The sequence below is a fragment of the Suncus etruscus genome, chromosome 20, assembly GCF_024139225.1.
Source record: "Suncus etruscus isolate mSunEtr1 chromosome 20, mSunEtr1.pri.cur, whole genome shotgun sequence".
Taxonomy (NCBI): Eukaryota; Metazoa; Chordata; class Mammalia; order Eulipotyphla; family Soricidae; genus Suncus; species Suncus etruscus.
In genome coordinates this window covers 29,806,842-29,877,558 of record NC_064867.1, presented here as the reverse complement: position 1 = coordinate 29,877,558, position 70,717 = coordinate 29,806,842, and the positions used below count along the sequence as shown (strand labels likewise).

General features: G+C 48.6%; 1 protein-coding gene and 1 non-coding gene across 2 annotated transcripts; one reads left to right on the top strand and one right to left on the bottom strand.

Annotated features, from left to right (window-relative positions):
* Positions 1 to 24,817: 24,817 nt before the first annotated feature.
* On the bottom strand, positions 24,818 to 24,981 carry LOC125998407 (U1 spliceosomal RNA). Its single transcript, XR_007491980.1, has one exon. It is a non-coding gene; the product is annotated as a U1 spliceosomal RNA (small nuclear RNA).
* Positions 24,982 to 41,537: 16,556 nt separating this feature from the next.
* On the top strand, positions 41,538 to 69,920 carry COPG1 (COPI coat complex subunit gamma 1). The gene is made up of 24 exons (XM_049766502.1): positions 41,538 to 41,692; positions 42,578 to 42,630; positions 43,530 to 43,610; positions 43,822 to 43,893; positions 43,983 to 44,062; positions 45,191 to 45,266; positions 45,427 to 45,519; positions 45,900 to 45,986; positions 47,617 to 47,774; positions 48,369 to 48,502; positions 51,446 to 51,513; positions 51,832 to 52,020; positions 54,594 to 54,689; positions 57,028 to 57,271; positions 59,562 to 59,637; positions 60,186 to 60,289; positions 60,496 to 60,621; positions 60,878 to 60,946; positions 61,566 to 61,708; positions 62,166 to 62,337; positions 63,380 to 63,477; positions 65,734 to 65,872; positions 66,973 to 67,071; positions 69,727 to 69,920. Exons 1-24 carry the CDS (start codon positions 41,656 to 41,658, stop codon positions 69,855 to 69,857), a joined length of 2,625 nt encoding a protein of 874 aa, XP_049622459.1. The 5' UTR covers positions 41,538 to 41,655; the 3' UTR covers positions 69,858 to 69,920.
* The last annotated feature ends 797 nt before the right edge of the window (positions 69,921 to 70,717 follow it).

The window sequence follows — 70,717 nt, the reverse complement described above, 5'->3', positions numbered from 1 at the left end:
CATCTCTGCCATCCTTCTGGGAAGGACCTCCAAGTGGTCCTCTGTGGGAGACCGAGCACCCCATCATATCAAAAGAACTCTGGATGAATTTTCCACCGCCTGCCTGATTCAAGCCATAAAGTTTGCAGAGCCCTGAGCCAACTGGAAACTCTGCAAATAAATTTAGCCCAGCACACAGAATCTGGCTTAACCAGATTCCTTAACCCTTCCATGGAACCTGTTTTTGTAACTGCTCTCAAGCACGTAGTTATAGATAGGTTTTTGTAAAGTTTAAATCATGATCCTTATTGCTTGCACAAAAGAAAGATTTAAATGGAAAATAGGCTAAACAAAAAATTGTATTTGCGTAAATATCAATTAGCTATTTGTTTAAGGATTTGCTTCCCCTCCCCCCATCCTGCCAGGTTCCTCTTTATCCTTCCCGCCATCAAAATGTGTTTATGCTCCCATTGGTTAAAATTGTTGTACTTGTACAAATCTGATTGGTTTATGTTTCAATCCTATGTTACTACTCCTCCCACTGGAGCAGGGCATAAAAACCCTGCTTCTCCCTTCAATAAACCTCTTGACTGGCGTACACCTTGAGCGTTCTACTAACTTCTGCAGCTTAATTTTTTAGGTGTTCACAAAAGAGCTTAACACTCGCGAATTATTTGTAGCTGCTTTCTGCCTTCTGTCCCGGTTGAGAGAAAGCTGCTGGCCGGAATTCTCTCCCAGTAAAGGGCAGGAGCAGAGGCAGTTATAGTCCTCAGACAATTTGTGTTCACCGGAGAAAGTGATTTAATGTGAGAATGTGTTGCTTCTTTGGGCCTATTGTGCTGGAGCTACTTGGGGTATAGGGGGTACACCAGGGTGACATCAGGTGATGCACAGGGAACCATGTACTGTCAGGAGTCAAACCCAGGCCAGGTGCATGCTAGGCGTATGCCCGAACCACAGCATTATCCCAGGCCCTCCTTGCATCTCTTTGGTAGCATTTATATCTTATCTTTGCTCAAATGTCCTTCCTGGTATTTTGCTTAATCTTTTTTTTGTTTGTTTGTTTGTGGTTTTTTGTTGGGTTTTTTGTTTGTTTTTGTTTTTGGGTCACACCCGTTAGTGCTCAGGGGTTCCTCCTGTCTCTATGCTCAGAAATCATTCCTGGCAGGCTTGGTGTACCATATGGGATGCCAGGATTTAAATCACGGCCCTTCTGCATGCAAGGCAAAAGCCCTACCTCCATGCTATCTCTGTGGCCCCATTGTTCAATCTTTTGTTTTTGTTTTTGTTTTGTTTTTGGGTCACACCCGGCAGTGCTCAGGGGTTACTCCTGGCTGTCTGCTCAGAAATAGCTCCTGCCAGGCACGGGGGACCATATGGGACACCGGGATTGGAACCAACCACCTTTGGTCCTGGATCGGCTGCTTGCAAGGCAAACACCGCTGTGCTATCTCTCCGGGCCCAATCTTTTGTTTATTTTGATTTTAGGGGTCAGGCAACATCCAGCTGTGCTCAGGGCTTAGTTCCTTTGGGGGGGGCACACCTGGTGATGCTTAGGGGTTACTCCTGGCTATGCGCTCAAAATCCCTCCTGGCTTGGGGGACCCTATGGGATGCCGGAGGTTGGAACCAAGGTCCCTCCTAGGTTAGCCTCGTGCAAGGCAAATGCCTTACCACTTGTGCCACTGCTCTGGTCCCAGGTTTACTTCTAACTCTGCATAGAGGGATCACTTCTGGTAGGGCTCAGGGAACCACTTGAAGTGTCAGAGACCAAAGTCGGGTCAGCTGCATACAAAGCTGTGTGTGTGCTTTGCACCTTACTTGCTGCACTATCTCTCCAGTCCTTGCTCAATCTTTGTATTATTCTATTATTTTTTTTTGTTGAGCTACAAGAGTTCCTTGTATCTTCAAAGTACTTTTAAAATTCTCTTGAGGCATCTTCTTTGACCTGTGGGTTATTTAGAAGTGTGTTGCTTAATTTCTAAGAAATCTGGGAGCTTTGCCGCTCTCATCCCATTATTGATTTCTTGTCTAATTCCATGTGACTGACTGAGGTCAGGTGGCATCACAGTTCCCTTCTGATATGCAGCAGAGTTCTGACAGGAATATCATGTACTTGGGTTATTTGTTTGTTTGTTGGGTCACACACCAGCGCTCAGGGGTTACTTCTGGCTCTACACTCAGAAATGCTCCTGGCAGGCTCAGGTGACCATATGGGATACCGGGATTCGAACCACCATCCTTCTGCATGCAAGGCAAATACTCTACCTCCATGCTATCTCTCCAGCCCCGCAGCAGAGTTCTGACAGGAATATCATGTAACTGAGTAAAGTCTGATCTTATCATTCCTTTGAATAGATTAGGCTTTTTTTTTTTCTTTTGGTTTTTGGGCCATATCCGGTGACCCTCAGGGGTTTCTTCTGGCTCTGTGCTCAGAAATCACTCCTGGCTTGGGGGACCACATGGGACGCCAGGGGATCAAACCAATGTTCATCCTGGGTCAGCCGCATGCAAAGCAAATGCCCTACCGCTTCGCTATTGCTCTGGCCCTGGATTAGGCATATTTTTAAAGTTTCTAAATATCTGCCTCTTTATATTTAACTGGTTTACTTATTTAAAAAAAAAAAGGAAAAAGATTTTTTTTGAAAAGAATGGGGCCGGAGAGATAGCATGGAGGTAAGGCATTTGCCTTACATGCAGAAGGATGGTGGTTCGAATCCCAGCATCCCATATGGTCCCCCGTGCTTGCCAGAGGCAATTTCTGAGCATAAAGCCAGGAGTAGGGGCCGGGAAGGTGGCACTAGAGGTAAGGTGTTTGCATTGCAAGCGCTAGCTTAGGACGGACCGCGGTTCGATTCCCCGGTGTCCCATATGGTCCCCCCAAGCCAGGAGCAACTTCTGAGCGCTTAGCCAGGAGTAACCCTAGATCATCAAACGGATGGAGTAACCCCTGAGTGCCACCAGGTATGACTCAAAAACCAAAATAAATAAATAAAAATAAATTTAAATTTAAAAAAAAAAAGGAAAAAATGAGAGGGGCCACAGTGATAGTATCGCTGATAGGGCACTTACCTTGTATGTGGCCAACCTGGGTTTGATTCTTAGCATCCCATGTGGTCCCCAGAGCCCCACCAGGAATAATTCCCTAAGTGAGGAGTCAGGAATAAGCCCTGAGCACCACTAGATGTGACTCAAAGGGAAAGAGACACAGAGAGGTCTGTGGACTGAGCACATGCTTTGCATGTGGGAGGCTCAAGTTTGTTCCCTGACACTGCATATTCAAGCACCGATCTAGAAATAGTCCCCACTACTCAAAATGGAATGAAAACTCATAATCTCACATACTCTAACCACTTTCAGACATAGTCAGAATTTGTTATCTTTCTCAAAGGAAACTCTGTCCCCTGAAATTACAGCTCTTCCCTAGCTCAGTTCCATTCTACTTTCTTCTTGGGCAGGGATTGGACCACTTCCAGATGAGCTTGATATGGGGTCGGAGTGATAGCGCAGTGGTATGGTGTTTGCCTTGCATGTGGACGAACCTTGGTTCGATCCCCAGTGTCCCATATGGTCCCCCAAGTCAGGAGTGGTTTCTGAGCACATAGCCAGGAGTAACCCCTGAGCGTCACCGGGTGTGGCCCAAAAACAAAACAAAACAAAACAGATGTGCTTGGCAGCACTTTTGTACATTCAAGGGTGCATTCGAGGTAAGTGACTTAAGGGGTACTCTCTTCAGATGCCCCTTGCATTCTCTGGAGCTATTTGTTTTACTGTTCTCAGACCCTCACATAAATAGAGTTGCAGAGTTCTGCCTTATGTCACTGGATTATTTCCATAGTTCAATATCTTTAACGGGTTGGAGAGTAGGTAAGATGTTGGCTTTGCACGTTGCTCTTCCAGGTTCAATCCCAGGCATCCCTTATGGTCCCTGGAGCACAGCCAGAAATATTTTTTTTGGTTTGTTTTGATTTGGGGGGGGGGGCACACTCTGTGATGTTCAGGGACTACTCCTGGCTCTGCATTCAAAAATTGCTCCTGGCTTCAGGGACCATACAGGACACCAGGGATCGAACCGAGATCCATCCTGGGTCAGCCGAGTGCAAGGCAAATGTCCTACCACTGTACTATCACTCCAGCCCCTGCCAGGAATAATTCTTAAATGTTAAGTGGAAAGTAACACCTGAGCACCATCCAAAGTAGCAAAACAAAAAACAAACAAACAAACAAGCAAAAACACAATATAGGTCAGTCCTGATATTGCACAGGGACTTAGGCCATATGAAAAATGATTCAGACCCAGTGAGGATGCAGAGGGCCACACTGGTTCCCCATTCACTCTGGCGGCCACCTTTGCGAAGACAATCATTTGGACAAAGAGCTTGAAGTTCTTTTTATTGATCGTTAAGTGAGAAGTAGCCAAGCCTTACTGAATTTGCCAAAGAAGACTCTCCATTGTGCTGAATCAGTGCAGTGATGAACATGGTTTGCTTTGGGCTCTTTCACTTCACCCCACCAGCTCAGAAAGGATCAACCTGTATTTTGGAAACTTCTTTCTGAGAAATAGCAGAAATGGCAGCGTCCACAGTGAAATAGCACAGAGCAATCAAGTCTGAAACCCTAGGTAATTTTTCACAGCTAAGATTCATTCATACTGCAGCAGCTAATGTCCCCAATCACAGCAAGAAGGGAGGGAAAATTTGTTGGTTTGGTACACATGGGGTTACTCTTGACTCAGCACTCAGTAATCACTTCTGGCAGGCCGCAGGGAGGAACCATACTAGATGACCAGAATGTAACCCAGGTCCACTGTATTCAAGACTAGTGCCCTAAGGACTGGAGAGATAGCGTGGATGTAGGGCATTTGCCTTTCATGCAGAAGGTCGGTGATTCGAATCCCGGCATCCCATATGGTGTCCCTCAAGCCAGGAGCGATTTCTGAGTGTAGAGCCAGGAATAACCCCTGAGTGCTGCAAGTTGTGACCCCCCCCAAAAAATTAAAAAAAAAATTTCTGACTCTCAGGGCCAGAGCAATAGCACAGCAGTAGGGCATTTGCCTTGCACACGGCTGACCCAGGAAGGACCTCGATTCGATCCCCCGGAGTCCCATATGGTCCCCCAAGCCAGGAGTGATTTCTGCGTGCATAGCCAGGAGTAATCGCTGATCATCACTGGGTGTGGCCCCCAAAACAAGAAAAAAATAAATAAAAAGAGTTCTGACTTTGTTCAAAGTGACCTCAGGCAGTGATCAAGGGACCAATGCCAAGTTGAGGATCAAACTGGGGTTGGCCACATGTAAGTCTTAACCAAGTGTAATCAAGCCTTCTTTTCCCCACCAAGGAGGGCAGCGTTTGTCTTGCATGCTGAAGGACGGTGGTTCAAATCCCAGCATCCCATATGGTCCCCCGAGCCTGCCAGGAGTGATTTCTGAACGTAGAACCAGGAGGAACTCCTGAGCGCTGCAGGGTATGACCCAAAAACTAAACAAATAAGAGAAAAATATGAATATATTTAATGCTTTTTCTTGTTTTTGAGCCACACCTGGCTCAGAGGTTGCTTCTGTCTCTGTGCTCAGAAATTACTCCTGGAAAGCTTGGGGGACCATATTGGATGCAGGGGATCAAACCCGGGTCTGTCCTGGTTTGGCCATGTGCAAGGCAAATGCCCTACCTCTGTGCTATCACTTCGATCAACCCCTTAAGCATTTTTTGGATGGTGGACCAGACCACACTTTATGATATTCAGTAGTTACTCTTAGTATTTTCATTCAAGATAAATGCCCTACCCTTTGCATTATCATTCCTGTCAAGAATAAAATTCTTTTTGTGTTTTGTTTAGGGCCAAACCAAGCAGTGCTCAGGGGTTATTCCTGGCTCAGTGCTCAGGGAAGCATTGTAGTACCTGGGATTCAATCAGGGTGGGCCTCTGTATGCAAGCCTACAATAATTTGTTGAGCCATCTCTCTGGCCCAGTGATAGATAGCTTACCACTAAAAGCAAAAGCAGGGGGTGGGGCAGAGAGATAAGTACAGCATGTAGGGTATTTTTTTTTTGCACTCAGATTTGACCCCCAGAAATCTCAGATGCCCTCCCCCAGTCTGCCAGGAGTAATTCCTGGATGCAGAGCTAGGAATTACCCCCTGAGCACTGCTGGCTGTGGCCCCCAAACCAAATAAATAATATAAAAAGGCAAAAGTAGGGGGTTGGAGAGATAGCACAGCAGTAGGGTGTTTGCCTTGCACGCAGTCAATCCAGGACAGATGGTGGTTCTAATCCCAGCATGTCATATGGTTCCCCAAGTCTGCCAAGAGCGATTTCTGAGTGCAGAGCCTGAAGTGTGACCCAAAAATCAAAAACCAAAAAAAAAAGCAGAAGCAAAAACAAACCCCTTTCATTGTCCCACAGCTTTGCAGCACTGAAGCTCCTAACTTCCTCTCCAGATTCCCTGCATAGGCCTGTGAGATGACAGGTGGCTCCAGGCCAGCTGACATCCAGTCCTGACCCAGCTCCACCCAGCCTTCTCCAGTTCCCTCCGGAGTAACCAGCCTCTCCTGAGTCCCCTACCACCCCACCCTGACCCCTCCTAGGCCTCAACTCTGAGTCATCTCCTCTTGTCTCCTCTCCCTGAGACGCCTGCTCAGTCATCCCGTGGGCTGATGAGGAAGGAGGGCAGAAGGGCAGCTGGTCCGGGTCAGTCACAATCAGCCATGCTCCAGCCCTACTTTCACTTCTGTCAAATGAAAGGCTGCAGTAGGCCTCCAAGAGCACTTTCAGTTCTGGGGTTACTCCTGGCTCTGCACTCAGGAATCGCTCCTGCAGTGGCGCAAGTGGTAGGGCGTCTGCCTTGTATGCACTAACTTGGGACGAACTACGGTTTGAATCCCTGGCATCTCATATGGTGTCCCCCGAGCCAGGAGCGATTTCCAACTGCATAGCCAGGAGGAACCCCTGAGCATTACCGGTGTGCCCCCCCCAAAAAAAAGGAAAGAAGGAGAAAAGGGAGGAAGGAAGGAAGGAAGGAAGGAAGGAAGGAAGGAAGGAAGGAAGGAAGGAAGGAAGGAAGGAAGGAAGGAAGGAAGGAAGGAAGGAAGGAAGGGCTCCTGGTAAGCTGGTACGCTCGGGGGACCATAGGGGATGCTGGGATTCGAACCACTGTCCATCCTGGATGGTCTGCATGCAAGGCAAATGCCCTACTGCTGTGCTATCGCTCCAGCCCCTGAAGGAGAGTTTTCTTAAATTTTCAACTAATTATTTTATTATTCTCAAGGGGGGGCCTCTTTGGATTTAAGGGATTCTTGAGAGATAAATGAAAAAAGTAATACACCCAAAGGAAGAATTTTGATGTTGTCTTATCCAATAATTTGTTAGTCTGGGGCTGTTTAGTTATTTGGTTTATGAGTCATGCCGAGAAATATTCTGAACCTGTTGTTCAAAGGTCTCTCCTGCTGGTGCCAGGGACTGAAGTTGGGTTGATTATATATATGCAAAGCAAACACCTTAGCCTTGTACCTTCTCTCTGGTCCCCTAATTCAGGAATTACAGTGTTAATCATGATATTGGCATTTTCACAAAATCAGGTAGGCAAAAGAAATAATAATTATTCTCTTCCCCACAAATGTAAGTCTAAAATGTTGAGTGGCTTTTGGAAAACTTAAGCCCTAGAAGCAGGTAGGAGGTAACACAGGAAAGGAATTAGCTCAAACCATGATTTTGATAAATCTCACTGTGGTGCTCAGGGGAACATGTAGCTCATGGCACTGAACTTGGATCTCTCACGTCAAGGCCTACATTTAGCTCACTGAGCGATGTCTCAGGCCCTACACGTCACAATTGCACATTTACACAATTACACAATTCCTTTGATGAAACTCCAGAAGAGATAGTACAGCAGTAGGGTGTTTACCTTGCAAGCAGCCAAATCAGGACAGATGGTGATTCGAATCCCGGCATCCCATATGGTCCCGAGCATGCCAGGAGTGATTTCTGAGCAGAGCCAGGAGTAACATCTGAGTACCACCGGGTATGATCCCCGCTCCTCCCGAAAAGAAAATAAAAGAAACTCCAGAGCTTTTTCTGGTTCCTGAATCTGGCATTCTAGCTTCAGGTGCTGAAGATAAAACAGGAAAGGGTCTGGGCACAGCCCAGGGATGGACCACCTTTTTTGCATGCAGGAAAGACGTAAATCTGTCATCCCCCAAATACTAAGTATTTTCTGGTGGCCCTGCCTTTTTGACACCAGAGCCATGCAAAAGTGTTTGGCACACCACAGCCAAGTGTGTGTAGGTCACGAAAACAACAACGAAAGAAAGGGGGGGGGTGTGAAGTGAAATAATAAAATAAAGGGTGAGAGTGATAGTACTGTGGGTAAGGTACTTGCCTTGCACATGGCCACCAAGTTTGATCCCCAGCATCCCATATGGTCCCCATAGCATTCCCCTATGCTTCCCCAAGCACCATAAGGGGGATTCCTGAGGCAGAGCCAGGAGCACTACAGCTTTGGCCCAGACACAAAATAAAATAACCAATATATTATCTCCCAGATCCTAGGCTGTATTTTATTTTATTCCAATTTATCCTCATGAAATAATCAATGGAGGGGGCTAAAGCTATAGCACAGTGGTAGGGTGTTTGCCTGTCACATATCCAACCCTGGAAAGCACAGGTTTGACTCCTGGCATCCCATATGGTCCCGTAAGTAATGGCAGGAGTACTTGAGTACAGAGTCAGGAATAATTCCTGACTATCACTGGGTGTGCCCCCCTCAAAAAAAAAAAGCAGGAGTAGGAGTGATAAAACAGAATAGGGCTGTTTGCCTTACATGTACAATCCAGGTTTGGTCCCTGGAATCTCATATGGTACCTAAAGCTTACCAGGAGTGATTCCTGAGTGCAGAGCCGGAGTAACCTCTGAGCACTGCTGGATGTAACACCCCTAAAACAAAAAGGCAAGCAAAAGAAAAAGTCTAAAGGGTCCAAGAGATAGTACAAGAGTTATTATACTTGCTATGCAGCAAATCTGGGCTCAATCCCTAGCTCCGCATATATTTCCCCAAGCATAGAGCACTGCCTGGTATAGTCCCAAACTAAAAAAACATAGGGCTATGTTGTGTTAAATAATTAACGATGGGGCTGGATGGTGAATGATGCCATCCAGCCCACATGGCTCTGCAACCTCCATGCAGCCGGCGAGTTCCAGGCCCAGGTGAAATCACTCACACGCAGGCTTCAGGAAGAATCATCTTTATTTATGCCCTAGCCACCACAGGTGTGTGGCCTATGTCAACCTTTTAAGCATTCAGCTATATTTTGCTAGCCCTGCATCTTATCTTCTGTTAGCCATCTTCCCTTTGGGCTCCATGCGGCCCAAAGATCCAAAAGCCAGGAAGCCAAGCCGGGCCAAGAGAGAAACGGCAAAAAAGGGGCCGAATCCCCTGGCTCAGAGGTTTATCTATCCTTTTCCAGACCCCTCCCAGAAATGGGAGGTCTTGCAGGTAGTTACACCTATTATCCGGTTCCCAAGACCCCTCCCAGATATGGGTGGGTCTTAGGGTCTTTGCACCCAACTTCAGGGTTTTAGCTAGGTACACCAACAGGGCTAGAGTGACAGTACAGTGGGCAGGGCACTTGCTTTGCACATGGTTGCCCGGGTTCAATACTAGGCACCAGTCAGGAGTAAGCCCTGTTCACTGCCAGATGTGGCCCCCCCAAAAAATAAACAAAAGAAGTGGGTCAGTGAACTGGTATAGAGCCAGGAGGAAGCCTTCAGCACTGCTGATGTAGCCATAAAATACCTGGGTTGTTTTTGTTGTTGTTGTTGTTGTTGTTGTTATTTTTGGGTGACACCGGCAGAGCTCATGAGTTACTCCTGGCTCTATGCTCAGAAATCGATCCTGGCAGGCTCGGGGGACCATATGGGATGCCAGGATTCAAACAACGTCCTTCTGCATGCAAGGCAAACACCCTACCTTCATGCTTCACTTCGGCCCCCTAAATACCTGTTTTCTTATCTTTGCCCCTAGCAATGCCCAGAGGTCCATGTGATACTGTGGATCAAGCTGGGGTCAGCCATATATAGGTACTTACCTTAATCCTTGGACTATTTCCCCAGGCCCCAGTTAGTTTATAAAGTTCTTAGAAAGGAGAGGCCAAAGCGATAACACAGCAGTAGGGCGTTTGCCTTGCATGCGGCTGACCCAGGACGAACCTGGGTTTGATCCCTGGCGTCCCATATGGTCCCCCAAGCCAGGAGTGATTTCTGATCAGAGCCAGGAGTAACCCTTGAGCGTCACTGGGTGTGGCCCCCCCCCCCAAAAAAAAAGTTCTTAGGAAGGAATCAGGCCAAGTGACACTAAACGACACCGAGATCTAGGTTTTGAAATCCAGTTGTCTAGAACCCACACCCTTCCTTTTCTCTCATCTCAGCTGCCTCTGCTATCTTAACTAGAATCATAAAGAACAAGAGTGTGCCGGACAGATAGCATGGAGGTGGGCATTTGCCTTGCATGCAGAAGGACGCAAATCCCAGCATCCCATAAGGTCCCCCAAGCCTGCCAGGAGCGATTTTTGAGTGTAGAGCCAGGAGTGACCCAAAACCCAAAAATAAAAATAAAAATAAAAATAAGAGCGGGCCCAGAGAGATAGCACAGCGGCATTTGCCTTGCAAGCAGCCGATCCAGGACCAAAGGTGGTTGGTTCGAATCCCAGTGTCCCATATGGTCCCCCGTGCCTGCCAGGAGCTATTTTTGAGCAGACAGCCAGGAGTAACCCCTGAGCACCGCCGGGTGTGGCCCAAAAACAAAAACAAAAAACAAAAAGAATAAGAGCACAAAACACCCTAGCCTGACCCCTACCTGGGCGCTTGTGTGACAGATAAGGTTCTGGGTGACCCAGTCCGAGATCCCCTCAGGACTCCCTCAACTGCTCTGAGTCCCTCACCAATGCTTATCTGCAGAAGCACTGTCTGCACTTGCAGGGGAAAGCTGGGTTTTGTTGAGGACCCTTGCAAATGACTGTAGTAAGCTGCGAGTTACTGCAGTTAGCTGCAGGGTCTGTCAGGCTGCAATTAAGCTGCAGAGCTGCACAACTGCAGAGGCCCAAGGCTGTACAGCTCACAAGGGCCCATGGGGCCCAGGTGCTGAGAGGTCAGGGGCCCTACTAAGGACACAAATATGTAGCCACCCAGGACCACCACCCAAGCGGTGGGGGGAAGTTAAAGAGACAAGAGAGAGAGGGGGCCAGAGTGGTAGCATAGTGGTAGGGTGCTTGCCTTAAACGTGGCTGACCCAGGATGGACGTGGGTTCGATTCCCCTGAGCCTGCCAGGAGTGATTTCTGAGCGCAGAGCCAGGAGTAACCCCTAAGCACCGATGGGTGTGGCCCACCAAACCGAGAGAAAGAGAGAGAGAGAGTGAGAGAGAGAGAGAGAGAGAGAGAGAGAGAGAGAGAGAGAGAGAGAGAGAGAGAGAGAGAGAGAGTCCTGCCTGCCTGAAGTCCGCTGCAGCACTGCCCCGGAGATTTTCGAGAGAGACAGGTAGAAGAAATTCACCAGCCAAAGGAGGGACTAGATCTGGGTTCCAGAGAGAACAGAGAATAGAGAATTGGGGAATGGAGGATAGATACAGAGCAGGCAGCATCTCCCTGATGCTGTATCTCCAGCCCCCTCACTCCCATAGGCAGGCAGGCAGGCAGGCCTCCTCCACCCTTTCTGAAGCCAAAGACTTCAGACTTCAAGCTGGAATAAAAACATACTTAGGGGCCGGAGCGATGGCGCAAGTGGTAGGGCGTTTGCCTTGCACTCACTGACCTAGCAAGGACCGCGGTTCGATCCCCTTGGTGTCCCATATGGTCCCCCAAGCCAGAGGCAATTTCTGAGTGTAAGCCCTGAGCATCACTGGGTATGGCTCAAAAAGAAACAAAATAAAACAACAAATTTAGTTCTACCTCCCTCTTTCAGGCCTCTCTCTTAGGCTTCTCTTTCTCTCCATCTCTCTCTCTCTCTCTCTCTCTCTCTCTCTCTCTCTCTCTCTCTCTCTCTATCTATCTATCTATCTCTATCTCTCTGAATTTGAACTTGGGTAAGTTGCAGGCAAAAAGCAAATGCTGGGGCCAGAGAGATAGCATGGAGGTAGGGTGTTTGCCTTGCATGCAGAAGGTCAGTGGTTTGGATCCGGCATCCCATATGGTCCCCCGAGCCTGCCAGGAGAGATTTATTGAGCATAGAGCCAGGAGGAACCCCTGAGCATTGCCGGGTGTGATCCCAAATCCAAGAAAAAAAAAAAAAAAAGTAAATGCCCTTTCTCCTTTCCTATCTCTCCAGCTATATATTGGGTGAGGGTGGGCCCCTCATCCTACCCGGTGGTAATCAGGCCTTGCAAACCTTGCAGCCCCTGAGAACCTTGCAACCTTGCAGCCTGGGGCCTCTGCAATGGTGCAACATGCATTTCTGCAGCTAACTTCAGCCTGGTAGATCCTGTAGTTAACTGCAGACTCTGATTATGCAGACTAAAATACACCACAGTGGGTGGAATCCCTTCTGCAGTGGGAGAGGAAAATGTTCGCATGATGGGAGAGTGCCTGAGTTTTGGAGGCTGAGGAGCAGAAAAGGTGTCAGAAGGAAAAGGCTAGAAATGGGCTGGTGGAAACCCAGCTCCATGCTCCACACACAAGACACTATTTATAGACACCAGGAGAAGTCCAGCTCAGCAGGTTGAATCTCAGCTGCAATCTAGTTCCGACTGTCCCCTCCTGGCTCAGCTGTTCCCTCGCCCATGCAGGGAGGTGGTGTGACGAGGTGGGAAGGCAGAATATTAAATGCGAAACCAAAAAGCAAAGTGAGAAACACATAGCTCCGTTTCTTTTTCTTTTTCTTTTTTCTTTTGGTTTTGGGGTCACACCCAGCAGCACTCAGAGGTTACTCCTGGCTCTGCATTCAGAAATTGCTCCTGGCAGGCACAGGGGACCATAGGGGATGCTGATATTTGAACCTGCAAATGCCCTACCACTGTGCTATCTGTTGGGCCTCTGTTGTTTGTTTATTTGTTTGTTTGGGGTTTTTGTTTGGTTTGGTTTGGTTTTTGGGTCACACTAAGCAGCGTTCAATGATGGTCAGGGATTATTCCTGGCTCTGCACTCAGGAATTACTTCTGGAGGTGCTCGGGGAACCGTGTGGGATGCTGAGGATCAAACTCAGGTTGGCTGCATGCAAGAAAAGTACTGTACGGGCTGGGGAGACAGCATGGAGATAGTGTGTTTGCCTTGCATGCAGATGGACAGTGGTTCGAATCCCATATAGTCCCCAAAGCCTGCCAGGAGTGATTTTGTGTGTGTGTGTGTGTGTGTGTGTGTGTGTGTGTGTGTGTAGTTTTGGGGTCACACCCGGCAGTGCTCAGGGGTTATTCCTGGCTCCAGGCTCAGAAATTGCTCCTGGCAGGCACGGGGGACCATATGGGGCACCGGGATTCGAACCGATGACCTCCTGCATGAAAGGCAAATGCCTTACCTCCATGCTATCTCTCCGGCCCCAGGAGTGATTTTTGAGCATAGACCCAACCTGAAATGAACCACCCTACTGTCATTTTCCACTGTCTGAAAGCTATATAAAGGCTTGTTAAATCTGGTTGGGGCTCTCATCCTCTGGGAGAGTCCCTGCATGCTTGTATAGAAAAAAAAAAAAAAAAAAAAAACCACCTTGCTTTTGCATGGTGTCTGCCTTTTGGAGTCATTAGAGGGGTGTGTGTGGAATTCCTGACCTTATCAGGGGCTTCCCATAGTTTTGTTTTATTTTTCTGGGCAATAACTGGTGGGCAGTGCTCAGGGTAATTCCTGGCCCTGTGTTCAAGAATCGCTCCTGGGGGGCCAGAGCGGTAGTACAGCAGTAGGGCATTTGCCTTACATGCAGCCAACTCCAGACAGACCCTGTTCGGTTCCCGGCATCCCATATGGTCCCCTGAGCCTGCCAGGAGTGATTTTAGAGCACAGAGCCAGGAGTAACCCCTGAGCATTGTTGGGTGTGGCCTAAACTCCCCCCCCCAAGAAAACAGGAATCACTCCTGGTAGGCTCGAGGGAGCATATGGAATGCCAGGGATTGAACCCTGGTTTGCTAGGTGCAAGGCAATAGCCCTATCTGCTATACTATTGTTCTGGCCCCAAGCTTCTCCTTGCAGACAGATAAGTAAGCAAACCGGTAAAGCAATAATAAAAATTTAAGCAGAGATTTCCTAGCATTGCTGTAGGCCAAAGGCACAAAGACCACATCCTTTGGACATAAAAATTCTGTGCTCTTTGGAGAGGAGAAACTGAGGCACCACCCAGACAGATGCAGAAATCCAAGGCCCTACCCAGAGAAGGGTGGATCCCTCAGGAAAGGAAAAGTTACAGAATTCATGAGATTATGAGCACACCATCAACAGTGCAAGGATTTCCTGTGACAACACCCAGATTAGCTTTTGTGTTTGCAAAAGTCCAGAAAAAAACATTTGGAAGAATTATTTAAAAATAAAAGCACAATAGCACAATGAATAGGGTTTGTCTTTTTTTTTATTTTTTATTTTATTTAAACACCTTGATTACATACATGATTGTGTTTGGGTTTCAGTCATGTAAAGAACACCACCCATCACCAGTGCAACATTCCCATCACCAATGTCCCAAGTCTCCCTCCTCCCCACCCGACCCCCGCCTGTATTCTAAACAGGCTCTCCATTTCCCTCATACATTCTCATTATTAGGACAGTTCAAAATGTAGTTATTTTTCTAACTAAACTCATCACTCTTTGTGGTGAGCTTCCTGAGGTGAGCTGGAATCTTTTGTGTCTGAAAATTATTATTGCAAGAATGTCTTTCATTTTTCTTAAAACCCATAGATGAGTGAGACCATTCTGCGTTTTTCTCTCTCTCTCTCTGACTTATTTCACTCAACATAATAGATTCTGTGTACATCCATGTATAGGAAAATTTCATGACTTCATCTCTTGAATAGGGTTTATCTTACAGGTGGCTGACTAGGATCCTCGGCATCCCACATGGTCCCCTAGACCTGCCAAGACTAATTTGTGAGTGCAGAGTCAGGAGAAACCCCTGAGCACCACCACGTGTGCCTCCCCCCATTTTGTAATCATGGTGCTTAAATAAAGTAATTATATGTGGATCAGAGCAACAGCACAGTGGTAGGGCATTTGCCTTGCATGTGGCTGACCCCAAATGGACATGGGTTCGATTCCTGGCATCCCACATGGTCCCCTGAGCTTGCCTTGCTCACGCTAGCCTAGGATGGACTGCGATTCAATCCCTTGGTGTCCCATATGGTTCCCCCAAGCCAGGAACAATTTCTGAGCACATAGTCAAGAGTAACCGCTGAGCATCAATGGGTGTGGCCCCAAAACAAAACAAAACAAAGCTCATGAGGAGGGTGGGGAGTGAGAAATAGTCCATCTCCAGCACCCATATGGTCTTTGAAGCACAGCCAGGAGTGATTTCTTGGGTACAAAAGCAGGAGTAACCCAAATATAACAAAAAATGGTTCTCTCTCAGGTTTGGTCTTCAAGCCCTGGTTCCCCCTTGAACTTCTATTTGTCCAGGTTTCTTTTTTTTTTTTTGGAGGGGGGCCATATCCAGCGGTGCTCAGGGATCACTCCTGGCTGTCTGCTCAGAAATAGCTCCTGGCAGGCACCGGGGACCATATGGGACACCGGGATTCGAACCAACCACCTTTGGTCCTGGATCGGCTGCTTGCAAGGCAAACGCCGCTGTGCTATCTCTCCAGGCCCCAGGTTTCTTTTTTTTTTTTTTTGCTATTTTCTCTCTGGAGAACCCTGTGTTCTCTTTCAAAACCTGTACTCCCCCCACCCCTTTCTCTCCCTTCACATCTTTCCAAATAAGTCTCTTTTTTGGGGGGAAGGCATACCTAGCAGTGTTCAGGGATTACTCCTGGCTCTGAGCACAGAAATCACTCCTGACAGGCTCAGGGGACCATATGGGATGCCAGAGATCCAATGTGGGTCGGCCACCTGCAAGGTAAATGCTCTTTTTTGTGGGGGGGGGGTCACACCCAGCAACGCTCAGGGGTTACTCTTGGCTCTATACTCAGAAATTGCTTCTGGAAGGCCCAGGGGACCATATGGAATGCTGGGATTCGAACCACTGTCTTTCTGCATGCAAGGCAAACGTCCTACCTCCATGATCTCTTTCTGGCCTCTCTTTTTTTTTTTAATTTAGTTTTTGGGTTGCACATGGTGATGTCAGGGCTGACTCTTTGCTCTGCACTCAGAGGTCACTCCTGATGCTACTTAGGGGACCACTTGGGATGCTTGGGATCAAACACTGTGCTGAGCACATGCAAGGCAAATGCTCTACCTGCTGTACTTTACTCCGGCCCCTCAATCAAACCTGTCTTAGTTTCATCTTACGGAATCCTTTTCTGTGAGCGAAATGCAACAGACCAAAATGCCCATGCTGAGGTTAGAATCTAGTCCAGGCCTTTCCTGGAGAGATGCATTAAGCAGAGGTGAAAACTCTTCTTTCTGGGGGGGCTTTGTGGGGTCACACCCAGCGATGCTCAGGGGTTACTTCCTGGCTGTGTACTCAGAAATCGCTCCTGGCTTGGGGGACCATATGGGATGCCAGGGGATCGGACTGTGGTCCATCCTAGCTTAGCTCATGCAAGGCAAATGCCCTACCACTTGCGCCACAGCTCTGGCCCTGAAAAACTGTTCTTGAGTCAACCCCCGCTTCCCACTTGATGGAACCACCAGAAATACCATCTTTATTTTTTTCTATTGTGATAGTGCAAAATAGCGGAGCTGAGGGGCTGGAGCAGTAGTAGTGTGGGACACAGACCTTGCTGTGTATGTAAGGTTGGCCTTACATTGATCCTCAGCACCCCAGAAAGTCAATTCCTGAGCCTGTCAGGAGTAATCCCTGATCACAGAGCCAGTAATATGTCTTTAGTACCACTGACTGTATCCCCCAAACAAAAAACAAACAGATGCATCAATTGTATGAGTTTATGGGGGTGTGTAGTGTGTGTGTTGGGGGCATTCAGTGTTTCCCCACTCTCCTCGAGCTCTACCTTCTTTCTGAAATAATAAAATTCTCTCTGGGGCAAGAGTGATTATACAGAGGGTAGGAAACTTGCCATGAATGTAGCCAACCTGGGTTCAGGTTCCATATCTCATAGGGTTCCCTGAGCACTTCCAGGAGGGTTTCCTGAAAGCAGAGCCAGGAGTAACTCTTGACCAGCATCATCAGGAGTGGCACCAGAACAAACAAAAAACAATCCAAAAAAACTAAAATCATCTCTTAAAAACAAACTTCTGGGCTCAGCCCTGAACTCATTAACAGCAGTTGGCCTTTGGAAAGCAAATCAGAGACTTGTAAATACAATGTCATCACAGGATAGCAATCGTAGGGTGTTTGCCTCCTTGCACCCCTGGGACAGACCTGGGTTTGATTCTCAGCATCCCATATAGTCCCCTGAGGCTGGCAGGAGTGATTTCAGAGGAAGGAGGAGGAGTAAGAAGAGGAAGAAGATGAGGAAGAAGAGGAGGAAGAAGAGAAGGAAGAAGAAGAGGAGGAGGAAGGAGAAGAGGCAGAAGAGGAAAAAGAAGAGGAAGAGGAGAAGGAGAAGAGGAAGAAGAGAGGGCCTGGAGAGATAGCTTGGTTCGAATCCCGGTGTCCCATATGGTCCCCCATGCCTGCCAGGAGCTATTTCTGAGCAGACAGCCGGGAGTAACCCCTGAGTACTGTTGGGTGTGGCCCAAAAACCAAAAAAAAAAAGAAGAAGAAGAGGAAGAAGAGAGGAAGAGAAGAAGAGGAAGAGAAAGAAGAAGAGGAAGAGGAGGAGAAGGAGGAAGAGCAGCAGCAGCAAGCTCTGGATTCAGTGCCCTCTTTGTACTAGGCCTTGCCAGACCACAGCACAGCCTCCTGGGACAGGTTTCAAAGCTGTGTCCAAGGGGATTCTAGGCTTGACTGTCTCCCCATTCTCCAGAGGACTTTCAGTTTTTAATCTAAACTAGGACTGTGAGTAGAGCCTAATCCAAGCCATTCCTTCCTCCTGAGTCGTAAATGCAACGTTAATCCTAGGTGTAATATGGTTCAAGGCGACTGGAGCAGAGGGCCTCGGGGGCGCAGGGCGGCTTGGAAAACTTCTGATTGGCTGTTTCAATATAAAGAGATATACAATCAGGTTTTATGATGTGACCTATCATAAATGACTATATTAAAAAATACCTTCAACACATAAGCATTGCAACACATAAGTAGTTGCTATTCTAAGCATGACTCTATAATTCTAGCTATCTGGAATATAGATTTCCTTTCTGGAATATATAGGCCTTAGTTTTTTATCTTTCCTGGCAGGTAGGGGCACACCCGGCAGTGCTCAGGAAGCAAACCAGGGTTGGCTACATTCAGGGCAAGTGCCTTACCTCCTATGGATTTCTCCAGTTTCTCTATAACAGTTTGTTTTTGTTTGGGGGTTGTATTGGCAATGGACAGCGGTTTCTCTTAACTCTGCACTCAGGAGCACCATTTCTGGTGGGCTTGGGGGACCATATGGGATACCAGGGATTGAACATGCCAGCCATGTACAAGGCAAGCATCCTACCTGTTGTACTATCATATCAGCCCTATATACTTATTTTTTGGGGGGCCACAGAAATAGCTCCTGGCAGGCACAGGGGACCATATGGGACACCGGGATTTGAACCAACCACCTTTGGTCCTGGATCTGCTGCTTGCAAGGCAAACGCCGCTGTGCTATCTCTCCAGGCCCTATAATTATTTTTAACCTTATTTATTTATTGATTGGTTGGTTTTGGGGCCACACCCAGCAGAGCTCAGGGGTTACTCCTGGCTCTGCACTCAGAAATCACCCCTGGCAAGCTGAAGGACCATATGGGATGCCAGGATTTGAACCGGGTCCCTTCCAGGTTGACTACATGCAAGGCAAATGCCCTACCACCGTATCTCTCTCCAGCCCCTATATAATTATCTTTAAAATCAGGAAATAGTATGAACTTTAGTTGGGGGAGTGTAGTCTCCCTTCCAAGCAGTGCTCTGATCTGAGAACCTTTTCCAGTGACACTCAGTCAGCCAGACTATAGTTCTGTGCATAGTCCTACATGACTACAGACCACCAGGGTCTCTCTGACAGTTGTTTGGGGCTGTTGCTGCAGAGTCATGGAGTGCTGGGATGGAAATTGGGATCAAACACAAGAACATACACTCTGATTTCTGATTTAGCTCCCCAGACCTAGATTAAGGTTATTTATTTATTTGTTTATTTTGTTTTTGAGTCACAACCGGCAGCACTCAGGGATTACTCCTGGCTATGTGCTCAGAAATTGCTCCTGGCTTGGGGAACCATATGGGAGCTGGGGGATTGAACCATGGTCTGTCCTAGGTTAGCGCATGCAAGGCAGACGCCCTACCACTTGCACCACTGCTCTGGCCCCACATTAAAGTTATTTTTATTTATTTTTCCTTTTGGTTTTTTGGCTATACTCAAAAGTGCTCAGGTCACTCATGGTTCTTAGTGAAACATGTGCCTTTTGCATGCAAAGCACATGCTCTGTCCAGTGAACAATCTCTCAGGTCCAAAGCATCTAAGTTTAAGTAGATCCAAGCTGGAGAGATAGCAAATAAATTAGGCACTTGCCTTGCACATAGCTGACACTGGTTTGAATATGAGTAACTTCAGGAGTGATTCCTGAGTATAGAGCTGAGTAAGCTCTGAGCACCACTGGCAGTAGGTCCAAAACAACAACAAATAATAAATAAAACAATAAAGTAATGGATCCAAGGCTGGAGCGATAGCACAGTAGTAAGGAATTTGCATTGCACGCGGTCAACACAGGATAGATCCCAGTTCGATTCCTGGCATCCCATATGGTCCCAGAGCTTGCCAGGAGCGATTTCTGAGTGCAGAGCGAGAAGTAACCCCTGAGCGCAGTCGGGAGTGACCCAAAAACAAAAAAAATGTCATTGCTTCATTTAGTCTCTGCAGAGACATCAAATTGACAAACCAGGAAAACTAGTTTTGGGGCTGACAACTCTGGGCTCTTCTCAGAGTGGGGGTGGGTGGCCTCCATCCAATCCCTCCTACTTCCAGAAGTCCTGGCAGCCACAACCATATCCATAGTCTTTGCTGTGTAAACTTATTGGCCCAGCTCCACAGATTCTATGGGTCCTAGAGTAAGACATTCCAAATTCTTCATTATTTACACCCCAGTAGGAGCATCCCAAATTAGATGGGAAAGTAGCATGGAAGCCAACTAAGCTCAAAAAACAAAAATGGTGGGGCTGGAGCAGTGGCACAGAGGTAAGATGTTTCCCTTGCATGCACTGACCTTGAACTAACCGCGTTTCGATCCCGCGGCGTCCCATATGGTCCCCCAAGTCAGGAGCTATTTCTGAGCGCCTAGCCAGGAGTAACCCCTGAGCATCACCGGGTGTGGCCCAAAAAGCAAAACAATACAAAAACAAAAATAGCAACATGAAATGTTCAATGCAATAAACAGCTTAGTAAACAAATACTCTAACTTAATGAACCTATTAGAAGATAGGACAATTAAAAAAAAAAGAAGAAGAAGATAGGACAATTCCCACAAATTTTCTTTTACAGTATTTCCATTAGCTATTTAGTTTTAACAAGCAACATAAAATATTCCTTTGTTTGCTTGTTTTTTATCTTTGGGTCACACCCAACGGCCTCAGGGGTTACTACTGGCTCTGAGCTCAGAAATTACTCCTGGCAGGCACTGGGGACCATACAGGATGATCAAACCAGAATCCATCCGGTGTTGGTCTCGTTCAAGGCAAACCCCCTACTGCTATGCTATCATTCTGGCCCAATATAAAATATTCTGCTGTGCCTGCCAAGGGGACAGGCTTAGAGGTGAGAAAACTGAGGACAATGATGGAGGGAATGTTTTACTGGTGGTAGGATTAGTGTTGGACATTGATACTAGAAGCAACTGTATGATGAACAACTTTGTAAAACACAGTGTTTAAAATAAAATAAAATTAAATAAAATTAAATAATAAAATAAAGGGCCGGAGCAATAGCACAATGGGTAGAGCGTTTGCCTTGTACTTAGCTGACCCAGGTTCCATCCCCAACATCCCATATGATCCCCTGAGCCTGCCAGGAGCTATTTTTGAGTGCAGAGCCAGGAGTAACCCCTGAGCACCACAGGGTGTGGCCCCCAAACCAAAACAAACAAAAAATAAAGTAAAAAAAAAAATAAAAGAGGGCCCGGGGAGATAGCACAGCGGCGTTTGCCTCGCAAGCAGCCAATCCAGGACCAAAGGTGGTTGGTTCGAATCCTGGTGTTCCATATGGTCCCCTGTGCCTGCCAGGAGCTATTTCTGAGCAGACAGCCAGGAGTCACCCCTGAGCACCGCCGGGTGTGACCCAAAAACCAAAAAAATATATATATAAATAAAATAATAATAATAATAAATAAACAAAAGAAATTTTTTTCTGTTGTCTTGGCCCATACCCAGTGGTATTAGGGGCTTAATTCTGACTGTACACAGGGGTCACTTCTAAATGGTACTCCAGGTATCACATGTGTTGAGGATTGAACGTAGATTGACCAAGTGCAAGGCAAGCTACAGCCCCCTAAATTTTGGGGGTCACACCCAGAAATGCTCGAAATGCTCAGGGGTTACTCTCTTATTTTGTTTGTTTTTTGCTTGTTTGTTTGTTTTGGTCACACCTGGTGGCGCTCATAGGTTACTCCTGGCTATGTGCTTAGATATCGCTCCTGGCTTGGGGGACCATATATGGGATGCCAGGGGATCAAACTGGGTGGTCCATCATAGGTTAGAGCATGCAAGGCAATCACCCTACTGCTTCGCCACCACTCTGGCCCCTGAGGGATTACTCTTTTTTTTGGGGGGGGGCCACACCTGGTGGTGCTCAGGGGTTACTCCTGGCTGTCTGCTCAGAAATAGCTCCTGGCAGGCACGGGGGACCATATGGGACACCGGGATTCGAACCAACCACCTTTGGTCCTGGATCGGCTGCTTGCAAGGCAAACGCCGCTGTGCTTTTTCTCCGGGCCCAGGGATTACTCTTGACTCCACACTTAGGAATCATCCTGGTGAAGCTTGGAGAGCACTGGGGATTCTGGGAATGAATCTTGGGTTAGCCACAAGCAAGGCAAGGGTCCTGCCTGCTGCCATATCTTTGGATTCCTGAAAAATATTTTACATATATGATAATCTACTTATTCTATGGTCATCGTCTATGCCACATGTCCCAGTTTATGAAAGAAATGAAAAGGAAGACAGATTCAAGGTCACATGATAAGCATCTTTGTTTAATCTGCCAGTACATATCTGACTCATGCACCTTGTATGGAGATGCGGCCCTTGGGGAATGCGCGGTCTGGCCACCAGCCCAGGGCAGGCCCTGCTGAGCCAGCCAGAGCACAGGGAGTGGATGTGCCTGTGATTCGAAATCAAAGGACTCAGATGGCAATTGGAGTCCTGCCTTAAGCATGCATTCTCTTCCACAGCCAAATGGGAACAGTCTTAGAATATTCTTCTCAGGGTTGCAGGGAAGATGAGCAGAGGTGATGCACAGGCAGAACTTGGCACAGAGATGCAAGGAGATGACTTGGATATTTGCTTCTCTGGACCAACTCCCTCTGGCTGGACAGGAAGATTTCATTGCATGATGTATGTGAAAACAAATGTTGGTTATAATTAGAAATGAACAGTAAAGGGGACCAGAGTCACCATCAAGAGAGCATGAAGGGCCAGAGCCTTGGTAGGGCATTGCCTTGCATGACTAGCCTAGGATGGACTGCGGTTTGATTCCCCCGACGTCCCATATGGTCCCCCAAGCCAGGGGGGATTTCTGAGCACAGAGCCAGGAGTAACTCCTGAGCATCACCAGGTGTGCCCAAAAAAACCCAAAGAATAAAAACAAACACACAAAAAACAATAAAGCCATGAGTATGCCTGTTTTTTTGTTTTTGTTTTGTTTTGTTTTTGGTTTTTGGGTCACACCCAGCACTGCTCAGGGGTTACTCCTGGCTCTAAGCTCAGAAATCGCCCTTGGCAAGCACAAGGGACCATATGGGATGCCAGGATTCAAACCATAATCCTTCTGCATGGAAGGCAAATGCCTTACCTTTATGCTATCTCGCTGGCCCCGAGTATGCCTGTTTATTGCAGGCATTGCAAAGGCTCGAACTAGGTGGGTAGGGACCCAGAAGTACTAGGGAATATGTAGGGTTGGGGCTCAAACCTTGGTTTTTTGTTTTTTGGGGTTTTTTTTGTTTTTGTTTTTTGTTTTTGGGCAACACCCAGCGTTGCTCAGGGGTTACTCCTGGCTGTCTGCTCAGAAATAGCTCCTGGCAGGTACGGGGGACCATATGGGACACCGGGATTCGAACCAACCACCTTTGGTCCTGGATCGGCTGCTTGCAAGGCAAACGCCGCTGTGCTATCTCTCTGGGCCCTCAAACCCTGGTTTCTATATGTCAGGCATGTGCTCCAGCTATCAAGCCTTCTCTGACCCTGGAATTTTGTTTTGTTTTAGAGTCACACCCAGCATGGCACAGGGCTTATTGCTGGCTCTGTACTCAGGAATTACTCCTGGCAGTGCTGGGGGACACATAGGCAATGCCAGAGATCAAACCTGAGTCGGTGGTATGCAAGGCAAATGCTGTGATTTCATTTTGGATCCACACAGGAATATATACATATATATATATACATACATACATACATATATATATATATATATATATATATATATATATATATATATTGGTTTTTGGGTCACACCCAGCAGCATTCAATGGTCACTCCTGGCTGTACGCTCAGAAATCGCTCCTGGCAGGCTTGGGGGACCATATGGGATGCCGGGATTCGAACCACAGTCCTGCATGCAAGGCAAACGCCTTACCTCTCACCCCGCCCCAGGAATATTTTTAAACTTCCTCTGAACTCCTCCACCTGTGGCAGTCCCCACATTGAGCTAGTCTCTTGGATGTTTCTACAACTGTGAGGGGAGTGCACAAAGGGCAAGTTGATGAACTGGGAATGAGGGGTCACAGGTCAAGGTTGTACTAGAAGAATGTTTCCTCCACCTTTCATCCCTGAGGTTTTGTTTGTCTTTGGTCAACACCCAGCTGTGCTTAGATACTCCTAACACTGTACTTAGGGATCACTCCTGGCAACAAGGTTCAGGGGACCATATGTGGTATTGGGAATGGATCCTGGATCAGCCCCCATGCATGCAAGGCAAGTGTCCTACCCACTGTACTACCTCTGTGGCCCCTGATTTTCCTTACTTCCACTTAGCCTTAGTCTTCTCTGGAGACCAACCAAGTCAGTCCATGTCCATAGATGCTCCTTCCTCTGTGCCTGTGCTCTCTTCCTAAAATAATCTTCTCTGATTCTTCTTACGGCTGGTTCCCTCCTATCCTTTAAGTCTTGGCTAAGCCATCCATGTGAGGAAGGGTTCTCTGAGCTAAAAGCTGCCGGCTCTACTAACCTACCAGGCTGGTTTCCTGTCTTCATTGCACTTATCGTCAGCTGAAATGATTGATCTGTAGATTTGTTACTCAATACCCCTCAGAAGCAAGAACTCATCCCCCTTGTTGTTCTAGTCCATTCAAATTTCCACACACTCAATGTAACCCATCCTAAGGGCTGTCTTACTACAACTCAGTAAAAAAAACTTATTAAAGGTGGCGCTGGAGTGATGATGCAAACGGTTCAGCATTTGCCTTTCATGCGCTGACCTAGGACAGACTGTGGTTCGATCCCTTAGCGTCCCATATGGTCCCCCAAGCCAGGAGTGATTTCTTTCTTTTCTTTTTTTCAGGGGAGAGCGCGCACGAAGTCCCCCACTACCACAAATTACACAGTTGAGTTTCCCACATTTGGGGAAATCGCAGGGGTCAGCACACCTGGAGTGCAATGGGTGAGCCTCGCCCTGGGGAAACCACCTTCGTGATCATGGTATCGCCCCTGCCAGGTAAGTATCAGGAGTGATTTCTGAGCGCATAGCCAGGAGTAACCTCTGAACATCACCGGGTGTGGCCCAAAGACCAAAAAAAAAGGAAAAAAAGAAAAAGAAAAAAAAAGAGAGAGAAGAAAGAGGAAAAAGAAAGGAAAGAAGAAGAAAGGAAGAAAGGAAGGAAGGGAGGGAAGGAGGGAGGAAGGAAGAAAGAAAGAAAGAAAGGAAGGAAGGAAGGAAGGAAGGAAGGAAGGAAGGAAGAAAGAAAGAAAGAAAGAAAGAAAGAAAGAAAGAAAGAAAGAAAGAAAGAAAGAAAGAAAGAAAGAAAGAAAGAAAGAAAGAAAGAAAGGAGGGAGGGAGGGAGGGAGGGAGGGAGGGAGGGAGGGAGGAAGAAAGAAAGAAAGAAAGAAAGAAAGAAAGAAAGAAAGAAAGAAAGAAAGAAAGAAAGAAAGAAAGAAAGAAAGAAAGAAAGAAAGAAAGAAAGAAAGAAAGAGCGAGGGAGGGAGGGAGGGAGGGAGGGAGAGAGAGAGAGAGAGAGAGAGAGAGAGAGAAAGAAAGAAAGAAAGAAAGAAGAAAGAAAGAAAGAAGAAAGAGAAAGAAAGAAAGAAAGAAAGAAAGAAAGGAAGAAGAGGAAGAAAGGAAGAGGAAGAAAGAAAGAAAGAAAGAAAGAAAGAAAGAAAGAAAGAAAGAAAGAAAGAAAGAAAGAAAGAAAGAAAGAAAGAAAGAAAGAAAGAAAGAAAGAAAGAAAGAAAGAAAGAAAGAAAGAAAGGAAAGAAGGAAGGAAGAAGAAAGAAAGAGAAAGGAAGGAAGGAAGGAAGGAAGGAAGGAAGGAAGGAAGGAAGGAAGGAAGGAAGGAAGGAAGGAAGGAAGAAAAAGGAAGGAGGAAGGAAGGAAAAGGAAGAAAGAAATTCTTTGGGCTGGAGAGATAGCACAGCTGAGGGCATTTGCCTTGCAAACCAGGACAGATAGTGATTCAAATCCCAGCTTCCCATATGAACCCCTGAGCCTGCCAGGAGCAATTTCTTTTTTTCTTTTTTTCTTTCTTTCTTTTTTTTTTTTTTGTTTTTGTTTTTTGGGCCGCACCCACTGACCCCAGTGACACTCAGGGATTACTCCTGGCTATGCACTCAGAAATCGCTCCTGGCTTGGGGGACCGTGTGGAATGCTGGGAGATGGAACTGCGGTAGGTCCTAGGTTAGTGTGCGCCAGGCAAATGCCCCATTGCTTGAGCCCGGCCCCATCAGGAGAAATTTATGAGCGCAGAACCCCCCAAAAAAAAAAAAAAAAGGCCAAAACTAAGTAAAAATAATAATAAATGGGGCCCGGAGAGATAGCACAGCGGCGTTTGCCTTGCAGGCAGCCGATCCAGGACCTAAGGTGGTTGGTTCGAATCCTGGTGTCCCATATGGTCCCCCGTGCCTGCCAGGAGCTATTTCTGAGCAGACAGCCAGGAGTAACCCCTGAGCACCACTGGGTGTGGCCCAAAAAACAAAAAAATAAAAAAATAAAAAATAAATGAAGGAATAAATCAATGAATACAAGCCTTTATGATATGTTTTTTGTTTTTGCAGTGCTGGCACTGGAATTTGGGGCTCACACATGCCAGGCTCTCTTGCTAAGCCACATCCATGCCCCTTTTTGTGACATCCAGTAGTTGAATGGATTCACCTCCTCCGGTGACCCAGCAACTCTTTCATGCTTTTTTTTCCTTCTTCTGTCAGATGGATCTGTTTGTGGTTTCTAGTGGAACCCAAAATCTGATCATTAGGATAATTTATAGGCCTCTGCTATTATTTTGGGTTTTGTTTGGGGGGGGGTCACATCTGACAGTGCTCAGGGGTTACTCCTGGCTCTGTGCTCAGAAATCACTCCTAATAGGCTCAGGGACCATATGAGATGCCGGGATTTGAACCATCATCTTTCTGGATCAGCTGCATGCAAGGTAAACATCCTACCATTGTGCTATCTCTCCGGCCTCAGGCCGCTGCCATATTAAATTCAGAAGTGGCCATGGGATTTGCTTTGGCCAATGGATCAAAGCAAGTATGATACAAACAGAAGCCTGATGAGGACCTGAGTGTTGGTTCTTACTGTGTTGGGACATTATTAGGGTGATTTACACCACCCTAATAAAGAAACTCTACAGAGAGATGGATCGTTCCAGCCCAGTCATTCCCAGGGAAGAGTTGAAGAAGTGAATGAAGAAATGCTCTTGGATATTCATCCAGCCCCACCCAGCAGACACAAGAAGAGTACAAGAACCACTTGGCTGTTGTATCCAGGCTGCAACGTGAGAAATGAGAAACCATTATAGTGTTTATCATGCTGGTTACATAGCAACTTGAAGCCAAACCTCAGTTTGCCTCTATTAGAAAGGGCTGTGTTTGCACCTACTCTTTTTGGATGAGTCTGAGAATCTAAGGCAAAGGGTTACAACAGAACTGTCCATCTTCATCTAATTTTGGGCAGCCATTAAAGTTAGTCCAAGGGGCCGGAGTGGTGGCGCAGGCGGTAGGGCGTCTGCCTTGCAGGCGCTAACCTAGGACGGACCGCTGTTCAATCCCCCGGAGTTCCATATGGTCCCCCAAGCCAGGGGCGATTTCTGAGTGTGGCCCAAAAGTTAAAAAAAAATACCCAACCCAGGGACTGGATAGATAGCATGGAGGTAGGGCATTTGCCTTGCATGCAAAAAGACAGTGGTTCGAATCCCAGCATCTCATATGGTCCCCAGAGCCTGCCAGGAGCGATTTCTGAGCGTAGAGTCAGGAGGAACCCCTGACCGCTGCTGGGTATGACCTAAAAACCAAATAAATAAATAAAGTTAGTCCAAGAGTCTAAGTTACTAATTCATTCGGTGATTGACAACTTCGGGCCAAAGAACTCACACTGGGATTAAGGCACTTAACTTGCACATGGCCGAGCCCAGGTCGATCCCTGGCACTGCATATGGTTGCATAAACACTACCAGGAGTAAGCTCTGAGCACTGCTGGGTGTGGCCCCAAAACTAAACCAAATAATGGTTGGCTTGACATGTTCGTCTCTGTCCTACCTGTGGTTGCTTTGTGTTTGTGTATGTGTGTGCAGATAGTATAATGAGGATTGGAGGATACCTCAAAGTGGGGTCAACCACTTGAGGTCACCAGATGCCAGGAACTGACATGCAGGGTCAATTTTTTTTTTTTTTGCGAGGTGGGGTGTGGTGAGGACCATATCCAGTGATGCTCAGGGATTAATCCTGCACTTATAAATTGCCCCTGGCTTGGGGGATCATAGGGGACTCTGGGAGATCGAACCACAGTCTGTCCTAGGCTAGCACGAGCAAGGCAGACGCCTTACTGCTTGCGCCACCGCTCCAGCCCCAGGGTCAATTGCTTAAGATAGACATGTGGCCTATCCCTTGAGCCACACGCCCCAACATCAGCATTACCTGGTTGTAATTTGAAAGCAGGGGTCAGGGGCCAAAAAGAGTGTTGTTATACCTCTCTCCAACGAGGTTATCAGGGTGGGCTTAAAGTTTATCCTCATCACACAGTGGAAAGGATTGTAACAGTCCAAATAAAGGGGTCTCTGCGACCTTGACGGCAGCTTCACTGCCTTCAGCCTGACCTTTGAGGTTTTAGGGGCAACTGGCCTATTAAGAGTAAAGAAAGGGTAAATCTGTTTAATCCTTACCTCATCCATGCCTTAAAATCAAGCCCAACTGGGTCCAGCGCAATAGCACAGTGGAAGGGCATTTGCCTTGTACAAGACTAACCCAGGACAGACCCGGGTTTGATCCCCAGCATCATATATTGTTCCCCGAGCCTGCTAGGAGTGATTTCTGCACACAGAGCCAGGAGTAACCCTTGAGTGCCACTGGGTATTGCTCCAAAACCAAATAATTAATTAATAAAATTAAGTAGAATTAGAATCTTTAAAAGGAATGCTTAGGGAGTGACAGGAGCATGTTATCTCCATTTCTTTTTTTTTTTTTTTTTTTTTTTGGTTTTTTTGGGCCACACCCGTTTGACGCTCAGGGGTTACTCCTGGCTATGTGCTCAGAAATCGCCCCTGGCTTGGGGGGACCATATGGGACGCCGAGGGATCGAACCTCGGTCCTTCCTTGGCTAGCGCTTGCAAGGCAGACACCTTACCTCCAGCGCCACCTACCCGGCCCCGTTATCTCCATTTCTATCTAGAAACACTGCCTCTGCCCAGTGGTATTTGTGCACCACATTGGGAGTGGGGTGGGGTGTGTTTAGACAGGAAAGGGCTTACTCAAAGTTCAGGAGAAATGTAATAAGTTGGCTATGTTCAGAAATGTATTCAAGGGGCCGGAGAGATAGCATGGAGGTAAGACATTTGCCTTACGTCCAGAAGGAAGGTGGTTCGAATCCAGTAATCCCATATGGTCCCCATGCCTGCCAGGGGCGATTCCTGAGTGTAGAGCCAAGAGTGACCCCTGAGCGCTGCCAGGTGTGACCCAAAAAATAAAAAAAAAATAAATGTATTCAAGGCAAGGAAAATGGCCTAACAGGTTTTGCATGCAGGAGCCCCAGGCTCATTCTTAGCACAGTGTGGTCCACCAAGTAAGGGCAACTATAAGAACAGAATTGGGGGCCAGAGTGATAGTACAATGGGGAAGGTGCTTGCCTTGCAAGGTGGCTGACCTAGGTTCTATCCCAACCCCGTGTGGTCCCCAGAACCCTGGCAGGAGGAATCCCTGATCACAGAATTAGGAGTAAGGCCTGAGTACTATGAGATATGACCCCAAAACCAAAACCAACAAGTAGAAAGAAAGTCAGGAATAGCTCCATAGTACTACCAATTGTGGCCCCTGAGCCCCAAAGAACCAAAGATGCTGTCATCTGGGAGAACTTCCTCACTTGCTGAGATGGAGTGACAACAGAAAAATGGCAGGAAAAAACAAAGACAATAGACCTCTGAGAGATGAAACAAACCAGCCACAAGCCATGCTGCCCTGCCAAAGTAGAGCAGAAGGGAAGAGGGCTGATTCCATTCACTCATTTTTGCTGTGAATGATCTCAGGTCCTCCCCAGGGAAGAGGCCATGAGGAAGGAAATGAGCTCCAGCCAGCAGGAAATTCTTGGAATGAACCCAGCAAGTATTGCCTTGATCCCTCCTCCTTCCTACCTCAGAGGGGCCATGGTGCAGGGGTCTGTGCTGCCTGCAAGGCCTGGGTGGAACCTCACCTGCATTCCAGAGCAGGAAGGAGCCTGCATTCCTCTTCCTCCCCTTCCCTTCGCTCTTTCCCCCTGCACTGCTTGAGCTTTCTCTCTGGGTCCACAAAGGCCCTGGAATGCACAGGTGACAGCTACCCAGGATAGGTCCCAGGCAAGATTACTACTGTGTGTGTGTGTGTGTGTGTGTGTGTGTGTGTGTGTACATACGTGACTAGAACCACACCACACACATTAGACCAAGCCCTAAGTAAATCATTTTCTGGGGAGCTCCTATCCTTATTGGAAAGAGCAAACAAAGCCCCGCTCTTTGCTGTGTTCCTATTAGGCCCTGGCAGGGGGTAACCAGGGGTTGAAGGAAGTAGGAGACTGGCATGCAGAAGGGAGAAACCAACATATTTCTCCACTTTTTTTGGGGGAAGGGGTTGGGCCATAACCAAGGTGCTCAGGGGTTAGTGCTCTGAAATCACTCCTGGCAGGCTATCACTCCTGGCAGGCTCGGAGGACCATATGGGATGCCAGGGATCGAACCCAGGTCAGTTGGCCTGGGTTGGTGGCATGCAAGGCAAATGCCCTACCACTGTGCTACCACTTGGGGTCACTCCATGCTGTGTTTGGGGGACCATGCAGTGCCAGGAATCCTGATGCATGCAAAGCATCTCCTAGGCCTGTTGGCCTATATCTCGGGCCCTCCTTTCACTTATCATTTTACTTTATTCTTTGTTTGTTTGGTTGGTTTTTGGGCCACACCCCAGTGCTCAGGAATTATTCTTGTCTCTGAGTTCAGAAATTACTCCTGGCAGGCTCAGGGTTACCATATAGGATACCGGGATTCAGAACCCTGGTCTGCCATGTGCAAGGCAAACACCCTCTCTGCTTTATTGGTGCGGGGGCACACCCAGCTGTGCTCAAGGATTACTCCTAGGAGGCTGGGGACCATACAGGCTGTTGGGGATCAAACCCAGGTTGGCTGCAAGTGCAATGCAAGTGCTCTAACAGCTGTATTATTTCTCTGGTCCCTATTTTTAGTCTTTTATGGTTTGGGGTCACAGCCAATAGTGCTTAGGGACTACTACTACTGGTTATGTACTCAGGAGTGACCCCTGGTGGTATTTGTGGGAACATATGTGGGAACCAGGGTCAGCCACAAGCAAACCAAGTCGTACTGTTTTATTTTTTTTCTGATGTGTGTGTGTGTGTGTGTGTGTGTGTGTGTGTGTGTGTGTGTGTCACACTCAACATGACTTCTGATTCTGTACCCAGGAATCACTCCTGGTGGGCTTGGGGGAACTATAATGGAACTCAGGGAGCAAATCTGAGTCAGTCATGTGCAAGGCAAATGCCCCATCTGCTGCATTATTGCTCTGGTCCTATATTTAAATTTTTGAGGACCCCCCACCCCAACTGTCTTCCAACAATGGCTGCACCATCTTCTCTTCCCAACCACAGTACACAAGCTCCCATTTCTCCATATCCTTGCCAACACTGGCTGCCTTTTCCCTGGTTTTGGCTAGTGACCCAATAGCCCTGGGGCTAGTATCTCACTGTTTGAAGCCGCTGAGTTTCTGGGTTGATTTGCACAATAAGCAACTAATACGCCATTTCATTTTACGTGTTCATGAGTTACAAGAAAGGAGTGGTTACCGGTTTCCAATGCTGCTGGAATATTGAGCAAGAGAAAAGAAAACTGAAACCAAAGTCCCCTGGAGTCATAGCTGCATGGAGCCAGGAACCTGGATAGATTAGGCCAGCAGGGGCAGGGAGGAGATGCAGTAACTACTTCTAAAGGATCACCTTCAGTTATGGGTTATCAATGGTCTTTCCTACAAAAGAGCAAGACACGGAACAGGGGAGACTCTGACAGAGGGTTTGGTTCTCTTCATTTGGAAGGTACCAAATAGCTCTGGCACATCCAACAGGGCTGTGCTATCTCCAGGTCAAATGGCTCCTGTCAGAGCTTTACTCACCCAAATCTTTTTTTTTTTTTTTTTTTTTTTGGTTTTTGGCCACACCCGATGACGCTCAGGGGTTACTCCTGGCTGCACACTCAGAAATCGCTCCTGGCTTGGAGGACCATATGGGACACCGGGGATTGAACCCAAGTCCGTCCTGGGTCAGCCGTGTGCAAGGCAAATGCCCCACTGCTCCAGCCCCCATTTGTTTGTTTTTGGAGGGGCATCACATCTGGTGGTGCTCAGGGATTACTCTCTACACTCAAGAATTACTCTTGGCTGGCTTGGAGGATCATATGGAGTGCCAAGGATTGAACATGAGTTGGCTGTGGGGAAATATACACTTTCTCTCTATAGATATAGATATAGATATAGATATATAGATATATAGATATAGATATAGATATAGATATAGATATAGATATAGATATAGATATAGATATAGATATGATATAGATAGGTAGGTAGATAGATAGATATGTATATATCTATCTATATCTATATATATGTGTGTACTTCCAGAAGTAATTACTGAGTGCAGAGTAAGCCCTGAAAATTGCTGAGTGTAGCCCAAATAGCACAAAAAAAAATCCACAAAACACACAATACAACATCTAAAGTTCAATTGGTATCTGGTGTAATATGAGTTTCATGAAATAACTCTGAGTGGGGAGTCTGTATATACAAACAGATGCACATACATATATATATATATATATATATTCTTTTATATAGCTTCAGCCTATAGGCTTTTTGTTTCTTTGCTTTTTGGGTTTTGGAGACACAATCACTGGTGTTTGGGGTTTACTTCTGGATCTGCACTCAGGGATTACTCCTAGTGGTGCTTGAGGAATATATGGAATGATGGGGACAAATGTCCTACCAGTTGTGCTATTGCTCCTGCCCCATCACCTTGAAGCTTCGGTGTTAAGTGATTGGGTTTCCAGTGACCTGCTCAAAGGAGAAAGATGGGAGTTGATGCTGTCACTTAGGAATCAGGATCTAGGAGAAACTGAATGTACCTTCAAAAGGGGTAGGAGAGATCATATAAGAGGTAAGACACTTGCTTGCACGCAGCTAATGCCAATACAATCCTGGCACTGGTGTGTCAGGGGTAATAGAAACCTCTCCCTCCCAAGCCAGACTCCCTACTCAGAGTTATTTCATGATACACTCAGATCACACCAGATACCAATTGGGCTTTCGTTGTTGTATTGTGTGTGTTTTGTGGATTTCTTTTTTTTTTTTTTTTTTGTATTTGGGCTACACTCAGCTATTCTCAGGGCTTACTCTGCATTCAGTAATTACTTCTGGGAGGATTCAGGGAATCAGATGGGATGTTGGGTATTATACTTGGGTACACCAAGGCAAGCATCCTGCCCACTGTACTACTATTGCTCTGGCCCATTTTCCTTTTTCGTAAATCATATGTGGTCCACTTACTGTTGAAAAAGAGCAAACAAGGAGCTGCTCATTGTCATTATTCCTTTACTGTTACCTCTCCCCAATGCCATATGCTAATCTCCCGAGAGAGAGAGAGAGAGAGAGAGAGAGAGAGAGAGAGAGAGAGAGAGAGAGAGAGAGAGAGAGATGCAGCAAGGAGGGAGATCAGATACAGGAGGGATGCAGAGCAGCAGGAAAGAGGTTGCTTAGCTTAGAGGCCATGTGAAAAAGGCTCATGGTGATTAGGGCCTTGTAATAAAGCTGGATTTCTCCTGAAACTTATCTGACTATCTGTGCTTTTTTGTTTATTTGTTTTTGTTTTGGGGTTGCACCTGGCAGCACTCAGGGGTTCCTCCTGGCTCTATGCTCAGAAATCGCTCCTGGCAGGCTCGGGGAACCATATGGGATGCCGGGATTCAAACCACTGTCCTGCATGCAAGGCAAACGCCTTACGTCCATGCTATCTCTCTGGCCCCCTGACTACCTGTGGACTATTTCTTCGCCATTACTCTTTGGTTGAAGGGGCTGCAAGCGCAAGGCTGAGCCGAGAAAGGCCCACCATCTACCACAATAGGACCTAACAATTAATAATTAATAAACACTTTTCCTATTCTTTACTGAGCACTTACTCCGTGCCAGGTTGCCAAGGATGTCACAGACAAGCAGTTGCCTGCCTTGATAAAGAACACAATAGACCAGTGTGACAGTCAACTCTATCAGTTTGGGCCATGAGATGCTCAGCTACTTGGTGGGACACTTATTCTGGATTGTTTCTATGAGAGGGTACTTCAGGATGAGGTAAGCACTGAAATTATTACACTAGGTAGCTAGCTTCCTTGTGTGTGTGTGTGTGTGTGTGTGTGTGTGTGTGTGTGTGCATCCAGTCAACTGAAGGCCTGAATGACACCAAAGAGCTGAGTAGGACTCCCTTCAAACTCAAAAACATCATCCCATGTCTTGCCTCTGATCCTGAGTTTGCCATGTTCAGATCGAACTACCAAAGGTTTGGGGCCGGATTGGAGGTGCAAGTGGTAAGGCGTCTGTCTGCCTTGCCTGTGCTAGCCTAGGATGGACTGTGGTTTGATCCCCCGGCATCCCATATGGTCCCTCAAGCCAGGAGTAATTTTTGACAGCATAGCCAGGAGTAACCCCTGAGCATCACTGAGTGTGCCCCCCCCCCAAAAAAAAAAAACCTACCAAAGGCTTCCTGGACAGCAGACTTTGGACGTGCACCAGAGCTGAACACCATTGATTGATATTCCTGGTCTCCAGTTCACTCATGCCTCACCTAGTGAGTCTCTGGTGGAACCTGTTTCTCTGACCAGGGAAACCTCCTATCAGGAGGCTCCACTCTTTCTCCCCATTCTTACGACACCCACACCTGTGATTTCTATCTCCCCAAGAACCTAATCAGCAACAAAAGCTCGATCTGGGCATTGATGAATCAGCAATGTGCTGTTGTTTTGGGGCCACACCCAGGTGTGCTCAGGGCTTACTCCTGGCTCTGCACTCCGGAATCACTCCTGGCAGGTTCTGGGGACCATATGTGGTGCTGGGGCCAATCTTAGTTTGGCCACATGCAAGTTATCCTCACTGCTATCCTATCTTTCCAGTCCCAAACTATTTAATTTGGTTTGCTTTTTTTTTTTTTTAATGTTGGGCCACAGCTGCTGGCACTTACGTGTTACTCCTTGTTCTACATTCAGAAGGTTTGGGATTTATATGGGATGCCAGGGATCGAACCCAGGTTGGCCAAGTTCAAAGCAAATGCTCTACCTGCTGTGCTATCACTCTGGTCCCTTTGTTTTCTTACTCTCCCTTACCCTTTGCTCCCTTACCTGCCCTAAACCAGATCATAGAGAAGAGAGGTTCAGGGCCACCTAGAGAGGTGCTCAGAGGAGCAGGTGGCCTTTCAGCTAAGCCAAAACAACCACAGAGCCCAGGTGAGCAATGGTTGGGCAAGAGCCCTAGAGAGGACAGGTCATGGAGAACAGAGTACAAAGAGAATCTGGTGTAGCCAGGGGCAGGGAAGGAGGAGTGAAAAGCAGCAAGAGCATCTCATAGGAGATGGAAGAAGCCTGAGTAATTTTTGAACAAAAGGGGCACCCTTTGGAAGGTTCTAGAAATGCAACACTGGCTCCACATGTCCGGAGCTTGCCGTAGTAAGAGCTTGCCGTAGTACCTTGGGCAACGGTTGTGTCCAGGCCAGTGAGCCTCGGTTTCCTGGCATTGTATGGCCAAAGAGATAATTACAGAGGTCTGAGAAATAGTGCAGGTGTTAAGGCATTTGCTTTGCATGAAGCTGACCTGATTTGGATCACTAAGCAATGCCAGCAGTAATCCCAGATCACAGAGATGGGAAAAGCACCTGAGTACCACTGGGTGTAGCCCAAGAACTCTGCCACCAAAGAAGAAGAACAACAACAGGGACAGAGTGGTAGTGCAGTGGTAGGGCGTTTGCCTTTCACTCACGCAGCTGATCCAGGATGGACCTGGGTTTGATTTCCGGCATCCCACATGGTCCCCTGAACCTGCCAGGAGTGTTTCTGAGCACAGAGCCAGGAGTAACCCCTGAGTACTGCCCGGTGTAGCCCAAGATCCTAAACAAACAAACAAACAAACAAACAAACAAATGTTTTTTTAAAAAGAAAATGCATTTACTTTATTTTATTTTTTGTAATGTTTTGGAGGCTACACCTGGCAGTGTCTAGGACTTACTCAAACCTGGTTGATCACATCAGAACTTATTTTATGAAACTATAAGCTGTGTGGACCAGAGCAATAGCACAGCGGGTAGGGCCTTTGCTTTGCATACAGCCAACCTAGGCTCAATCCCTAGCATCCCATATGATCCTCCCAGCCTGCCAATAGTAGCCCTAGAGCGCAGAGCCAGGAGTAATCCCTGAGCACGTCAGGTATGGCCCCAAAACCAAACCAAGCAAAAAACAACAACAACAACAACAACAACAAAAAAAACCATAAGATACCACTAAAACAAAGGGACTTTTGCCTGGAATTTTTATATTGTGGACACTCAGGGTTGGCCTAGGATTCTGCCATTGCTCTGAGTTATTCTGATGGGCAGCCAGGACCTGGCAAAGAGGTCTTAGACTTAGGAGAAGGCCCAGGCAATCTCTCCCTTCTCTGGCTATTGAGGAACTAGAGAACGAGAAGAGCGTGGGTGCCATCAAGAGGCCATGGTAGGTACTTCAAGGCAGGCTGGGAATGTGCGCTGACAAAATAGTACTGTCGTTTTGGAGTGGGGGCTCTGAGATGGGGTAGTGGTGGAGATGAGAAGAATATCTCCCCTTTGTTGTTTTGGAGGGAAGCGTGTGAGTGACGTATCCAGTCTTGTTCAGAGGCTCATTTGGTGCTGGAGATTGAACCTGGGCTTCCTGCATGCAAAACATGTGCTCAGTCCTGCGTTATCAACTGACTGGCTCAGCTTTAAAAAAATAAACTGGGGGGGGGCCGGCGAGGTGGCGCTAGAGGTAAGGTGTCTGCCTTGCAAGCGCTAGCCAAGGATCAGGACCATAGTTTGATCCCCCGGCATCCCATATGGTCCCCCCAAGCCAGGGGCAATTTCTGAGCGCTTAGCCAGGAGTAACCCCTGAGCATCAAATGGTGTGGCCCGAAAAACCAAAAAAAAAAAAAAAAAAAAAAGAAATGTCCTTTGGGGCCGGAGAGATAGCATGGAGGTAAGGCGTTTGCCTCTCATGCAAAAGGTCATCGGTTCGAATCCCGGCGTCCCATATGGTCCCCCGTGCTCGCCAGGAGCGACTTCTGAGCATGGAGCCAGGAGTAACTCCTGAGCACTGCCGGGTGAGACCCAAAAACCAAAAAATAAATAAATAAATAAATAAATAAATAAATAAACTGGGGGGCCGGAGAGATAGCATGGAGGTAAAGCGTTTGCCTTTCATGCAGGAGGTCATCGGTTCAAATCCCGGCGTCCCATATGGTCCCCCGTGCCTGCCAGGAGCAATTTCTGAGCCTGGAGCCAGGAATAACCCCTGAGCACTGCCTGGTGTGACCCAAAAACCAAAAAAAAAATAAAAATAAAAAAAAAATAAACTGGGGGGGGGCGGGAATCTTGGAACGATAGCACAGCAGGGAGGGAAATTTGCATTGTATGAGGCTGATGTATGGGTTTGATACCCGGCATGCCATATGGTCCCCCCAGCTTGCCAGTAGCGATTTCTGAACACAGAGCCAGGAATAACCCTGAGTGCCATTGGGTGTGATTTCCCCCCAAAAAATTAATACAGAACAGATAGATAGCACACCCAAGGAATTCAATCCCTAGCACCACATATGGTCCCCCAAGCTTTGGCAGGAATGATACTGAGTTCAGAGTCAGGAGTTAAGCTTGGAACACAAACCCAGGTATGGCCCTCCAAACAAAAACAAACACACATTAAAATGTTTAAGGTCGGGTCTGGAGAGATAGTGTGGAGGTAAGGTGTTTGCCTTGCAAGCAGAAGGTCGGTGGTTCGAATCCCGGCATCCCATATAGTACCCTGAGCCAGCCAGGAGTGATTTCTGAGCATAGAGCCAGGAGGAACCCCAGAGCGCTGCTGGTTGTGACACAAACAGCGCCCCCATAAAGAAAGAAATATCTATTTAGATGACAATGTGTAGCTAACTCAACGTTCAGAACAAATGAAATATGAGAATGGTCTGCTAGCAACAAGAGCTTACAACCTTACTCCTAAGGGGTCAAAAGTAGGAGAGCTGGAGAGATAGTAGAATGGGTAGGAAGCTTGCCTGGCACCTTAAGACCTACCATGACGGATCCCTGAGCACAGATCAAGAAGCCTTGAGTACTTGCAGGTGTGGCCCCCAATCAAATAAAAAAAAAGGCAAAAATAGGTGGAAATGGACATTAGCCATGGAGATAGTCTTAAGAAGTGCATACTTGGGCCCGGAGAGATAGCACAGCAGCGTTTGCCTTGCAAGCAGTCGATGCAGGACCAAAGGTGGTTAGTTCGAATCCCGGTGTCCCATATGGTCCCCCGTGCCTGCCAGGAGCTATTTCTGAGCAGACAGCCAGGAGTGACCCCTGAGCACTGCCGGGTGTGGCCCAAAAACCAAAAAAAAAAAAAAAAAGTGCATACTTTCTGGAAGACCCAGGTTGCTGAAGATCAAATCTGTGCTTCACATGCACAAAGCTTGTGCTCTAGCCCTTTGAGCTATCTCTCAAGCTTATTCATTTTGTTGTTGTTGTTGTTGTTGCACAGGGGACCAAATGGGACGCCGGGATTCGAACCAACCACCTTAGATCCTGGATCGGCTGCTTGCAAGGCAAACACCGCTGTGCTATCTCTCCGGCCCCTATTCATTTTTTTTGTTTGTTTCTTTTTGTTTTGGAGGCCACACCCATTTGATGCTCAGGGGTTACTCCTGGCTAAGTGCTCAGAAATTGCCCCTGGCTTGGGGGGACCATATGGGACGCCAGGGGATCGAACCGTAGTCTTTCCTTGGCTAGCACTTGCAAGGCAGACACCTTACCTCTAGCGCCACCTCACCGGCCCCAAGCTTATTCATTTTTTTTTTTTTTGGTTTTTGGGCCACACCCGGTAATGCTCAGGGGTTACTCCTGGCTATGCGCTCAGTAGTCGCTCCTGGCTTGGGGGATCATATGGGACACCGGGGGATCGAACCGCGGTCCGTCCAAGGCTAGCGCAGGCAAGGCAGGCACCTTACCTCTTGCGCCACCTCCCGGCCCCAAGCTTATTCATTTTTTTTTCTTTTTTTTTTTTAATTTTTTTTTTTTGTGGTTTTTTTTGGGTCACACCCGGCAGTGCTCAGGGGTTATTCCTGGCTCCAGGCTCAGAAATTGCTCCTGGCAGGCACGGGGGACCATATGGGACGCCGGGATTCGAACCGATGACCTCCTGCATGAAAGGCAAACGCCTTACCTCCATGCTATCTCTCCGGCCCCAGCTTATTCATTTTTAATCTACTAGGATACAAAAAAAAATCGTACATTTTCACATAGTGAATTCCATGGCATATCTCAATATCTCCAATTTATGAAATAAGAAACTGTATACACAAATAATTCCTTTTGTTTCTATTATACTTTTGCTTGCTGTGTTTCTATAAGGACTCAGCCATATCATGAAGAATGGCAATGAATTTTGCCTGAAGGCCACACCCAGCAATGCTGAACTTGGGGTGGTGGTGGCAACTCCCAGTTCTGCACTCAGGAAAGCTCCTGGCTCAGGTGACCATGCTCGGTAGGGATAAAATACAAGCCTCCAGCATGCAAAGCACATATTCAACCGGCTGAGTTATCACTCAGGACCCAGAAAGTATATTATCCTTGCAGTGATCTATAGGTTTATATTCAGAACCACTACAAGTTCTCATTCCCCAGAAAGATGTTGCAGAAAACTGCCTTTGGTAGAACCACATAATTCATCTAGCATTTTGGATGTTGTCAATTATTATTTTTATTGGGTGGATGAGAAGTTTGGGGTCACACCTGGAGGTGCTCATGGGTTATTCCTGGCTCTGCACTTGAGAATTTCTCCTGGCGGTGCACTGAAACTATATGGGACACAGGGTTGGAATTAGGGTCAACCCACTGACAGCATTCAAGGCAAACACCCTATGCACTGTACTATTGCTCCAGCCCTGTTGTCAATCACTTAGCTACACTAGATACCTTCATCTTCTTTGGGACCTCACTGTTGCCTTCATTTAAGGGGTGGGGTTGCTGGTAGAAGTTTCTGGATCTGGGATAATTTCATCTCGGCATCTCTAGACTTTCCGGTAGGCAGCCCAGGAGTCTGCAAAGACAGTCTGCTCCTTCACCTGGGTTCCTTTCTTCATCAGGCAAGTCGATGCCATGCATCTAGTGCCTCTGCCAATCCCAATCATCGGCTCTGCAGCAGCCAATGCCAGCCATGTGCCATCCTGACCCTAACTGCTGTGTGTGTGTGTGTGTGTGTGTGTGTGTGTGTGTGTGTGTGTGTTCCCAGGTGATTCTTTGATGTCCCCATGTCCATTCCTTCCTGCTGCTGATGTTAGGGGACCTAAGGCCCAGCAAGTCGCCCCATAGAAAGACCCCCAATTAGTGAGAAAAAACTAAGAAAGTGTCTATGCGGATAATTGACTTTGATTAAGGTCAGATCCCTGGGAGTTAATGAGGCACAGCAGATGCAGTGGATGTGGATGTAAGAGAAGGCAGGTTGGAATCAGAAAAGCAACCTCAAACATGAAGGAGAGAGAGTTTACTGAGCACCTACTATTGCCACCACAATCCAGGACAACAATTGGTAGGAGAATAAAAGCAGGAAAGAAGAAGAAGAAGAAAAAGGCAGTGGAGGCAGAAAGTAGGGAGAAACATAGCATCTCTCCTGGAGGCCCCCCAGGAGAAGGTGACAGCAACAGTGACCTGCCAGTTAGGTGGCAGGACAGAGCCTTATGTTGCAGAGGAATGGGGCAAGGAATGACTTGCAACGAATAGGGAGGGCAACAGGCGCAGCGTTGGGTAAGTACAGGTTTAATGAGACCTGCTTTTTTTTTTTTTTTTTTTTTTTTTTTGGTTTTTGGGCCACACCCGGCGGTGCTCAGGGGTTACTCCTGGCTGTCTGCTCAGAAATAGCTCCTGGCAGGCACGGGGGACCATATGGGACACCGGGATTCGAACCAACCACCTTTGGTCCTGGTTCGGCTGCTTGCAAGGCAAACGCCGCTGTGCTATCTCTCCGGGCCCGAGACCTGCTTTTTTTCCCTGGTTTGCTTAGCAGCCCAGCGGCGAGGAAAGGGTCAATGCCGGGCCCAAAAGAAAAAAAAAAAAAAAGTCCGGCGCAATGTGCGCCTGCGCGGAGGGAGAGAGTAGGTCGCGCCTGCGCGGAGAGAGAGCGGGTCGTGCCAGCGCGGAGAGAACGGGTTGCGCCTGCGCGGAGGGAGAGAGTAGGTTGCGCCTGCGCGAAGAGAGAACGGTTTGCACCTGCGCGGAGTGCATATCGCGCCTGCGCGGACAGCAGGTTGCGCCTGCGCACTAGCCCGGGCGACGTGGCCTGCCGGAAGGAGCCCGTGAGGACCCGCTAGGGAACCTCGAACCCGTACCCGCTCGGCCCTCGGCATCTTGGGGGCATCTTCTGATCCAAGATGCTCAAGAAATTCGACAAGAAGGATGAGGAGTCGGGTAAGAGGGCCCAGGCTTGCTCGGAGGCGACTTTCAGCGCCCTCCGAGGGGGATCCATGCAGGACCCTGCCCCGCCCACCCCCTTGATCAAGGCCCTGGGGTGAGCACAGGGGCTTGCATGCAAATCCCCGGCGGGTCGGGGCTTGGCTGATGATCTCGGGGTCCCGAGAGCATCTCTCACTGCTCCCCAAATTGGTAATCTCTGCTGAGATTCTCTGGGTGACCTTGGATGACGAGTCAGGTGCATTCATTCCTGTGCCTCAGTTTCCCCAGCTGTCAGAAAGGAGCTGGACCAAGCTGCTCTGGGGTGTGTTGGCAGTAGCTGGGGTTGCCTTGGTTTTGGCTCCACGGGGCTGTGATCCACAGAGGAATTTGTTCTGTTATTGAGATCCCCCTTATTGATTCATTTGTGCATTAAATTAGCAAGACAGATACCCAGCGGCCTGTTGCCTGCCATGGGGGACGTGTGAGGTACCCTGTGCCCGGACTGGGAGAATTAAGACTTGGTAACAAACAGAGGGGGAAGACCTTGATAGATGGAAATGATGAGCTGTCACCATTTGGGAAAGTGACACCTTTCTCAAAGGCAGGCTTTTTTGATGCAGAAGCAGTGGTTCCAACCCACCTAGGGAATTGAAGATCTCATGTGCATATTGTACAGGAGAAGGCCAGGCAGGATACTTTGAGAGTACCAGGAAGATGGGGGTACGGGGATGAAGATTTATTGGAGCCTTTTGCAAGACCATGGTGGACGCTGTAGTCTTATATTTGTTGGGAAGCCTCGTCTTCCATGCCTGTTGCCTTTGAGCTTACCCAGGCACTATTAAAATGACTGCCTGAAGATATCCCAGCCTGCCTCCATCTTCTCTGTGCTTTCACAAATAGGTGGGGGCTCCAACCCATTCCAGCACCTGGAGAAGAGTGCGGTCCTTCAGGAGGTAAGTGTCGTTTTCTCTGTGTTTGCTGCTATCAATACCGCTGAAACAGTGACACATCTGTGTGTTGTTTAAAAGAACTGTCAGGGGGGCTGGAGAGATAGCATGGAGGTAAGGCGTTTGCCTTTCATGCAAGAGGTCATCGGTTCGAATCCCAGCGTCCCATATGGTCCCCCGTGCCTGCCAGGAGCAATTTCTGAGCATGGAGCCAGGAGTAACCCCTGAGCACTGCCGGGAGTGACCCAAAAACCACAAAAAAAAAAAAAAAAAAAAAAAAAAAAGAACTGTCAGGGAGGCAAGGGACGTGCCTTAGTGGTAGAGTGTTTGCCTTGTACTCACACCGCCCTGGGTTCCATTCTCAGCAACACACACAGTTAACACTAATAAAGCATGGAGCCAGAGGATGGTACAATAAGTAAGTAGGAAAAAAAAAAGTAAGTAGGGCAGGGGCTGGAGCAATAGTGCAGCAGTAGGGTGTTTGCGTTATACGCAGCTGACCCTGGACAAACCTCGGTTCAATTCCCCAGTGTCTCATATGGTCCACCAAGCCAGGAGCGATTTCAGAGTGCATAGCCAGGAGTAACCCTGAGCGTCACTGGATGTGGATCCCCCCAAATATATACAATAAACAATAACAAAACCCCAAATTTATCCTGCTTTCATTGATGACATTGATGTTGTCTGCTTCCTCTTGGCAAGCATTGAGCGCTAATAGGTGAGCCAAGCTCCAATTACTATTTAAGGGACACTTACTTTAGGACTCTGGAGAAAAGAAGGATGAAAGGCACATCTCTCTTGGGGCACAAGTTTGTCTGAACAAATAGATAAATTTGTGCTGGCACTTCTCAGACCTTGCATACGCCTAATGGCATTGGGTGATGACCCTGGATTGCTTCTTTTAGGCCCGTGTATTTAACGAGACCCCCGTGAACCCCCGGAAATGTGCTCATATCCTCACCAAGATCCTTTACCTCATAAACCAGGTAAGGGAGTAGAGAGGTGTGGGTCTGGGGAAGATTTGGTGCAGGGGTTGGGGAGGAGGTTCCCTTGGCCCAGCTGTGGGTCCCCTCAACCTGGGCTTCCAGTGTATTGTCATTGGTGGTGCCACTGCATGGTCCAGAATCTTGCCTTAGTGCCTATGGCGAATCTCTGATGCCTCAGACTCACCCCAAACCTCCTTTCTCCATTCAACAGGGAGAGCACCTGGGGACCACAGAAGCCACCGAGGCCTTCTTTGCTATGACCAAACTCTTTCAGTCCAATGATGTAAGTGGCTTGTGCCCGCTTTCCCAAAAGGCTTGAACTGATCTGTTCCTCGCCATCCCACGTGATCTAACTCACTCTCTGTCTCCCAGCCCACACTACGCCGGATGTGCTATCTTACCATCAAGGAGATGGCGAGCATTGCTGAGGACGTCATTATTGTCACCAGCAGGTGAATCTTGGGACTATTGCTGCCCCTAACTCTGACAAGCCCCCTATTCTCGGGGCCATTTTCTTCAGTAGACTTGCTCAGGAGGTACTATTTGATGTATCTGGAGCAATATTGTCCTCTCAGTTGCCTTGTGAGGTTCCATGATCATTCTGTGACACGAAGTTGGGCACAAGCCCTACTTGCCTTTTTCATTTTGAAGAGGAGCCTTCCAAACAGTGATAGGGAACCCAAAGGTCTCTCCTATCAGTTCTTGGCTGTTCATTCAATGTGAGGGCCTAAGGAGACAGAACGGCTAAGGTCTGGTATTACTAGGGATTATATGTCCACCCTCGCATCTTGGGGTACTATGTACCAGGGGCTCAACTGGAGTCAATCACATACAAAGCATGTACCTTAGTGGCCCTGTTTTGGGTTAGAGCGATAGCACAGTGAGTAGAGCAGTTGCCTTGCATGTGGCCAACTCGGATTTGATCCCTGGCATCCCATATAGTCCTTCGAGCCCACCAAGAATGATTTCTGGGTGTAGAGTCATGAGGAACTCTGAGTGCCACTGGGTGTGGCCCAAAAACAAAACCAAAAAAAAGCCCTGTATTATCCCTTATTTCTCCAGTTCCCCCCCCCACACACACACACACAATGTGTTTCTTCTTTTTTTTTTTTTTTTTTTCCTTTTTTTGGTGTTTGAGTCATACCCAGCAGTGCTCAGGACTTACTCCTGGCTCTCTACTCAGGAAGAGGAGTCCCAGAGGTGTGAGCGACTGCAGGAGTTAACCTGAGGGTACCCAGCTGAAACTGGGATTGGGACCAGGCTCCCAGAGTCCTCAATGCAGTGGCTGGGAGAGGACTAGATGTGGGAGTAACGGAAGCCCACCTTACTGGGCACTATCTGTGGAAGACTTTATGCTCAAGGGAAAGGGTGGGAGGCATCTTTGGGGACATTGGGCAGTGCTCTGGTCAGCCTGAAGTGCCCTCACAGTCCCTCTGATAGCTATGGAGAGCAAGAGCTCAAGGTCATTGTGGGGGAGCTATTGGTCCCATGGAGCGACAGGAGGTGCAGCAGAGAGGGGGCTGGGGCCAGGGGCAGCAGGCCTGGCTTCTGCCTGAGGACAGCGCCTTCTCCTCCTTCAGCCTGACCAAGGACATGACTGGGAAAGAGGACAACTACCGGGGCCCGGCCGTGCGTGCTCTCTGCCAGATCACTGACGTGAGTCCTCCCTGCTCACCTGCCCACCTGGTGCTCTCTTCTCTGCCCTCTGCATGCTTTGGGTCAGAGCCAGGAGCTGGGATCAGGGGCAGGCATAGCTTCTTGCTCTGTGTACCCGAGAGGTGGCCTGACCTCTCTTCCACCCCTTGTGTCCCCACAGAGCACCATGCTCCAGGCCATCGAGCGCTACATGAAACAGGCCATCGTGGACAAGGTCCCCAGTGTGTCCAGCTCTGCCCTGGTGTCTTCCCTGGTGGGTATTTGGGATGCAGAGGCCAGACTGGGAGATCAGAGGAAATACCCAAACTGCTTCCTGGCTGGGAAATGAAAGTGTTTGCATTCCCTCACATCCCAGAGGTCTCCCCTCTTCCCAGTGAAGCAAGGAGCTGGGGAACTGTGGGTTTGGAGGGGTGCGTAGTTGGACAACCTGGGTCTGTCTATGGGGTGACAGATTCTACTGAGTTTGAGCCTGGGAGGAAAGTTTGAGCTGGGGCAGGAGGCACACAGGTGACAAGGGCTTGAGCTCAGAAGCAAGCCTGGGGCAGAGGCAGTGTGTTCCTTTGTGCTGCATTAAACTGGGAACCAGCCCACCCATGGTGCCACCTGCCCCTGAATTTGTCCTATGTCTTGCAGCACCTGCTGAAATGCAGCTTCGACGTGGTCAAGCGCTGGGTGAATGAGGCCCAGGAGGCAGCCTCCAGCGATAACATCATGGTTCAGGTAAGGGGCCCTCGGCCAAGCCTTGGCACTGCTAAAAAAACGGAAGCATTTGTGCATCTGGCAGGGGACCATGTGATGTCTGTCGAGAAGTTAGATTTGAATTCTGTGCATACTGGGTGGTGGGGCAAAAGGGGGGCTGGGAGGAAGGTTAGAGATTTATTAGCAGTTTGCACGAGGTGTGCTGATGACCAGGTGAGTGTTGTTTTAGGGGTGTAGCACGCCTGCCAGCATGTTGTCACATGTGGAAATATCGGGGAGGGAGCTATTTCTGGGAGCTTCTTTTTTTTTTTTTTTTTTTTGGTTTTTGGGTCATACCTGGCGGCACTCGAGTTACTCCTGGCTCTGCGCTCAGAAATCGCTCCTGGCAGGCACGGTGGATCATTTGGGATGCCAGGATTCAAACCACCGTTCATCCTAGATCGGCTGCATGCATCCTGGATGGTTACCATGTGCTGTCTCTCTGGCCCTCTGGGCGCTTCTTTTTTCGTTTTGTCGCACTGGTAATGCCCAGGGATTACTTCTGGCTCTTCACTCAGGAATTACTCCTGGTGGTGCTTGGGAGACTGTTGACTTAATATAAAATATAACGTCTGTTGTCCACGTGTTGGGGTGAGGCCTTTCTCGGCACGGCACCTTTACCCCTTCCGGGGGTCTGAAGAAGGGTAGTATCGACAAAATAATTTCACAGGCAGTCAGAGTTTCTTTGGAGTCAGCCAGCTTTATTTCATGGCCCTAACCACTATGTGTAATTCCTCACATGGCTTCTATTCTAAACTTTTCAAGCAGCCTCTCTCTGCTGCTTCTCCTCTGGCTATCTGCCTGTTATTCTCTCTGCTGTTCCTAAGCCATGTCTTTTTCCTCTCATCTCTTTCTTCTGAGCTCATTCTGTCTCCTTTTCTGCTGCTCTACATGCTTCCTTGCTGAGTTCCAGCCCCCTGGCAACTCCTGTTTAATAATCTGGGATCCTTCTCCTCTCTCTGGCTCTCTCTCTTTTATCCCCTCTCTCCCTTCAGACTGACTCCTCTGCCTGTCCCAGATATGGGCTGTTCTGATCATTCAGGTGGGATAAAAAGGAAGTTGGGGGGCCAGAGAGATAGCATGGAGGTAAGGTGTTTGCCTTTCATGCAGAAGGATGGTGGTTCGAATTCCGGCATCCCACATGGTCCCCTGTGCCTGCCAGGGCGATTTCTGAGCATAGAACCAGGAATAATCCCTGAGCGCTGCCAGGTGTGACCCAAAATCAAAAAAAAAAAAAGTTGGGGACATCTAGGATGCTGGGGATCAGACCCGGGGTCAGCTCATGCAAGGCAACCAAATGCATTATTCCCTGTGCATTATCTCCTGCCCCATGGACACTGCTTTTCTTTCCACTTTTTGGACTCTGACACCTGTTGTTTGTTCCACATCTGTCCTCCCGGTGCCATCCAGGTCCTTGCCAGGATTGTAGCAGGAACAAGACCGACAGACACTCAGCCTTGTGCTGGAGGGCTCAGTCCAAAGCACTGGGTGGGAGGCAAGTCGTCATGGCCGCTGTGTGAGGCAGCCCCTTGGACACCCGGCGGAGGCCTGAGAAGACACGGCTCCTTGGCGCTGGCTCACAAGCCGGTGTTCTGCTCTTTCCATCCCCTAGTACCATGCGCTGGGCCTCCTGTACCATGTTCGGAAGAATGACCGCCTGGCCGTCAGTAAGATGATCAGCAAGTTCACCCGGCATGGCCTCAAGTCCCCCTTCGCCTACTGCATGATGATCAGGGTGGCCAGCAAGCAGCTGGAGGAGGAGGATGGCAGGTAATTCTTAGCTCCCCAGGCCCAAAGAGTCTGCTTTGTCAGGCCAGCCCCAGTTCCTTGTTCTCTTTGGGTCATATCTGGTCTTGCTTGGGGCTTTTGCCAGCTCTGCTTGGGGTTAATCCTGCAATGTTCAGAGGCTCCTGCGAACGGTAATAAGACTTTTGAGGGCCCGGAGAGATAGCACAGTGGCGTTTGCCTTGCAAGCAGCCAATCCAGGACCAAAGGTGGTTGGTTCGAATCCCGGTGTCCCATATGGTCCCCCGTGCCTGCCAGGAGCTATTTCTGAGCAGACAGCCAGGAGGAACCCCTGAGCACAACCGGGTGTGACCCAAAAACCAAAAAAAAAAAAAGACTTTTGAGCTGCATGCAGTTGACCTGGGATGGACCCGGTTTCGATTCCTGGCCTCCCATATGGTCCTCCGAGCCTACCAGGAGCAATTTCTGAGCACAGAGCCAGAAGTAACCGCTGAGTACTATCAGGTGTGGCCCCAAAACAAAAACAAAACAGAGGCTCCTATGGGATGGAACCTGATGTAAGGCCAGTCTGTGCTCTGTTGCTGGCCATACCCTAGCCCCTTTCTCATTCCTTTGTAGCCGCGACAGCCCCCTCTTTGACTTCATTGAGAGCTGTCTTCGCAACAAGCATGAGATGGTGGTGTATGAAGCTGCCTCAGCCATTGTCAACCTGCCCGGCTGCAGCGCCAAGGAGCTGGCCCCGGCTGTGTCAGGTGACCTACCTCTTATCTCAGCTAGTGCCACCTTCGAGGGGGTCTGGTATTAGGGGAGTGGGTGAACTCTAGCAGGTACCTGCCCGGTGCCAGCTCATGCTAGGCCTCTGACACATCTTCCCTCTGGGGCTCTGTTTGGGGCAGAGGAAAGCTGCAGAGCTACTCTGCAGCCCGAAGGAGGGAACTAGGACATGCTCACCTTGAACCAGACCTTGTTGGATAGAGGAGAGAGCCATTAGCTCCAGGGACCCAGGCTGCTGTCTGGACTCCGCTACTTGCCTGGCTTTGCCTGCTTTGGCGCTGCTAGGCAGAGGTAGGCACTGAGCCTGTGTGCCCAACTCAGGCGATGTGTGCCTGGCAGCAGAGAGCACATAGTGGGGCGTGTAGAGTTTTCTGTAGATGGGTGTTGTTTTAGTATAAAATATGAAGTCTGAAGTCCTAGTGTTGGGTGAGGCCTTCATCAGCACAGCGTCTCTAGGCCCTTCGGTCTGTGGATCTGAAAATGCAGGATAATGGAGGAGAAAAGCCGTCAGTTAAAGTTTCATTGGATACAGCTTGGTTTATTCTTTGTTGTTATTTTGAAACCACACCCAGTAACGTTTAGGGGTGGCTATGTGCTCAGAAATTGCTCCTGGCTTGGGGGCCCATATGGGATGCCAGGGATTGAACTGAGGTTCATCCTGGTTCAGCCGCGTGCAAGGCAAACATCCTACTTCTTCGCTATCACTCTCGCCCCCTGCTTGGTTTATTCTATGGCCCTATCCGCCATGTACATTTCCTCACATGGCTTCTATGCTCAGCCTTTTCTTTTTTTTTTTTTTTTTTTGGTTTTTTGGTTTTTGGGCCACACCCGGCTGTGCTCAGGGGTTACACTCCTCGCTGTCTGCTCAGAAATAGCTCCTGGCAGGCACGGGGGACCATATGGGACACCAGGATTCGAACCAACCACCTTAGTTCCTGGATCGGCTGCTTGCAAGGCAAACACCGCTGTGCTATCTCTCCAGGCCCTAATTTCTTTTTTGTTTGTTTTTTTTTTTTTTTTTTTTTTTGGTTTTTGGGTCACACCCGGCGGTGCTCAGGGGTTACTCCTGGCTGTCTGCTCAGAAATAGCTCCTGGCAGGCACGGGGGACCATATGGGACACTGGGATTCGAACCAACCACCTTTGGTCCTGGATCGGCTGCTTGCAAGGCAAACGCCGCTGTGCTATCTCTCCGGGCCCTAATTTTTTTTTTTTTTGGTTTTTGGGTCACACCCGGCACCGCTCAGGGGTTACTCCTGGCTCTACGCTCAGAAATCGCTCCTGGCAGGCTCGGGGGACCATATGGGACGCCGGGATTCGAACCGATGACCTTCTGCATGAAAGGCAAACTCCTTACCCTCCATGCTATCTCTCCGGCCCCTAATTTTTTATTTTTAATTATGAGAACAAAGATGCAAAGAAAGAGGACAAGGTAAAGTTACAGTAGAAGGACAATCAGCCATAACATAATTCTCAGAAGAAGTCCCCTTGCTGATATCTTAACTTTGAACTTTCAGCCAAAGAACATTAAGATAAATAAAACAGAATCCATGTACAATTACTTTGTCCCTCAAGTCCCCAGATTGTAACACATTATAATATTTCTTAACAGCACACAAGGCAATCTAAAGCCATAAAACTTATGTAACTCCTTAAACATTAGAGGCATAGTACTTTTTACATTTCCATGTACATGCATATTAGCTTAAGTTAACCTCAAATTTTAAGTGTTTTTTTTTTTAAGGATTAGAGTCAAAGGAGCACAATAAAAACGGTGTTAGAGTGGCAATTGTTGTTTGCATAAGCCCACCAAAATATGAGGGGCATGGAAAGGAATAACCTTGGCCTAAATACAAAGACCTGACCCCTGAAGTTTCCTGGCATAAGACCAACTCTAGGCTCCAGGCAAGCTAGATCGTCCAATCCAAGACATTGTCTGTAGTGCCAACACACTTTTATTTTTCACACAGTCTCTGTTGTTGGTATCATGTTTCTGTATTAAAGATCCTGGAATCTGCATATCCTACATTGAAGTCAGGATGTGGAGTGTCCTCTCGTTTCACCTCACCATTAAAGGGCAATGCAGGAAGCCCTGTCCTGTAAGCAAGTCGTTGTTGTTGTTAAGTCTTCTCAGTGTTAAGGGAAGTCTCAGCCTTTTCCAAGCAGCTTTCTCTTGCTGCTTCTTCTCTGGCTCTTTGCCTCTTTCTTCCCTTCCCCCCAGCCAAACTCTATTATTCTTTATTCAAGATTCCCCTCCCACCAATCCCAGGTGTGGGCAGGTCTGACCATTAACAGAAAGCTTAGGGCCTTGGTGGAAGGGATACCTTACAGATGAACAAGGAAATCCAGCCCCATCGGATCCCAGGCCATCAGAGGTCCCCAAGGAATGACCTAGATGGGCTCTGGCCTAGGGGTCCAGCTGTGCCCTGTATTGAAGTAGAAAGCAGGCAATGGTGTGCTCGGAGGCAAGTAGACGAGTTTAGAGAAGGAGGTCTTGGAATATGAAGCAGGACAGAGAGAAGCAGAGAGCATTGGAGAAAGACAGGCCCAGATAGAGCCGAGATTCCATGGCAGGAGAGTTTGAGTTGCAGTAATTTATTTTTTGCTTTGTTTTGTTTTATTGTTTTGGGGGTCACACCCAATGGTGCCCAGGGCTGACTCCTGGCAGTGCTCAGGGGCCCATTTGAGATGCTCTAGAATGAACCCAGGTCAGCCGCATGCAAGACAAGTCCTTTACTCACTGTACTATTGATTTGATTCCTTGAGTTGCAGGTTTTGAGAAATGATGGGACCTTCTGTGGGACCAGTAACATCCATCTCTGATAATGGTGGTTATCTGGGTGGGTCTGGGGTTTCCATACTGGGGAGAGCTTTGGTTTGACCAGCAAAAGGCAGCCTGACATCTAGTCTGTCTCCCCACAGTGCTCCAGCTCTTCTGCAGCTCCCCAAAGGCTGCCCTCCGCTATGCTGCTGTCCGCACCCTCAATAAGGTGATGGGCCCCGGGTTGGAGAGTGACTGGGCATGGGAGGGACATTGGCTATTTTTGCACTGGACTAGAGGGTGACGTTAGCTTCTCTGATTAGGCCAAGCCCACTCAGTGACCTTGTCTTGTGGCTGGGCACACCCTGCAGTGCTCAGGGGTTACTCCTGGCTCTGTACTCAGGGATTGTTCTTGGTCAAGGGACCACTCATATGAGACAGGGATCAAATCGGGGTCAGTTGTGTGCCAAGCAAGCGCCTTAACAGATGTGCTAGGTCCAGCCCTTGACAGCCCTTGTAGTTCCTTGACCATGCCTTCCGCAAATAGGTGGCCATGAAACACCCGTCAGCCGTGACAGCCTGCAACTTGGACCTGGAGAACCTGGTCACAGATTCGAACCGCAGCATTGCCACACTGGCCATCACCACACTCCTCAAGACGGGCAGCGAGAGCAGTATTGACCGCCTTATGAAGCAGATCTCCTCCTTCATGTCCGAGATCTCTGATGAGTTCAAGGTACCTTAGGACACCTGCAGGCAGGCTCCAGGATTGGGCTGGGGTGTCAGACTTATGTGCCTGCCCTCTACTCTGCTGTGCCTGTGTTCTACTACCTGCCATGCCCCGAGCCAGCTTATGTTCCTAATCCCTGTTCCCTACCCCAGGCCTGTATTCCCACCCCAAAGCCACCAAGACATTTCCCTGTCATGCCTTTCACAGCTCCAGCCTGGGGACAGTCCTGCCTCATGGTCTTTGCTGCTGCACAGCTAGAGTTGCAACCTGGGTTACTTGGCCTGGAATCACGCTTGGTGATTTTACTTGGTGGAGGGGTTGGAACTCATCTGTGTGACGAGTATACTCTGTTTTGAGCCACATCCCCTAAATCCCCATTTGCCTTCACAACTTTTTTTTTTTTTTTGGGGGACACACCGGGCAGTGCTCAGGGATTACTCCTGGCTCTACACTCAGAAATCGCCCCTGGCAGGCTCAGGGGACCATATGGGATGCCGGGATTCGAACCACTGTCCTTCTGCATGAAAGGCAAACGCCTTACCTCCATACTATCTCTCCGGCCCCACGCCTTCACAACTTTAAGATCAGTAGATTCCTGGGGCTGGAGTGATGGTGCAGCGGTAGAGCGCTTGCCTTACACGTGACTGGCCCAGGACGGACCTAGTTCGATCCCCGGCGTCCCATATGGTCTCCCAAGACAGGAGCAATTTCTGAGCGCAGAACCAGGAGTAACCCCTGAGTATCACCAGATGTGGCCCCAAAAAAGATCAGTATATCCCAGAAACCCAACCCAGTGCACTTCCTAATTCTCTTTTATGTTTTTGTTTTGTTTGTTTTATTGTTATTTTTTTGGTGTTTGGACCACACCTGGCAGTGTTTAAGGCTGACTCCTGGTTCTGCACTTAGGGGTCATTCCTGGAGGGTTTGTGGGACTATTTGGGGTGCCAGGGATTGAACCTTGGCCAGCCACATAAAAGGCAAGTGCCCTACCCACTGTACTATTGTTTTAGCCTATCAGGGTTCCTTTTATTACTGCCTATTTCCCACCTACCCTAACTCACAGCAGCCACTACTCTGGTCTAAAATTCTAGAATTTAGTTCCTTTATAGTTATCAAAATAACAGGCTTAATTCATATGGTTAGAGGTTTTTTCCACATCATGTGAATAGTCACGTGAGTAGTGATTTTATTGTGCAAAGCTGGCAGAAACAAACTTTGGGAGCTAGGCAGGTAGGGTGTTTTCCTTGCATGCAGTCTACCTGGTTTCATCCCCAGCATCCCATATGGTCCCCCAGCCTGCCAGCCTACCAGGAGTGATTTCAATTTCTTTTTTGGTTACACCCAGTGGTGCTCCAGAGTTATCCCTGGCTCTATGCTCAGAAATTACACCTGACAGGGTTGGAGGACTATATGGAATGCCAGGGATTGAACCCGGGTCGGCCACATGCAAGGTAAACGATTTTGTTTTGTTTTGATTTTTGGGCCACACCTGGTGGTGCTCAGGGGTTACTCCTACTCTGCTCAGAAATCACTCTGGCAGGCTCAGAGAACCATATGGGATGCCCAGGATCGAATCCAGGTGCATCCAGGTCTGCCATGTCCAAGGCAAACACCCAACTGCTATGCTATTGCTCCAGCCCCAGGGCAAATAATTTTCGAGTACAGAGCTAGGAGTAATATTTGAGTGCTGCCGGGAGTGCTCCCTCCCTCCCCCCCCCCCCAAAAAAAAAAGAGCTGGAGCATGGGGCTAGAAAGACTGACTGCATAGCTGGGAAGATACTTATCTTTGTCTTGCACGCGGCCAACTGGGGTTTGATCCCTGGCAACCCATAGGGCAACTCACGTCTCATTAGGAGTAATCTCTGAGCATAACCAGGAGTAAATAAACCCTGTGTGTCCTGGGTATGGGCCAAAATCTCCCACCCTCCCATAAGGCAGATTTAGAACCATTTGGAGGGTCCTGTGGGCCTATTCAGCAGAAGTCATGAAGAGCAATGCAGGCACAGGAATGGCATCTGAACCACACTATGGGCCAGAGCATGTGGGAGAAGAGAACAGCGTGGAGGGGATGCTTTCTTTCTGTGTGGTGAATGGGTTTAGGGCGTCTTGAATGAGGCACAGGGAGGTGACAGTGGTTGGGATCACATATAAATTCAGGGGCCTGTGGAAACCAGATGGAGACATACGGTAGACCTGAGCTGGGGAGAAAGAAGCAGGAGGGGGATTAAAAAGGAGGTGCCCGGGGGCCAGAGAGATCGCACAGCAGTAGAGCGTTTGCCTTGCATGCAGCTGAGCCGACAGACAGATGTATGTTCGAATCCCGGCATCCCATATTGTCCCCCGTGCCTGCCAGGAGTGATATCTGAGTACAGAGCCAGGAGTAACCCCTGAGCACTGCTGGGTTTGATCTAAAAACCAAAACAAAAAAAAGAGGTGCCCTTTACCATAGGACCTGAGGGGGTGGCCCATCACCTCTCCCCAGAGAGTCTTCTAGGGCACATGTGGCCCTTTGGTCTCCTTGTCCTGTCCCATTAGGACCAGGCAATGTTTCTGCTGCTCACACGTTCTGTCTGTCACAGGTGGTGGTTGTCCAGGCCATCAGCGCCCTTTGCCAGAAGTACCCTCGCAAGCACGCCGTCCTCATGAACTTTCTGTTCACCATGCTTCGGGAAGAGGTGAGAATGGGGGCACTCGGGGTGTTTGAGGTGCTCGCCTCCTGGTACAGGGAGAGAAGGGGCTCGGCACTTCTTCCCGAAGGAATCCAGCCATCCTGTTAACTGGATGAATTTCCTTGTGCCTGGTGCCCATAAAAAATTGCTCCTGGGTGGAAAATAAACATACACCAGTTCCTCAAAGTCACAGTAATAACTATACTGTAATGACGCATGCTGGCTGGCTTTCAAGACACAGTGGGTGCCTGAGTCTAACGGGCAGCTGTCTTCAGGAGCCGTGGCCTTCAACCCCTGGGCTGTGATCACTGCCAAACCACACATGTCAAACCACTGGTGAGCAGACATGTCTGTGCCATGCCAGGGGTACAGCTTCTCGTGTAACTGATACCCATAATGTATTATTGGTTCCATTTTTGTTCCTGGTTTGAGTGGGTGACTCACTTATATAGACTACCTGTCTTGGAGGTTTTAACAAAATTGCTTTTATTTAAAGGTACAAAAGTGCTTGTGGAGGAGTTGTGGTCTCCAGGCTTTTTTGTCCCAAAATAGCCTCTGGTCCCCAGCATTAGAGGACTCGTTATCTCTGTGTCTTGGAATTCTTCCATGAGTAGGAGGAGGGAGGAAGTAATAGTGGTTTGCGGGGGCTGTCTGTCAGCTGAGATCCAGCACTTGGAAGAGACTATGTGGTATACATAGGTCTGGGCTCGTCCAGACAGCAGTCATTATTTTCTTCCTGTTACAATAAATCAGCCAGAGAGACAGCCCAGGGGACAACCTAGTTTGATCCTTAAGCACTACCCTTGGTCCCACTGCACATGGTCTCCTGAGCACACAGCCAGGATTAAGTTCTAAGCATGCCAGGTGTATCCCCAAAACCAAAATAAATAAGAGACCTGGAAAGGTAAAGTGACCTGCCGAGGGGACGTGACTAGAAAGATCCAAACCTACATGATTTGGACCCAAAGCTTGGCCCAACACCTTTGGGAAAACTGGTTTGGATTGAGAGCTGAGTATATCGCTATGGCTCCTAAGACTACCAGCCACTGGAATTCTGCTTCTAGAAGCATCTCCTGCAGAAAGACTAGTCCTGTGGGTGGAGCAGCTATCCCAGGGTCTCCTGGCCCAGACTGGATGGGACTTGCCAGCATCAGTGTGTGAAGGCTGACAGTGGCCCCAGCAGGCAACAGACATACATCATCCTGTCTCCTTCCAAGTGACCTGAGATCCTGCTGCAAACAAGAGTTACTTGGGGGGCCCGGAGAGATAGCACAGCGGCGTTTGCCTTGCAAACGGCTGATCCAGGACCAAAGGTGGTTGGTTCAAATCCCGGTGTCCCATATGGTCCCCCTTGCCTGCCAGGAGCTATTTCTGAGCAGACAGCCAGGAGTAACCCCTGAGCACCGCCGGGTGTGACCTAAAAACCAAAAAAAAAAAAAAAAAAAGAGTTACTTGGGGGCCCGGAGAGATAGCACAGCGGCGTTTGCCTTGCAAGCAGCCGATCCAGGACCAAAGGTGGTTGGTTCGTATCCCGGTGTCCCATATGGTCCCCCGTGCCTACCAGGAGCTATTTCTGAGCAGACAGCCAGGAGTAACCCCTGAGCACCGCTGGGTGTGACCCAAAAACCAAAAAAAAAAAAGAATTACTTGGATTGTCCCATTTTAAATCTTTCAACTTCCTATTCATTATTTTAAAAACAGGGAAAAAGCTACCCCCAGATTTCTTTGGAAACAGTTGTCAGCTGGGGGTTTCTGTTTTTTGAAAGCTTGCTTTTTTTTTTTTTTTTTTTTTTTTTTAAATGATGCTATGGATTGAACCAAGGATGGTTTTACTGCAAAGCTGGGAAGAAAAGTTAAGACCAAAAATGCTTCTATGAGGGGCCGGAGAGATAGCACAGCGGTAAGGCGTTTGCCTTAGACACAGAAGGACGGTGGTTCGAATCCCAGTATCCTATATGGTCCCCCGAGCAATTTCTGAACATAGAACCAGGAGTAACCCCTGAGCACTGCCGGGTGTGACACACCCCCCCCCAAAAAAAAAAAAAAAAAACGCTTCTATGAAACTGACGTTGAAGCCAGAAGGGCCTCAGTCAGCTTGCTTCATTTTCTATAGAAAGGCAGCAGCAACTGGAAAGCCAGGTTCTCCTTGCCGTGTGTGCGTGTGTGTGTCTGTGTCTGTCTGTCTGTCTGTCTGTCTGTGTGTGCCTTGGTGTCCCTTGCCTTCTGTTTGGATTGTGTGTGTGTGTGTGTGTGTGTGTGTCTGCCTTGATGTCACATCCCCACCCCCACATTTGCTCTCTTTCCGATATGCTGCCTCTCACTCAGCTGCGTCCTTCCCCCGTAGGGTGGCTTTGAGTACAAGCGAGCCATCGTGGACTGCATCATCAGCATCATCGAGGAGAACTCAGAGAGCAAAGAGACGGGACTGTCGCACCTGTGCGAGTTCATCGAGGACTGCGAGTTCACTGTGCTGGCCACGCGCATCCTGCACCTCCTGGGCCAGGAGGGGCCCAAGACCAACAACCCCTCCAAGTACATTCGCTTCATCTACAACCGGGTGGTCCTGGAACATGAGGAGGTCCGGGCAGGTACGTCTGAAATGTGCTCATCTTGCCCCTTTACTGCTTCTCCAGAAGGCACCTAAGGGTCACAGGCGGTGACTGTCCCAGTCTCCCAAGCACAGTGTTTTGTTATATTGTAAAAGGGCCTGAAGTATTAAATTATGTCTTTTTTGGTGGGAGGCACCCTCAGTAGTTAATTCCTGGCTCTGCACTCAGGAATTACTCCTAGAGCGCTCAAGGGACCATATGGGATGCCAGAGATTGAACCTGGATTGGCTGTATGTAAGGCAAGCACCCTATCTGCTATACTATTGCTCTGCCCCCTCCCTAAAATGAACTCTTAACTGAGTGTACAATTCAGTGTGCAGTGTCACACTTAATCTTATTTTGGTCGTTTTAGTTTTGGGGTCTCACCCAACGGCACTCGGGTCTTACTCCTGGCTCTGTGCTCAGGGATTATTCCTGGCCATGCTGTGGGACCATATGTTGTACCTTGCAAGACAAAAGTCCTACCCACCGTGTTATCTCTCCATCTTTCTGATTTGTATGATTTTGGTTTATGGAGCACACTTGGCTTAGCACTTGGGAGAACAGATGGTGTCAGTGTTCAAACCTGCAAGGACATACTCTAGCCCAGGGGTCCTCAATTTTTTTTAAACTTGATTGATTGATGGGCTGTTGGGCCACACCCAGAAATGTCCTGGCTCTGCACTCAGAAATTGCCCCTGCCAGGCTGGGGGTCCATTTAGGTGCTGGGAATTTAATTGGGTCCCGCCTATGTTTGCCACATGCAATGTAAATGCCCTACTTACTGTTGTGCTATCCCTCTAGCCCCATGTCCTCAAACTTTTAAAAATGGAGTCAGTTCACTGTCCCTCAGACCACGGGAGGGCCAGACTATAATTTAAAAAATAAAAACTCTGAACAGGGGACTAGAGCAATAGCATAGCGGGTAGGGTGTTTGCCTTGCATGCGACCAACCCAAATTTAATCTCCGGCATCCCACATGGTCCCCTGAACCTGCCAGGGTGATATCTGAGTGCAGAGCCAGGAGTAACCCGAGTGCTGCCAGGTATGGCCCCCAAAAAAAACCAAAACCAAAAACAAAACTAAATGGGAACAAATACAATATTTAAAATGAGGAACAAGTAAGGTTAAAGCAATAACTTACCAATATTTCAGTGGGAACTGTGGGCCTGCTTTTGGTAAGCCATAATTTGAGGACCCCTGCCCGAGACTGAGAGGGAGACAAAAAGGAGGAGGAGAGTCAGAGTGGTGCACATCCCACACGTGCACACTATGGGCCCAGGACAAGTGGCTGCTAAAAAGGACAGGCAGCAGTGGCAAAAGCAACCAGCAGGTCGGATAAATGTCATCAGCAGGCTGTGGTTTGAGGAACCCCTGCTCTACCTCTTTGAGTCATCTCCTCTGCTTTTTGACTTTGTTTTGGGGCCACGCCTGGAGCTCAGGTTACTCCTGACTGCACTCAGAAAATGGGGGGAATTGAACGCAGGCTGTTTGCAAAGCAAATACCCTACCTGCTATACTGTCACGCTGGCCCTGACTTTTTTTTGTTTTTGTTTTTGGGTCATACCTGGCAGCGCTCAGGGGTTACTCCTGGCTCTATGCTCAGAAATCACCCCTGGCAAGCACAGGGGACCATATGGGATGCCAGGATTCGAACCACCATCCTTCTGCATGAAAGGCAAACACCTTACCTCCATGCTATCTCTCCAGCCCCAACTCTTTTTTTTTGTTTTGTTTTGTTTTCTGTTTTTCGGGCCACACCCGTTTGATGCTCAGGGGTTACTCCTGGCTAAGCACTCAGAAATTGCCCCTGGTTTGGGGGGACCATATGGGATGCTGGGGGATCGAACCTCGGTCCTTCCTTGGCTAGCGCTTGCAAGGCAGACACCTTATCTCTAGCGCCACCTCGCCGGCCCCTCCCTCCCCCTTTTTTAATTCACTCTTCTCTTTTATCAGCAAGTATTTGATAGCTTTTTTTCTTGTACTTATCTGATCCTGACAGCATTTGTATGGGGAAGCCTGCTCCTGGGTTAGGGCCAGCTCCTGTGGTCTCCTCACACTTCATGCTAAAAGCAGCTCTTGGAGCGATCCGTATAGGCAGTCCCTTCCATGACCAAGGCAGGAAGTTAGGCCAGAGCAGAGCCAAGACCCTCCCATAGCCACTTGTTGCCTCCTGCCTCGGAACTGCGGGCTCCAGGCTTTTCTAATGAAGCCATCTATGCCATCTGTGCAGTATAGGTGCCCGGGTGGCCAGCAACACACCAGATAATTCCATGTGTTTCCTGAACAGGCGCTGTGAGTGCCCTGGCTAAGTTTGGAGCCCAGAATGAGGAAATGTTACCCAGCATCTTGGTACTGCTGAAGAGGTAAGTTTGGGGACAGTCCTCACTCCCCTTCGTCCTGCTGAAATGAAGAGGGGAAGAGAAGTCAAGTCTACACATTATATAAAAATATATAAAATGGGTTGGAGCTGTAGCACAGCGGTTAGGGCACTTGCTTTGCATGTGGCCATTTCAGGCTCGATTCTTGGCATCTCACATATTCCCCCAAGCCCACCAGGAGTGACCCCTAAGCACAGAGCCAGGAATAAGTCCTGAGCACAGCTTCAACCCTGTCCTATCTCTCTGATCTCCATCATCATTATTTATTTTGATCATTTTCACATATGCAGTTGGAGACTGGAGATCATCTCTCTTGAGGGGGAAAGGGTAGAGTCCCAAGACAGGAATATGGCCGCCTCCCATAATCTTAGGGACCTTCTGTGCCTGCACTCCCTGGGGGTAGCCTCTGAGGATGCAGCTGTCAGAGATTTGCTTCCTCTTGTTCCATGCTGAGGCCTCCAAAGGATTCAAGGGCTCTTCTCACACCCTGTGCTAGGGACCCCAGTCAGGAAGGTTTTATGTTGTGGCTACAGGTGTGTGATGGATGATGACAACGAAGTCCGGGACCGTGCCACCTTCTATCTGAGTGTGCTGGAGCAGAAGCAGAAGGCCCTTAATGCAGGCTACATCCTGAACGGTGAGTGACTGATTCCGAAAGCAGAGTCCATGGTACTTGATCCTTTCCCGTGTCCCTCACATAGTCCTCTATTCCCCACACCTGTCCTGGGAAGGAGGGTATTGGTGAGAAAGCTGAGTTCAAGGGCGGTGTTGTTTCTGCCCCAGATCTGGTGTTCGTGCTATCCCCCTGTTCTGGTGAGTGACAGCTCCCCATTTGGCTTCCAGGTCTGACTGTGTCCATCCCTGGTCTGGAGAGGGCTCTGCAGCAGTATACACTCGAACCGTCAGAAAAACCCTTTGACCTCAAGTCTGTGCCCCTGGCCACTGCGCCCCTGGCAGAGCAGAGAGCAGGTAAGCAGGCCTGGCAGCTTCGGAATCTGGATAAACTGTCTGTTTGAGGTGGAGGGTATATACTTCCTAAGTCCTGTTGCAGGGAACAGCTGTCCACAAATTTGCACACCCACGCACACACGCTTTTACTCATTCTCTCATATTCTTTGCTGTGCAATGAGAGGCAAGAAAGATGCCATCTCAAGTTATTGCACTGCATCCATACCACTGCCCCATCCCTGGTGTGGCTGGTCACCATGTGTGCTTGCCCCTGCAGAGACCAGCCCCATCACAGCAGTCAAACAGCCCGAGAAAGTGGCGGCCACCCGGCAGGAGATCTTCCAGGGTGAGTAGCGGACTTCATAAACCAAGTGCTCAACTCAACTAGGGTCTGGCTGTTCTTACAGAGTTAAGAATTGGAATTGATGCAGCTGGAGAGATACTACAGTGCATAGGGCGCTTTCCTTGCATGCAGTTGACCAGGGTTTGATCCTGGTATAATATAGGGTCCCCTGAGCACCACCAGGAGTGATTCCTGAGTGCAGAGCCAGGAGTAATCTCAGCTGGGACTTTAGGACATTAACTGCTTCTGAGGCCTTTTACAGCACAAGGGAAGAAAGGATTCGTGGGAAAGGAGCACAGGTGGGCGGAGTCTATACATCTCAGGAGTACCATAGACCTTGAGAACTGGGAATGAGCAGTCAGCCATCCCCTGGCAGGTGCAAATCATAAAACCAAATTAGGGGCTGGAGAGATAGCACAGCGGTAGGGCATTTGCCTTGCATGCGGCCAACCCAGGTAGACGGTGTTTCGATTCCCAGTATCCCATATGGTTGGTTCTCATAACCTCTCAGGAGTGATTTCTGAGTGCAGAGCCAGGAGTAGCCCCTGAGTGCCGCCAGGTGTGACCCAAAAGCAAAACAAAAAAAAAGAAACCAAATTAATGTGTGGCCCGTGGATTTCAGAGCAATTGGCAGCCGTGCCAGAGTTCCAAGGGCTGGGGCCCCTCTTCAAATCCTCCTCCGAGCCAGTGGCCCTCACGGAATCAGAGACGGAGTACGTCATCCGATGCACCAAGCACACCTTCACTGACCACATGGTTTTCCAGGTGAGCCAGGGTGCCCGGAGGGAGAGTGGTCCCGGCTCTGATGTCCGGCCATTCAGGACCTGGGTCACTTCCAGCATAGGTCTCTGCCTCTTGCACCCTGGACCCCACTGACCCATGAATGTCCATGTAGAGCAGGGGTCTCAAACTCAATTTACCTGGGGGCTGCAGGAGGCAAAGTCGGGATGATCCTTGAGTGCAAAGTCAGTAGTAAGCTTTGAACATTGGGGGGTGTGACCCAAACAACTAAAACAAAAAAAGATTCCTCTAGGGCAGGGCCAGAAAATCTTGTACAGAGGGCCGGAAACGGCCCGAGGGCCGAGAGTTTGAGACCCCTGAAGAGACAAATGGGGACCGAGTCATTGGGGTGAACGAGGCCACCTCTTTGCTCTTCCTTCCTCTGGAACAGGCTTAGAGTAGGCGTGAGCTCTGAGAGCTTCTTCTCTCTTCCCCACTTCAGTTCGATTGCACGAACACGCTCAATGACCAAACTCTGGAGAATGTCACGGTGCAGATGGAGCCCACTGAGGCCTACGATGTCCTCTGTTACGTGCCTGCCCGGAGCCTCCCGTACAACCAGCCTGGCACCTGCTACACGCTGGTGGCACTGCCCAAGGAAGACCCTACAACTGGTGAGCCCCTCTGCAGAGGCCCCACCAGCCTCCTGGGAGCCCCAGGGATGAGGCTATAGGGGTAGATTGTGGTCTAGAGCTGTGTCTTTCTTTCAAGCTTCATCACAGCTGGAGATCATCTCTCTTGGGGGGGGGCAGAGGGTAGAGTCCCAGGATAGGAATATGGCCGTGCCGCCTCCCATAATCTTAGAGCCCTTCTTGTGCCTGCATTTCCAGGGGGTTGATTCAAGAGGAATCAACTCTTGATTCCTGCCCTCAGAGTGTCAAAAATAATTGCAAAGTTGGGGTTGAAGTGATAGCACAACAGGTAGAGTGTTTGCCCTGCACACAGCTGACCTGATTTGATCCCTGGCATTCCATATAGTCTCCCCCAGCCTGCCAAGGTGATTTCTTAGAATGGCTGGGTATAGTCCAAACCTTCCCCAGGGGGGAAAAAAAAAAGGCAATTAACCTTTTCCCTTTCTAGGAGCCTATGGGGGCATCCCCCTCTGTAGAGCTCCCTCAGCTCCTATGACTAAGCTCATGCAGATTCTAAGAGGTAGAACCCAGGTACTCTGATCTGTAGAGTGGGGTCCCTCTGTTGTGCTGAAAATACCAAATCTGCTCACCTTGAATCCACCAGCAGCTCTTCTCCAAACCCAGCTGTGGGGCTGCCCCATCCAGCAGCATCTCTGCTTCTTGCCCCTGAGGGGATGCCTTGGGGCCTGACCTTCTTCAAGGGACGCCTTCTATCCAGATCCCAGGGTGGGGGTGGCCTGGCTATTGCTGTGACCCTGGGCAGCTGTGGTTCGCTGCCCTATGCAGGAACCTTTCCCTGCAGTACCCAGAAATTTCTTTTTTTTAGGGGGGTGGTCTGCATGACACTCAGGGGTCTGTGCTCAGAAATCGCTCCAGACTTGGGGGACCATATGGGATGCCAGGGAATCAAACTACGGTCTGTCCTAGGTTATCATGTGTAAGGCAGATGCCCTACCGCTTGCGCCATCGCTCCGGCCCCACAGTACCCAGAACTTTCTTACCATTGAGCCCTTGTCATTTACAGTGTCCTGCACATTCAGCTGTGTGATGAAATTCACTGTCAAGGACTGCGACCCCACCACAGGGGAGACGGATGAGGAGGGCTACGAGGATGAGTATGTGGTAAGCAGCAGTCAGGAGGTGGGGTTCTTGCCAAGATGCATCGCTCATGTCTGGTACTGAGAACCACGCTGAAAGCACTTTCTGGCTGTTTTTTGGCTTTATGGCTCTCAGTAAAGAAAAACCATTTTTCATAGTGCAGAGAGCTGGCTCAAAGGGCTAAGAGCAAGTTTTGTTTGCATTTGTACTTGGGGCCCAGGTTCCACCATCCCGTGACCACTGGGAGCGACTTCTGAACAATCTGCCAGGAGTACTCCCTATGGATTTTTTGAAAGCTGCCTGGTGTGGCCTGTGTTCCCCCCACCCCACCCCATTTAAAAAGGAACATTTTGGGGGGAGTCCACACCTGGAGGTGCCCAGAGGTTACTTCTGGTTCTGTGCTCAGAAATTGCTCTGGCAGACTCGGGGCTCCATGTGGGAATCAAACCTGGTTCCGTCCCGGGTTGGCCACATGCAAGGCAAATGCCCTACCACTGTGCTATCACTCTGACCCCAAAAAGCAACTTTTTTGTTTGTTTTTTTTTTGGCTCACACCCGGCGGTGCTCAGGGGTTACTCCTGGCTGTCTGCTCAGAAATAGCTCCTGGCAGGCATGGGGGACCATGTGGGACACCAGGATTCGAACCAACCACCTTTGGTCCTGGATCGGCTGCTTGCAAGGCAAACACCGCTGTGCTATTTTTCCGGGCCTGCAACATTTTTTTTAACTTGAAAAAAAATGCATGTAAAATAAATAAATAAAAATAAATGCATGCATGTGGTCACATACCTTTACAAAGTTGTGAAACTGTATTCCTGGGGCCGGAGAAATAGCATGGAGGTAAGGCATTTGCCTTGCATGCAGAAGGCCAGTGGTTCGAATCCCGGCATTCCATAGGGTCCCCTGAGCCTGCCAGGAGTGATTTCTGAGCATAGAGCCAGGAGTAACTAATCCCTGAGCGCTGCCGGGTGTGACCCAAAAATAAAAATAAATTAAAAATAAAAAACTGTATTCCTAAAATGTACAGTAAATGCTCTGGGTTTTTCCCCCTTCTGTTTGATTTTGGATGGGGTGTCAACTTGAAGTGCTCAGAACTTACTCCTGGCTCTGCATTCAGGGTTCTTTCCTGGAGTCGCTGGGGGACCATATAAAGTGCCAGCATGTGCAAGGCAAGCATCCTGCCCACTAGACTATCATTCTGGCCTCTAAACATTTTTTTTTTTTTTTTTTTTTTTTTGGTTTTTGGGCCACACCTGGCAGTGCTCAGGGATTTCTCCTGGCTCTGTGCTCAGAAATCACTCCTAGCAAGCTCAGGGAAACATATGGATGCTAGGGATTGAACATAGGATGGCTATTGTGTTATCACTCTTGCCCCCTCAACTTAGTTTTTTAAAAATAGAAAAAAGAGGGCCCGGAGAGATAGCACAGCGGTGTTTGCCTTGCAAGCAGCCGATCCAGGACCAAAGGTGGTTGGTTCGAATCCCGGTGTCCCATATGGTCCCCTGTGCCTGCCAGGAGTTATTTCTGAGCAGACAGCCAGGAGTAACCCCTGAGCACAGCCGGGTGTGACCCAAAAGCCAAAAATAAATAAATAAATAGAAAAAAGAGGGATCAGAGGGAATATAGCGGGAAGGAAAGTTTGATCCCTAGCACTCTATGGGGTTCCTGATCTCCATCAGGAGTGATCCCTGAGCACAAAGCCAGGAATGACACTTGAGCATCACCAGGTGTGCTCCCCGCCCCCAAAAAGACCTAAGTTCTATTCACTTATTTATCCTTCCACCCTCAAAAAAAGTCAGGGCTCAGTGAAGAACAGTTGGATAATTAAATGGGAAGCCTTTATGTACAAGGATTCTGTGTCAAGTTCAGGGAAGACACAGCTGAGATGGAGATGGGGTTCACTTGTGTCTCGGGCCAGATACAGGTGTGTGTGGTTGTGGGAAGGTTATGCTGCATCTCAGGAGTGATGGGACAAGGGAGACAGGCATGTCTGAGTGTCCCCAGCACAGTCCCCAGTCCTTGGCAGGGCACTCAGCTGGGACAGGAGCTTGTCATTGTTATCCTGAGTACTTGGGTGAGGATACTTTGCACATAGTGCTGGACTGTGAACACCTAAGGCCAGTTGCTGTGTGTCCCTGTGGCAGGCACCATGCTCAGACCTTCGCTAGCATTGGTGGAGCTTGTGCAAGAAAGACTGAGAGGGGAGCTGGGCACCTAGGCCTAATGGAGCCAGGCTGTCCCCCCACCCCCAGGATGCCTTTCACACCCATCTCTCTCCAGTTGGAAGACCTGGAAGTTACTGTCGCTGATCACATCCAAAAGGTCATGAAGTTGAACTTTGAAGCAGCTTGGGATGAAGTTGGGGATGAGTTTGAGAAGGAGGAGACATTCACCTTGTCGACCATCAAGACTCTTGAAGGTAAAGCTCTGGCGCTCTTGCCTGCCAGCCTCACAAGATCCCAAGGCCACTGTCTGCGTTCAAATGTTTGTTCCCATTACCCCTTCTCACTCCTGCCCCTGTGTTTAGATGCCACTTGTTAAAAGTCTATCAGATGTGGGGGCTGGAGAGATAACACTGCAGTAGGGCGTTTGCCTTGCACCCAGGACAGAAGGTGGTTTGAATCCCCACATCCCACATGGTCCTCTGAGCCTGCCAGGAGCAATTTCTGAGTGCAGAACCAGGAGTAACCCCTGAGCACTGCCAAGTGTGACCCCAAAACAAACAAAAAAAAAAAACAAACAAAATCTATCAGATGGACTGGCACAATAGCACAGCAGGTAGGGTGTTTGCCTTGTACATAGCTCTTCAGAGTTTTGACACTCCTTAAATCCCCTGAACCTCCCCAAGGGTGATCCCTGATTGCAGAGACAGAAGTAAATCCTGAGCACTGCTGGTTATAACCCCAAAACAAAAAATAATGGATTGGAGAGTTAGCTCAAAGGGCTAAACAAAAACTTTGCAGATGGGATATCCAGGTTTGGCCCTTGATACTGCATGATCCCCTGAGCTCTGCTCAGAGTGATTACCCGGACTGGCAAGCACAGAGCTAGGAATAATCCCCTAGCACCACCCAAAATCAAAATAGTAAATTGTATATTTTGGTTTTGTTTTGGGGCCAAACCCAAGGACACTTGGGTTACTCCTGACTCTGGCAGGCTTGAAGGACCTTATGGGATGCTGGGGATCGAACCCAGGTCAGCTGCAGGCAAGGCCCTGCCTCTGTGTTCCCACTGTGCTATCACTCTGGCCCTTAAAACCAAAATTGTAATGAAATTCTCAGAATGGGGTTTGGGGCCAAGGAGATAGTATAGCAGGTAGGGTACTTGCCTTGCACAAGGCCAACCCAGATTTGAATCCCGATATCCAAAAAGATCCCCTGAGCATTGCCAAGGGTAAACCCTGAGCACTGCTGGATATAGCCCAAATATATAAAAAAGGGACTCAGGGGCTTCCGAGGTCAACAACAAAGGGAGTCAAGATTGCAGTTTCATGATGCTGGGAATTCTCTCTTGTTGCAGAGGCTGTGGGCAATATTGTGAAGTTCCTGGGAATGCACCCTTGTGAGCGGTCAGACAAAGTTCCGGACAATAAGAACACACACACGCTGCTGCTGGCCGGTAAGGAACTTTCCAGCAAGGAGGAGGCCTCTTGCAGCTTCCTGGCACTGATCCTGTTGAGGGTGCTCAGAGTTCACAGGGTGTAAAAGTCTCAATCTGTCTCTCTTCTTCCTCTCTCCTCTCTCCATTCTCTCTTCTTCCTCTTTTGTACTAATTGCATCCACACTGTAATGTACCATCAGCGCCAGCCATCTCCATATGGGATGCCGGGGAATTGAACCCAGGTCTGTCCTGGGCAGCCGAGGCAAGGCAAACGCCCTACTGCTGTGCTATCACTCCAGCCATCCACCTTTCACTTTCATTTTTTTTGTTTATTTTGTTTTTTGGGCCATACCCGTTGACACTCAGGGGTTACTCCTGACTGTGCACTCAGAAATCACTCCTGACTTGGGGGACCATATGGGACGCTAGGGATCAAATGAGGTCCATCCTCGGTCAGCCGTGTACAAGGCAAGCACCCTCCCACTGCACTACCACTATGGCCCCTCCACCTTTCTTTTTTTAATGGCGCCCAGAATGCTGGAGCAATAGTGCAATAGATAGGGCACTTACCTTACATGTAGCCAACCTGGGTTCAATTCCTGGCACCCCATTCGTGCCCCCAATTCTGCTCAGAGTGATACCTGAGCACAGACCCAAGAGTTAAACTCTAAGCACCTCAGGGTATGATCCTCTTCAAAAAAAATTGACCCATAGGATCAGGGGAGGTTTTGCAGTAGGCTGATCCCTGAGTGCAGAGCTAGTAAGTATGACCCAAAAACAAAAAAAAATGAAAGGCAAGTGCCTCTTCACTGTACTGTTCCTCCAGCCTCACTCCCAGTTTATTTAAAAGCAGGTTTCAGGGACCAGAAAGTTACAATGGGTAGAATGCTTGCTTTGCTGACCTGGTTTCAATCCCTGGCATCCCATGTGATCCAAGTCTACCAGGAGTGATTCCTGAGTGCAAAGCCAGGAGTAACCCCTGAGTACCACAGGGTGTAGCCCAAAACAGAAACAAAACCACCACTACCACAAAAGGCAGATTTCATTGGAATGGGGCGGGGGAAGGAAGAATGCAGAAGTATGGGATGGGGGTTATTTTTTTTGTTTGTTTGTTTTTATAAAGCAGATTTCATGGGCCAGAGCGGTAGCACAGCAGTAGGGTGTTTGTCTTGCACTTGACTGACTTAGGATAGACCACGATTCGATCCCCCAGTGTTCCATATGGTCCCCCAAGCCAGGGGCGATTTATGAGCACATAGCCAGGAGTAACCCCTGAACATCACTGGTTGTGGCCCAAAAACAAAAACAAATTAGATTTCATACCAAATACATAGCTCTGTAGTCGAGCACATGCTAAGCATAGATTTGATTCCCAGCACCTAAAGAAAATCTTTGTTTTTTGTTTTGTTTTGGTTTTGTTTTTTTGTTGTTGTTTTTGGGTCACACCTAGCAGCACTCAGGGGTTACTCCTGGCTCCATGCTTAGAAATCGCTCCTGGCAGGCTCGGGGGATCATATGGGATGCCGGATTCGAACCAATAACCAAGAAAATCATTTTTAAATAAAACAAATTCCAGATAGAGCATTTTGTATGTAAATGTTTCTCTCTCTCTCTTTTTTTTTTTTTTTTTTTTTTTGGTTTTTGGTTTTTGGGCCACACTCAGTGACGCTCAGGGGTTACTCCTGACTATGCACTCAGAAGTCGCTCCTGACTTGGGGGACCATATGGGACGCCGGGAGATCGAACCGTGGTCTGTCCTAGGCTAGCATGGGCAAGGCAGAAGCCTTACTGCTTGTGCCACCACTCCAGCCCTGCTCTGGCTGGAATGTAAATGTTTCTATATCTGTATGTTTCTCTCAAAGAAACATACTTTCTTACATTCATACTTTCTTACAAACATACTATCAAACATTCTTTCTTAAAGGGAGAGTGATGGGGATCTGGGGTAGTAATACAGTGGGCAAGACACTTGTCTATCATTCCTCAAGCTTTCTCATGAGTGATTCTTGAGATCAAAGCCAAGAGTGATCCCCCAGCACCACTGGGTGTGGCCCCAAGAAAACAAAACAAAGAAATGAAAGAGTTTATTTGCCAAATATTTATACACAGCAGGAATTGTGCATGAGTGGCCTGCTGCTCACAGCTGGCTGCCCTCACACCCGGAAACAACCTCGGCTGGCAGGCACTTGCACTGCGGTTTGGGAGGCCGGGCGCAGGGGCTGCCCCTGCTTAGATCAGCCAGCCGTGGTGGTATCTAAGCCACAGATCCGAGCTCCACTGAGCTGGAAATGTCCTTTGGGTGTTAGATTCTCCCCGTCATTGGTGTCCCTGCAGTGCAAGGCGGTGGAGTGACTGACCTCGCTCATGAGTTGCTCGCTTAGGGGCTGGAGCGATGGAGCAGTGGTAGGGCATTTGCCTTGCATGCGGTTGACCTGGGACAGACTGTGGTTCGATCCCCTGGAGTCCCATATGTTCCCCCAAGCCAGGAGCGATTTCTGAGTACAGAGCCAAGAGTAACCTCTGAGCATCACAGGGTGTGGCCAAAAACAAAATCCCAAAAAGAGAAGTTGCTCATTCACCCAGTTACCCTGGTTTTAAAGGCCCTCATCAGCCGCTACAGACCACCCCCTCTGCTCTGCAGCCATCCACGTCTGTGCCTTTCTTTCCTTCCAGGTGTTTTCAGGGGCGGCCATGACATCCTGGTACGCTCCCGGCTGCTGCTTTTGGACACGGTCACAATGCAGGTGACAGCCAGAAGCTCGGAGGAGCTGCCAGTGGACATCATCCTGGCCTCTGTGGGTTAAGGGGTGACCTGCACAGCCTGCCTCTATCTATCCTTCCTCAGCCAGTGAAGCCATGCACTTCTCCCTGAGCCACTGTCTTCAAATCCATTATAAATCATGGACGACTTTTTTTCTTTGCTGTTGTTCAACTTAACCCCTGCCCCCAGTCTTTTTTTTTTATATATATAAATATATATAATGGGATGATTTTAGCGTGGCCTAGACCTGGCTGCCTTGCAGAAGAGACATTGCCAATGAAGAAAATGCTCAGACCTCCTCTTGAATTGACCCACAAAGAAGCCATCTGATCCCTGTAAATAAATCAGCATGTATTTAGTTGAGACTCGTGATTAGGGGCCGCCTTTGTTTGCATTGTTGTTCTTACAGCTGCCCTCCTTTGATAGGAATCCCTCTCTCAGGAGAGGAGGGACAGTAGCCCGACATTTTTACAATCCCCTTTTACAGGAGATACATGGAGACCCTGAGGGTTTGAAGGAGATTGCCTAGGGGTGTTCTCTCCTTTGGGGCTGGAGTGGGGTGTGCCTGGAGTGGGACAGCACTTTCAGCCAATTCAGTGTGGGCTCCAGGGGAAGAACAGCCTCCAAAGCCCCAAAATCTCCCAGCTGCGCTTCTCAGTTCGAGCCAGTTGGGTTTTCTTTGCCAATTTTCTATGTGAAATCCACCTGCGAGCCTATTTTTTCTTTTTGTTTTGTTTTTTTTTGTTTTTTTTGTTTTTTTTTTTGTTTTTTGGGCCACACCCTGTGACGCTCAGGGGTTACTCCTGGCTATGCGCTCAGAAGTTGCTCCTGGCTTCTTGGGGGACCATATGGGACGCCGGGGGATCGAACCGCGGTCCGTCCTAGGCTAGCGCAGGCAAGGCA

Excerpts from the sequence above, each read along its gene's own strand:
- COPG1 (XM_049766502.1), top strand. The coding sequence starts at position 41,656 with ATGCTCAAGAAATTCGACAAGAAGGATGAGGAGTCGG. Across the intron at positions 61,709-62,165 it reads CTGACCACATGGTTTTCCAG|TTCGATTGCACGAACACGCT; the intron begins GTGAGCCAGGGT and ends TCCCCACTTCAG. Across the intron at positions 63,478-65,733 it reads GCTACGAGGATGAGTATGTG|TTGGAAGACCTGGAAGTTAC; the intron begins GTAAGCAGCAGT and ends ATCTCTCTCCAG.